The sequence below is a fragment of the Ixodes scapularis genome, unplaced genomic scaffold (genome assembly GCF_016920785.2).
Source record: "Ixodes scapularis isolate PalLabHiFi unplaced genomic scaffold, ASM1692078v2 PGA_scaffold5__190_contigs__length_132052651, whole genome shotgun sequence".
Taxonomy (NCBI): Eukaryota; Metazoa; Arthropoda; class Arachnida; order Ixodida; family Ixodidae; genus Ixodes; species Ixodes scapularis.
In genome coordinates, this window is record NW_024609880.1 from 39,966,895 (window position 1) to 40,038,983 (window position 72,089).

Here is a 72,089-nt window from a genome sequence, read left to right on the forward strand (position 1 = left end):
TATGCGCACAGGTCTCAATGCTGACTGGGCAGCACGCTACGGCCGCTTTATGCATTACGCCGTAGCGTTCACGTACGCCAAGACGGAAGGGTGTGTTTAGGCCTAAGGACCCGCGACCGCAGCCGGCGTTCCGAAGTTGTTTACGGCCTGAAAATAAACCCAGCTCGTTTGTCATTCGCTAAAACGCCCCAGTGTAGGTACTGATTTTACCATTCGCACGACGCGCTGCTGCGGTGTTGTTTAGTCTTCGTCTGCCCTACCGCGGTACCCAACTCGCCGCTTGGCAGTATCCACGGGCGTAACATCGTTTGCCCGTTGCTGCCCTCAACAGGAATCGCACCAGTGAGGTATGTACAGTACGTGAGACGCCAATGGAACACAAGCGGTGCACGTGGGGATTGCGCTTTGCATATATACGCTGTCACGCCTCGGCAAGAGTCAATCGCGCTCTCCGCTTCCGTTCGAAACGGACAAGTGCATTTTCACGCTTTCGGCGAAAGATACCTATACCCGATGTCAGCTTTGTTGTGCTCCACTGGAGAAGGTACTATCGGAAACAATATGAGCGTGAACGGAGGCGCGTTCACGCTCATGCTGTTTCCGATAGTGCTAAACCATAAGCGCAGCTGCCTCGACCAGTGCTTTTATTGCGCGAGCACTCGAGGAGCTGAAGCATGCTCGCGGGCAGCGTGCACGCACTCGTACACCCACAGTGCAGCACAAAGCCGACTCCAAGTGTAGCGATTATTTTGCAAATTTAGCGAAGGAAGCGGGCAATGAGAAAATATTCCACAAGCCGACCGGCGATTTACTGTCATCGTCCTCACTTGCAGCCTCACCTGCAGCGACGACTGGGCTCGTGTGAATGAATTAGCTGATGTCAAGGATTGTCCTTGTTTTACTTACCTTAGCCTTTGCAATATGTGATATGCACATATTTGCCCTCTATCTGATGTGCATGCATGCTGCAAACAGCAGGTGTCAGATTTGTCCTAGCTATGCTCGCCTCAGAATATCTGCGATGAATTGTATGCACATGTCTGCAAGCCGCTGATAGCCGCGCCCGAGTGACTTGGAGCCTGTGCTAGACAGTGCGAGGGCTGGCTTTGCCTGCCTGACCTCGCACTGTCTGGCACAGTGCGAGGTCAAGCAGACTTTTTGAGATTACAAAAACCTGGCCCAACTGACACAGGGCAGTGGCAAATACGTAGCCCAGACATGAAGGGAAACCGATCTCGGGCAGTATAAACATTGTTTCAGCAACAGGGTTTCAAAATGCAGCTGCAAAAAGATGCGCTGCGTGTCGGGCACAGCTTTGAACGTTGCCAGTGAGGTTTCTTTCTCCAGAACCTACAAAAATAAGCGCTCCCATCTCAGTTTGTCCTCGTTTCAAACCCTGGTGGCGGTATCTTTTCCCCGAAGCTTCAAAAAGTAAGCACTTTCATCTCAGTTTGTCCTCGTTTCAAATCCTGGTGGTGTTAACCACTTGCGAGGCTGCATCAGCACCAATTTCCACTACAGAATACTGGCACTTCTGGCCGCATACCCTTCCCGAAGCATGTGCAGTCGAACTATGAAACGCCTCATTTTTCTGAAACAGATAAAAAAATTATAAGACGTAAGATATTCTCAGGTGATCAGCTTGGTCAACTATGTGCGCAAGACCCCACAATCAAACTTCTCAGTCTATAACTGGTCATCCTTGCACGCAACTTTACAAACCAATTTATTTCAGGCATATTACACTGGCACACACAACAGCAAGTTTACAACAGGAGCACTGGCAACGCGCAAATACACGGAACCAAAAATATGAAGGAAGCGTAACGAGAAACTGTTGGCTAGCACTCTACGTAGTTAAAGGCAAATAGCCTTTAACAGTTCTCTGCAAAGTCCCGTTTGAGTGTTAGGCACTTTTCCTAGTGGTGCTCACCCGTAGAAAAAAAAAAGTTATTTCTCTTGGTCGTTGCGCCAGTCACGTACAGCGTTTATGACGGCTTTCTTACCAGAGTGGCTGTCTTTTCAGATCTCGTTTGGGTGCAGGGAATGGATCAAAGTGACAGTGCCAAATCCAGCGAGTTGGGTGCGTGGGATAAGAGTTCAAGTCACATTCATGGAACTGCGGTGGGGATACTGCGCAATAGTCTTGGAGGAAAATCACGACGGTGTGTTCAAGATTCCTGCAATGTTTCTCGGCAATGGTGGCTCACAATTTTGCAACATGCCGGGCTGCAAAAATCAATGCATCAAATGGAAATAAGAAACTGTAAATCTTTTTCGAGTTACTGCTTTCTGTCAACGTTTACTTTTATCAACATGGTCCTACACAAACTTTTAAAGATTATGCTCTTTTCGACCTTTGTGAGTTGCATACTTTTTGCCTTGTGTGACTGGCTTCACTGAAAAAGAAAAAAATTCCACAGCAACCCTTTCGAATTGAAGCAGCGATTTGAAAATAATTACAATAATTTGTATTCAATCTTTTGACTCACAAATTTCTTTGACAATACTGTGCCACCAAGGGGAGAGGCACAACGGCGCATGCGCGTCGGAGCTCCTGCAAGAACGATGGACGCTTCCTGCAATGCTTGGGTAGAAAATAATAATATTTATTTGCATACAAAAATCTGATCCTGAGTCGCGTGCACGGCTGCGCAGAAAGGTTAAAACCCATACGCGAGTGCGCCTGCCAGCCCACCATCCAGGATTTGAAAAAAAAAAAAAAAAGACACGCACACATATATCAAATTTGTACACAGGGCCGTATCCAAAATGTTTTAGAAGAAAAATGAGGGTGAAATGTAGAGTGTAAGTTGACTCACACACACACTACACTACAACACTGTATGACGCCTGCTGCTGTAGGTGCTTTGAAAACAAGCGATTCATCAACACAGATTCAGTACGGTCCTGGGGAAGAGGCAAACGTGTCCTGAGCGGGGCCGAGATGAAGTCCTCGATGCCGGCTAAGATCGGCGAGGAACTGCGGTGTTTGGTACGCGCTCGAATAAGTTCAGGCTGTCCCGATCTCTTGTTAATCCTTGGGATGGTCGCAAGGTACGTCCCTTTGGGCGAGCCGTCGAGGAGTCGGCAGGTAAGGCCCAACCTGGCAACTCTTCCCCGATGAGCCAGGGAATGCCATTTGAAATTCTTAAGCTGACTGGCGTAGGGCAACGCAGGGTTGTGTTTGCGAGTAAAGTATGTTCGAGTAGCACGCCGTTGCACACTTTCCAGGCTGTCAACCAAATTAGTTTGATGTGGGCACCACACCGCACTACAGTACTCGAGATGCGGAAGAACGAGCGCGGTGTATAGAACACGGAAGGTGGTAGGACCGCACGCTTTGGAAACTTGTGTCACGAATCCCAAAAGACGTCGGGCTTTTGCAACAGCATTGGCAACGTGCAGAGATAATGTTATAAGTTAGGGGTAAACGTCACACCCAGAATTGGTAATGATGTGACCGATGTAAGAGGTATCGCAGACACGGTGTACAAAGGGGCTCCTGAGCTGCGGCTGACCTGCATGACTGCAGACTTGGATGGGTTAAGAAGAAGGCAGTTTCAGACGGACCACTGCTACACTATAGACAGGTTCCGCTGAAGGTTGGGACAGCTTGTGTGAGGCATAGTTCGTGCAAGCAGAGTGATGTCGTCAGCATATTGGACTATCTGCGTGTCGATAGATTGGGAAAGATCGTTGGTGTACGTGGAAAACAGAGTAGGGCCAAGGACGGATCCCTGAGGTACCCCTGCTGAGACGGCGAAACTCGGAACGGGATCCTTGGAAGAGGACCTTGTGTGTGCGGCCAGTAAGGAACCGAGCTAACCACCGAACCAAAGGTCCGCGGACGCCTGCCCTTCCTAGTTTCCGAAGGAGTATAGCATGGTTCAGCGTGTTAAACGCATTGCTAAAATCTAGTTGCACCATAATCTAGTTGCACCATATCAGTCAAAATACCACGGTCAAGGCTGTCACTGACGAAGTGCATGATCGTAGCCAGTGCTGTTTCACAGCCCGTGTTCTTCCTGAAGCCGTGCTGTGTGGGAGAAAGGATGTTGTTTTCCTCGTAGAATTCAAGCAGCTTACTGTTGATCATGCGCTCAAACGTCCGACACAGTATGGACGTGATGGACACACGGCGGTAGTTGCATGCAAAGTATGTTGATTTTCCTCTGCCGTGTGAACCGCAATGGAGTACCATTGCGGTTCGCACGATTACCAGCAACCTTCGCGCTTCCCGTGCCCCGTTGTTCGGCAGCTACACGAGTTGCAGAGTGAATTTTACGAAAGCGTGAAATGCGTGACATTTTGAAGAATCGGAAATATCTAGCGGGACGCGGGACACGAGCCCTCGATGCGGGACAGTCCCGCGAGTCGCGGGACGGGTGGTCACCCTACTGAAGACTCGTTGTCAGCGATCTTTGGGGGTCTGCCGCGCTGCAATCGCGACAACGTAAGTCAGATGGGCCTCTTTCGTGCTCGGATATTATGCCAGCAGGGCCTTGTGAGGTTTTCAAATTAATAGATAGATAGATGACAAACGAGAACTTGTTCGTCGGCGATACAGCGGTGTTTCAGGTGTCGACGCAAAATCACTATTGGCCGTTCTCGTAGTACGACACAATTAGAAACGACCAGGGACATACCGACTTTTTGTTTACAGTCATTTTATATCTATAATTTTCCAACAGAACGTAAGATCATTAAGGTGAACGAAGCGTGAACCGTGAATGTATAAATGGCCTTCTGCGATATCCAGACAATGAAATAGCGAGCAGACTCCACCAGATATACAGAAGGACAAAAAGCACAGGACTGGTACCTCTTTTTCATGTAGAGCATGTAGACCACGAAAGAGACGGACAACGCGACAACAAATTTGAAAACCGACCGAAGTTCGAGGGAGGCAGACAGAAGATAACAGGGCGCCATTTTCTTCATGTGGTGGCGATGATGATGATGATGTTTGTTTTGTCACCTTATGTTATCTAACGAGTTCTTAATTACATAAAAACTTAAATATTTAATTTTAAAATTATTTAATAAAATTTCTTATGAACTTTTATATTTTTATTACCCATTTTGAATTTTAGACGTATTTAGGTGCCACAGATCCAGACGCCACGCAAAAACTGCACGCACATCGAGATCATGAATGGCGGCCGTCGAACCCCTACGTGCTCAAGCAACGCCTCCTCTATCAAGGCGCTAGCGCTACCTTGAGCGCTACGCACGTCCTGCGCTCGTCTTTTTCTGCACTTAAAGGTTTGGATGCATATTGTACTTATACTGTTTAATCGTAAAGTCATGGCAACATTTGTAATGGCTGTGCACGCAAGTTGGGCTGTTAGCTTCTGCTCCGAGGAAGGTAAGAGTGCGCCCATTGTCCAGGCAGGTGTTTCTGCCTCTCGAGCGCTGGCGCAACAAAAGCACTGGGCCGACTGGGCGCCTAGGTTGGACATTTAGATGTACGTCAGCGCTCGTGTACGTTTGAAAAGGTCACGGAAGTGGCGTATGGGCGATTAGACGCCATGCGTCACTTCTATGACGTGTTAAAATGTACATGTAAATGACCAACCCAGCCCTCCAACTTGGTGTTCGCATAGCACTTTCCCGATAAAACGAAAAAAAAAAAGGAAGAGATGACGCCGAGTATATTTTACTGATATTTTATTTTACTTTTTAAAGATATCTTGATATTAAAAAATTCGCTTCAAGGGGTGGGGATTACAATAACGAAAGTAAGCAACGTAGAAAAAAAAAAAAGAAACGCTTTTTAGCGAAATTAAATATCCCTTTCTGAGGCTTCTATGAAATTTATATCAAATTATAATGCTGTATCTACTAAAAAAAAAGACAAAAAATTAACAGTTGAACAAACAGAAGACTGAGCAACAGTGCAACCAAACTGGGAGGCAAAAATTGATAGTACACTGAGCTCCTCTGCAGTTTTAAGCTTTAAAGGTGCGGTATAATGAACAACTTGACAGCACTTGAACCACACATAGCTATACATCATTCGCAGCCATGCCAGTATTTTATGCACCACAGAAGTTGTAGTTCGAAGAAGCCAGTAAGTAGAAATAACCATCGGTACCCAGCAATGGCGACACTTGTAAGTTATGTATATTGCTTCCAAGTGTTGCCATTGCTGATACTGACAGCTATTTCTACTTACTGGTTTCTTTGAACTACAACTTATGCACTATAAAACTAACACGGCAAACCGAACGCTCGTGGCACATAAAATACTGGCATTGCAATGAAAGACATCTCATACAGACTATGTAGAGTAACCACAGAAACACAGCCTAAGTCCCATGGCTGGAGGTAGTATCAATAAATAATATTAAATAATAATAATTTGTTGAAAGCCCATTCAACAAGCTGACCCAGTACAAAAAGTGGGTTGTTGCACTGTTAGCAACAAATATAAAAATCACGCAACAGAAGATGCTCACACTTCGGCCTCCCATCAGCCCAGGTGGAGGATGGTTCGGCTCCTTGCTACAAAAGCACAAATCACACTTCATTACTGTTATGCTCTCACGAGCCCACAGAAAAGCTTGTTGAGAAAAGTTGAGGTGGCCTTGGCTGGAGTCGCCAACAGTGTTTTTGCCCATCTCTTGCTTAATGTCCTGTTCCATGGGATTTGACGTGGGGCACCCCACTCTTGACGCTGAGGTGCAGGGCATGTGCTCGCTTGGTTTTCTTGGTGCCGGGACCCTTGGAAGGGCGGCCAGCGGGCACTCGACCTGCGCCTCTGCTGATGCCTGGTCGACGCCTGGCGATCCCTGTTGGTTGCACCTTGATGCGTCACCCGCGCCTCCTGGCACTGCTGTAGGCCGCCTTGGTTGCCAGGTAGGATGCAATTACCTGTGGCTCCTTGTTTACTTTTTTCATTTCTGACAGCACCTGTTCCAGAATAGTTGAGTAGAACGGGTTGTCAGCTGCCAGGGAATGGTGCCGCCACTGTTCCTCCTGGATCTGGCGCAGTATGTCAGCAGCATCCTATAAAAGAAAGTATCATGCTGGATCTCTTACTAAGGGGCCGTTCAGGACCAGCTTACATTTATCCCTTTGATTTGCGTCCTTTTTGTTCCTCATCTCTTTCTACATTCCTGCCCTTGCAAAGTTCCTTCCTTTTTTTTTTCAATTGCTGCCTGTGAGACTGTTGGAAATATGTGGGGTTATAGTAAAAAGTGACTTTTTGTGGCTGCACAATAAACACTACTGCATGGAGACAAATCATAATGTGAACGTTAGTGTACCATGCCAACTGAGTGTAGAGCAGGTTCCAGAACTGAAAAATGGTGTAATAGTGTTCCCTCCTTTTTATTGGCTTCTGTGTTTTTTCCTCTCCACACCCAGTGTTTACTTTCTGGTTCGCTTGAAAATAAACATTCAGTTGTTAGTCAGCGCTGTGTTTGTGCACTTCTTCTACTCGTCCTTCGTCGGTTTTTCCTGCGCTGTTCCCACCTATTAAAATGTTTTATATCTTTGTTATTGGTACATTTTCGGCTTTCGGTTAGTCATTTGATATTTATAATTAAATTCAGCTATAGTATTTTATTTTTAATCAAACTAATCCATAATCCAAATTGGTAAACAATACATGATTATGGCCTATGCTTTGGAGACAATGCAAGTTCATAATTGTTAAGGTATTGTTAAGGATGAAGATCACTTCATGACCACTGATCTCGTGTGCCCTGAAATGAATTAGTGCCAGATAACCTATATCTTTGATGGAAAGCAGCAGGAGGAGGGGGATTAATGGCCGGTTCGTCTATTGCAGAGCCGTATGTTGGGAGAGTTTGGCCAGTGGGTGTGGCGACGAAGGCGCCGGAGAGGAGGAAAGTGAAGGAAAGGGTAGAGAGCGCCGAAGGAGCGAAAGAGAAAGAAGGGGGCAAAGAGTAGACGACCGCCATTTTCACGCTACGCTGTCGGCGTCGAGCACTGTTGAGCTTACGCGTCGTCTGCTACGGGCTTATTTCCTTTTCACCTTAATAAAAGTTTGCGTTCAAACGTGGAGAAACTTCATTCGTTAGCTTTTTAAGTCACCGAAGAATAACACTAAATTGTTTCCTTGCCACAGCCTGCCAAATAAAAGGAGAGAACTGAAATTTGGATGTCGATCCCATACATTTCGCAGGGCGAATGAATGAAAATGGCATCCCTCCCCGCTCAGGTGGGAGCAGCCGGGAGTTCACGCGCATGCGCTCACGCCTCTCGCTCTGTACCGCGGGCTGATTAGCTCACTCGGAAGGGGGGTAGTACAGCGGCGAGATCATAGACTGGCTAAACTCTCCCCATATACGGCTCTGGTCTAGTGCACACCAGCTGGGAGTGTGTGGAGCCAAAGCTAGTGCTGCAGAACTCAGCGATTCTGGGTTCGATCCCAATCCCTGCCCGTTTTGATTTAGAAGAGCACCAGCGTGTGGTCAAGCATAACTGCTGTGTGAAGCACGTTAAAGACCCCAGCCTAGCAGTCAAACTTCACGGGCTATATTTTTTATGTTGTATCACGATACACTAAAATACGTAAAACTGAGTGCGTGGCTTTCGGTACATGCTGTACAGCCTGGCCACGAGTTACCAAAGTTTGTGCATATGCAGTAGGACTAGGTGTACTAGGATTGATCTCCAACTCTGACATGCCTTGACAGGTGCTCGGTATGTGAGCAATGTGCCCAAGGTCACGCACTTCGTGTTTATGTCTCATTGTATTGTGATAGTACAGCTTAGAGACACGTTGCCCATTGGATAACTGACAAGCATGATGCTGTCTAAATATCCAGATACCAGACTAGACAGAAAGTACTGCACAAACACATAGCCAATTTATGTGTGTGACACGAATGAAAGTGCTGCTAATCGTGTGTTTAAGATTTCCTGCTCGGGGTCATTCAGATATGGAAATGTTTACTTTAAGCAACTGTGTGCTCTTGTGGGTAGCTATTTCCATTTCTGATAGTGTTCTGTGTAAAAGTCCAGCCATTATAGTAGCCACCAGTTTTAGAAATTGACAACCCAGGAGTTTTGGGTATGAAAATAAGGGATTGCGTGCTCGAGTGCAACCACCACCCCCCCCCCCCCCCCTTTGAGCAAGGGGGTCCAATCCCGGTGGCCCTATTGAGATACGGTGACCTAGATTGAGTTATCCCAATGTCTATTTTGTAACACCTGTGGTTTATCCTTCTGGTGGAAGTTCATACAAAGAAGCTTCCTTCCTCTAACTTCTAGTGGCTGCCATTGTTTCATACCAAGGCATTCTGATCTATTTTCGAAGCGTGTGTCTGCAGCTCTTTTTTTTTTTTAAATGTGGATTAACTAATTTTAAAAATTGTAAAGTCACAAGCAGAAAAACCCCTAAGTATCACGTGAAAGGCAAATAATCAAACTTTTCCAGGTCGAATTGGTAGGTTTCATGCAAATTTTTCATGCAACTCGCTCACGTATGACCCTCATCTGTGTGGTCCAAATAAGGGAAGTGAGTGGTCAACGAATATTTGGGCTAAGGCAAATGAGGAGGGACTCCACTATATGCCGCTACAATATTGACCTACTGTGAAAATGACTCTTATGATTGTTAACGAATAGTCTAAAATAATATAACTAAAGTAAAATATATTCTGGAAAATAAACGAGGTCTTGACAACTGGCCTTTTGCCAATTAAACAAACACTGGGTTTAATATATAGTTGAAAGTACAAATTTAGGTTATATGATGGAAACTATGGTGGTCGCGTACCACCATCGCTCAGTGCTATCGCTCCGAGTCCCGGAGGTAGAGTGCCGCATAGTTCTCTCGCACCGCTTTGTCTCGCCTGGCTGTAACCAGATGCCGCATCCGGTCTCACACCAGCCAGTCGTGCCTTGATGGCGCGGAAATCCACGCGTGAGATTCTTGATGCCAAGGAGTCAGTGTAAACATAAGCTTCTGAGAACACAACCTTAGTGCCCTCCGAGCTTCGTAGGCAGCTTCTTAGGCGACTTGAGGAATGTGCCCGGTGAAATAAAATGAAAGGGCCAAAACACAATGGCGCTCGCTTATATGATGAAATGACCGTGCCTCTTCTTGAGTTGCAACTTTTTGTGCCTTAAGATTGCTTGTACTAAAAATTGACCAAAGCAACTGCAGATTTTCGCCTACTGTTAAGAATTTATACACAATGTCATCACTGTGGCCCCTAAAGTCCTTGCAGGGCCCCTGCAAGGACTTTTTGACTGGTTTTTAATTTGAACCGAACCTGAGTGCACTGAACGTAGTAACTTAGTGAAACTTTTCTTTTCTTAAAATTCACTTTATTTTAAAAGATATAGGCAAATTAAAATTACAAAAACAAGCACAAAATAACCTCCCTCATGACGTCCTTGGTTGCTTGAGTGGCCGTGAACTAGAGGAGGGTAGTGGGCTCATCGCGAGCGCTCACGGCTGCCGCACTCCGTGTCGACGGCGTGAGAGGGCGCCACTAAAGCAGGTTCTGGATGGGCTGTATGCAGCGGGCAGCCAGAGCAGCTCTCATTGCATTTGCTGTGCGATTAAACACTAATTCGGCATGACACTTCATTGGCCACAAACGACAGCAAACACTAGGTAAAGATCAGTTCAGAATGGAAGACACTTCGCGCTGCCATACTGCGAAACGGCCAAACCGCACGACAAAGCTTCTCGTCAAAGGTATTGAAGGCCTTCGGAACGCTCGGAGCCAGTCAGATCCTCCTGTCGATACGACCGCAGCGCCGCCGCATACATCCGGGACCTTTCCGTGTCGGCACCTGATCCCACTACTCTTTTCTAGTATGTGCCGCCTTTTCCACCGCTTGGTGGCGGGTTTGTTGTGGACGGGTCATTTCTTGTTTCCGTACTTTATAAACTGCATTTGTTTCTTTTCTGATCTATACTTCTGAACAAAAACTACTTTTATAAGTAATTGAAACGGTTCGCACCACTTATATTTTGTATATCGACTAAAAAGAAGCTTTTAGCAGCTCTGACCAGTAGTAAGCCCAGGACCAAAAACGTCACATTTTGCGCGCTTTCGGTGCCGCAGGTCGCCCTCATCGGTGGAGGAGGTTTCCGCGTCGTCCGGTTACAATATGACGCACTGATATTTAGTTACTCTCTCTGTGCCCGCTGGCTTGCCTGAACTTTAAGAGACATGAAAACCACAAAAAAGGTAGACGCTTAAATATGATTGCAGGGCCCCTTTAAAGGGGTCATGAAACGCTTTTCCAACTTTTTCCTCTTTAGCTTTCCTCCCCAGCTCATAAATCGCGCATTCCACGAAACTGTTCTAGAAGACGAAAAGAGGGGAGGGGCCCCCCTTGCTCGGAATCTGGTTTATGTACCCAGACAGAGCCATTGTCCCCCTAGAAGATTAGCCTGTTACTCAAGATTCAGAAAAAAGTTGCTTTCCCCAACCCATTCACCCCGGAGCTGACAGTGCTGTGGAAGCTACGTGCTCGTTGGGCCAGCCACACTTGCCACATGATCACGCTCCTCCGCGCATACTCACGCGCAGAGATTGAGGTCAGGTGATGAAAGGGAGGCAGCTGATTGGTTCGGCAAGCGCGTAGCTTCCACCACAATGTCAACTTAGGGGTGAAGGGACTAAGTGAGGTCCGGTTTTGTGTGACGTGCGTTTGGACCCGATGACGTGCTTTTGGGACCGCGGATGTATCGCAGTGAAAAGGCAGAGAGCTTACGAAGGAGAGGAAGTACGAAATAGTCCGCTGTGTTTTAAAATTTTTGCACTGAAAGTCAGGCTTTTGTTTTTCTACCTTTTTTTCTTTTGGCCCACTGAACGATGTGCTATTAGTAAAATCCCAATCGAAAATGATTTATCCCAACCCAAAATCCGTTTCATGGGCCCTTTAATATTAAAGGGAAACTCCGGTCCATACTTTCGATTTTGGGATTATGGCTGTTTTTAATGCAGTTAACGCCCCTGAATTGCAAGGTGTAATTTTTTTCTCGATATTGTGCGTAGTTTTAAAGATATCGACGTCTCAAAGTTTTGTTTGGGGCGCGGCCGACAAAACCGAAAATAGCCGCTCGAGGTTCCGGCAACACTGGAAATCAACCGCTATGTGGACGTGACGTCAAGATCGTTCTCGTTCAACGACTACGCAGGCCGAGCAGCAGTATACCTCTGTTGCACTAGCCGTCTAAAGATAGGAGGTAAGCTGATTTTGTTTTAATTCTGTATACGTGGTAGTTATCCAGCATATGTAGAAAGAGTTAGTGCGTATACCCAAAAGCTAGCGACTGGAAAACCCGTGAGCTCGTTCAATGCCGTACTCGGCGGCCGCCGCCGCGCGTGCGCTATGCCGTGCCGTACTCGTTGCTTGTATACCCAAAAGCTAGCGACTGGAAAACGAGTGAACTCGTTCGGTGCCGTACTCGGCAGCTGTCGGCGTGCGTGCGGTCTCCCGCACTCGTCGCTAGGCCTAAATTGTCATCGGGGCTCCGTGGTTGGAGTGGCGTTGCTCTACGCCGCGCTGCCAGTAACGTACAGTACTGGGGCCCTCTCGCTTTCGCGCTGCGGGTCAGTCCCAGACACGAAGCTTTGAGGCTCCCCGGCGCGGGCCGCGACGCCCGAACAGACGTGAGCTAAGCTGTAGACGTCTGTTTTTTCGCTATTTTTTCCTCAGGCGCGTAAAAGCCGAATTTGTAAGCTAGCTACGACACTGATTCACCACATAAGTTCGTCCAGGTAGTGAATCTTTGTACAAATAAAAAAAAACAAAAAACCTTGCCGTACTAAAAAGAAAAAGAAAAGTCCTTTGGGCAGTCATTTTCTTCTCAAGGCTAGCAAACGTTTTTGTGGGTGATGAAGAAAAACAGAGAACGTTAGCAAGGTGAGAACACTTTCTTTCCCTTCCGCATTCCCACCCCCACCCACAACAATTTTTTTTATTGGAATACATAGGATTTTAAGTTTTCCATCGTAACGCTTTGACTAAGGCAAGTGTTTTTTTTTGTTTTTTTTTTTGCATTTTTAAATATTATATTTACCTCAAGCCGAACTCGGGTAAATTAGAGTTGTAACTTACAAATCCGAACTTTCGCGATTTCTTTAAAGTCCCTTGTGGTATTCACAAGCGCAATGTTAATTAATACTGCTGCGTTACGGGTTCGAACGATTGGGAGGCGAATGTTTATATCGCATGAGCTTCACGCGGCGGCTGTTCGCTAGTATTCGTTACGGACCTGAATACTACGCACGAGATTGCGTAGTAAACAAGCAGTGACGCAAAGCAGAGCATTATTTTCCTTTTCATTACAAACTTCAGTGTTTGGAGCTAGTTAGTGGTTGTACTCTACATGCCCACCATTCCCCATTCAACAGACATTCAATGTAGCGTGAATGCTCAATCCTCAACACTGCACTTGACAATGACTGTTTCATTTATTGATCAGGATACTTTTATCATGTTTACCTTTTCTGTACATGTACGATGGGCACAGAGCGACGGCACGGCATCCTTTTTAAGCTTCGACCCCTTCGCTGACAAGCCACAAGCAACCAACACCTGTAGGTTTCGTTCGTAACTCTCCGGCGAAAAGTGATCGGAGCAGAGCTTCGATCTGGGGGTCGGCGTCCAAGGCTTTCCAAAGTCCACTCTTCGAACAGCGTTCACCCACACCTTCTCCAATTTCCGATCCGTTGAAAACTTGTGAAAAAGCACCTCCGGGTTGCGCAGCGGGTTGTTTGAGCAGCCCACAGCGCTTTAAGTTGTTCTCGGCATCTTTGAGGAACAGCTGGGCAGTCTTGGGCGCACCGAGTTGCTCGCTGAAACGAGTCTAGAAGTCCTCGCAAGGAAATAAACAAAAGGCTATACCGAAGCTACATGGGCTACAGGTAAAAGCAACGGCTAAACACGCAATCACAAGCCGAAATAGCAGTGGTAGCAACACAAAGAAGCGCGCGCGACGGCTGCGCCGGGCGCCCGTCCGGAACGGAGAAAAAAAAAAAAAGAGAACGATGTTGACATCACGGCCCAATGTTGCTTTAGCGATCGGCAACCCGCTGGCCGCCTGCTAAGGTGCAGCGGCTCGCGGCGGGTCGCATTTTTATTATCGGCATTAGTTGAGAATGCGGCGTCCCACGGACGTGAAATTTTGGCTGGGGTCGTATTTTGTGTCACTAAAGCGATACCAGTAATTTAATTCATTTTGAGTTTTGGCCGGAGTTGCCCTTTAATATTTGCCTGTACTACCCTTGTTTGGCCACATTTTAATGTAACACGTTACGTCACTTAAATAATGCGAGTGTGATGCATACCTGGTGACGTTGGTCGTTGGAAGTTGAAGCCACTACGGGAGGCCGCTAAACAGTCTCCATCTGCTGGTCGAGCTGTGGCAGAAGCTGCGGTGGTGCTTGCTTGTCTCCGCCAGTGCTGGAGGAAGGTTGCTCCTTCAGGGTGTCGGTGAAGTCCCTGAAGAAGTTAGCTTCAGGGCACTTGTCGCCTAAGGCTAGGAGTCCCAGCTGGTGCCGGTCTTGCGGTGTGAGCGGGGGCGCATTTGGAAAAGCTCCTCCGTAGATGTTGTGGATGAGGGCCTGATGCTTACAGAATGCGCCCTGCTGTCCGGCTCGACAGGTGCAGGCTCCGATGTCCGGGAACACCTGATACACCTTGTCGTCTTCCCGACCGCTGGGCACCTGGTACACGTTGTTGCCAAGGGCTTGAACCGTCTGGGCTGCACCTTCGGGCATCCTCTGGAGGAGCTTGTTGTAAAGGAGTTTGTGAGAAGACACACGGTTGTTTGCATGTGTCAGCAGCCTCCTTTCGAAGTAGCCTTCCCATACGCTGGCTACAAGGTCTACCAGGGCGACCGCATTGTAGGCCTTGCGGCGGCACAGCACAACGTCTTTGAGAATTCTAATTGTGGCCTCCGCAAAGTTCTTTGTGTTGTGGCTTCTTGTCGTGATGGCCAAACGAAAGAGGAGAACCCACTCAGTCTTCCTTTCTAAGAAGGCTTCGACACGGGCCACGTAGCCTCGGTGGGGCATCTGCCGAAGCTCTTCGATGGCACAGTTGAGCTCTTCAGGTGATGTTGCATACATGATCTGTGGGGGACATTATAAAATGCATTTGTTTGCAAAATGATACGGTATCTGCCTTTCTATAACGTCATTTAGCACTATTAGCTTAGAAGAATGCATGGTTTTTTAAGCCCGAACGAAGGAAAACTGTAGTTTATGCTTATTTTGCAGTTGTTGTCTGTCTGCAATGTTCCTGCTTGTTATCTAAATTAGAAACCGACACACTCAATCAGCTACACTTTTAAATAGCGCTGGTATATCGGCTCTGCCGTTACTTTTGTTTAATGCACCATGTACAGTAAAACCTCGTTATAACAAAGTTGAAGGAGCGGTCGTAATTATTTCGTTAAAACCATTAGTTTGTTATAGCCAATGTCCATTTCTTCCCCCTATAAGCAAGCAAGGGGAATTATGATTGCTTTGTTATATCCATTAGTTTGTTATATCCCATTTTGTTATAACGAGGTTTTACTGTTGTAGGCATTCTCAACTCTTGAGCTTAGAACTGTTCCAGCTGGAAATGTTTAATTTGAGCTTGTTTTTGTGTTGAACTGGTAAGTTTTTCGAAATATTTGCAGGAAAGTATTTAAGACAATGAAAACATGTTTAGTGATTTTTTACGACAGGGCAAATCACAAGCTATTTCTTGAATCACCAAATTTTAATAGAATCAAAAAGAATTACTGCAGAAAAGGTAAAAGTACTGTAAAATCATGAGGAAGCGCCCACTCAAAACTTGGAAGACATTCGCAGAACGCTAGGCAGTGGGTGCTTCTTTGGTCAACATTATGCAAAGTTATATCTTTTGCATATTTTCCAAATGTTACAAAAAGAGGGCGGGCTCTTATTGTGGAATGGCCGGATGCTCTGTATCTTGTGCTAAGCATTGACTTCTCAATGTGGCCACCCTGGCTTTTTTAAGGACTTCATGCAGAATCTGAAATGTATGACAAAGATTCGGCATTGCTGTATCTTTGCCAAATATGGGCCGAAATTTGGCGCAAATTTAACTTCGATGAATCCCGAGATTTGACACAGAGTCTTTGATTCAGCAAAAGTTTCGTCCATACCACATTAACATAAGCATTTTAAACATTTTGCTTGCAGTATCTGTGTATATGAAAAACTTGCTTTTGAGATTAAAACAATGAAAATGAGCATATCTTAACCTGTCGAACTAAGATGAACACTGAAAAGTGCCAAAATAGACAGAGACAAAAAACAAAAGACAGAACAGGGGCTTCTTCCGTCTTCTTTCTTGCCCGTGTTTATTTTTAGCGCTTCTTAGGCGATCATGAACCAACTAGCCCAAATTGCAATTTGAATGAAATGGAGAGACTCATCTTGAATAAACCATATTGTGTTGGGGACCGACGTCTGATTAAGCTTTTCCGTAATACTGAACGTTACCCTGTTTGTTGTGAGTTTCATGTCCTTTGTAGAAGCCATGCAACTCCTTTAGGGGAAGAGGTAATGCAGAAGATTGGAGTTTGGGAGAGAAACGTGCTGACAGGGCGGGCGCTGTGCCACGTTTAGAATTGAGGACGCAAAACTCATTTTGCGTGTGTGCATTTCTTTTTATTTAAAGGAAATTACTAAGTTTTAATTTTCTCAACCTTCTCATCTCATTCACTGTCCTGAATGACATGCATTCTGAATGGTGACAGAGAACATTCGGTTGGCTCGGGCCCTTCGATGGCTATGAAAGATGACGGTCTTCGCGCATCTTTGAGAGGCGATTGTGGCAAGTCCAGAATAGTTAAAAATATGTGTCAAATATCATCCTGTAGGCTAGGACATTGTCTTAATTTTTATCTAAGGTGCTTTTATTTTATAGCAAAAAAGCAATTCATTCAGCATCGTCCTTTGCAAGGGAAGGCTTTTTTTCGATTTGTGTTTTGTTTTGTTAGATATTTGCCTTAGAAAAAGTGACTTTGTGCAAACACATTCACTTGTCATTTTGTAGACACAAATTACGCCAGTTTATTTTAGGCTTCTTACAATTGTTAATCGCTATAGTTGGAAGAAGCGATTAATTTAACTTGAATGTGTGTTAAACCTTGTTCTGAATGCTCACATAAGAATGGGCAAAAACAATTTTTGGAAAGCATTGTTCCGTAGTTCTTTTTGAACTTTGAGCATTGTTCCATTCTTTTTGAACTTTTGAGACATGGTTTTGTTTACTGCTGCTTGTAATTTTTGTTTTTCCGTCCTTTACACACAGCTTTGGTCGCCGAAAAGAATGACTGGGGTGATTTTTTTTAACGTGTTGCCTAGACCCACAGATTGGTCCGACTAATAATAGCAGCAAGAGAAGAAAAAAAATATGCTTACAGCACTGACTATCAGTTACCGTAATCGACATATGTGTAGCAGTGACAAGCGAGCTGCCATGTCGCAAAATTTGTGAACTGTTCATACTAGACTAAAATAAAGCGGGCCTGAGCGGACCCGTGAAAATTAGCGTCGGGTTGAGCCGGTCTTCTAAATATCGGCCCTTGCACGCCTCTAGCATACATTATGCGCAGCCACCTTTAGTTAGTCTCACCGTGATTGGTTCCGTCAAGCCGTGATTGGTTTCGAGTTCACGCCGAGCACTGATGCACCACTTGTGTGGAATGCATTTCGATCCGAGTGCATTCCGAAAGCTGACAAAGCGCTTGTGTCCAATGCGTGCCTACAGTGCATGACCAACTAATGGCAGTTACACATAATCTATGTATCATTTTGGAATTTCTAAAAGGGTCTATTGGCACAGCTGGACCACTGCTCAGTGAGGATTTCATTAACAGACTAAGCATATATAAAAAATCAATATGCACCTACCTTCTGAAAGGCGATCATCAGCTCCCGCCTCTCATCCCGGCTCACATTGTTTCGGGCTGCCTGGAGCCAGCGCCACTCGGCTTGCGCCACATGGAAGTGGCACAGAAGCTGGTTGGCCTCGGGCCACGTGGCTTGTAATGCTGCTTTTTCCGCGGCCGAGTTGTCGCTCATGAAGGTGTGTGGGGCCTGTAACATATGATCAACATGCTAGTGCTACAGCTTTGTCAAAAATCAATTATTTCTTTAGTTATCGCTTGTGCTTATTCCTTCTAAATTTATTGTTCTATCATATCTCGAGCAAGGCAGTGGCTGTAAAACAGCCTTCTAATATCTTACCATATGTATTTGTGTCATGGCCATTTGGAGCTACAGTTTTCATCTCCTATTTTCATGGAGATCCCATGGCTCCTAAATTTAGTGTGTGGGGATCCCCCTTATTTCTTTATGAAGAGACACTCGTGCGCCATTATGTGGGCACCTTTCGTAAAGGAACTGTATATTACATTTGTCACTCAGATATTCAAAGCTTGCACCAGAAACATTTTCTTTTATTACAAAAACATGTGATTTTATCCCATAAATTTCTGCGTGCTCTCAGCATTCACAGTTCAACAACCTAAAGGATCTGCCTAAAAGAGCATAGGACGTCCTTAGTGTACAAGTAAAAAGGGCCTCTCGGACATTGTGCTGCTACCAAGGAAAAGCTAAATGAAGCTAACAAATGCGTATTCATTTTGAAGGGTTACTGAACAAAAGGCCTTTTTAGGCGGCCTGGATAAGATATGGATATCACAAAATTAATATTCACCGAATAAAAAAGAAGTTTTTAGCACAATACTTTCGCTGTCAGATACAATTTAGTATACGCCTGTTTTGTGTGCTTTCGTGCACTTGGCACATGTGACGTCAGATGTGGCAAACTTCCAATTGGCTGGAAGGACAATGGACCTTTTCCAGTAAGCTTCTGCGCGTGCATACTCTCTCTCCCCAGGCGTATTTTCCCACTGTCACCATTCTCGGAGGGCACCGTCCCACACAACAAACACTCTCAGCATCTACCTTCCCGCATATTTAGTCTATTTGGATGCTTCATTTTTTAGCAACGGTAGTATGAGATAAAAAGCACAGAAAACCAATGCAACGCACAATGCCAATCTGTTCTCACGGGAGGAAGCATGTTGGGCTGCCCTTCATTTGTAGTTCGCAGATAACTCCCTAGATGGTGCTCGTTACTCTATAGAGGTCCATTGACTATTACAATATATTACGAATATTTTATAACCAACATTAAAAACGTCAATCATGCTCTCGACTATATCAAACTAGCAAAAAGCATGCCACATCTGACATGCACGCAAGCAGATGCAATGGGTGTGTCAGGTTACCCGTTGGGGTTTTGGGAGTTCGTAGGTGATCGTAAGATTAATGCGTAGACTGGGGTTGATTTAAAATTAACAAGACGTTTATTAACTGGGATTACAATCTGTTACACAAGGTTACATTATGTCGGAGGGAAGAGCGGTCGTCCCGTCCGTATCGTACGGCGTCCCGGAGTCGTCTCTGTTGCGAAGGGGCTTCTCCTCGGTGAGACGTAACCCGACGCCTTGCTCCTCTCGCCTCGGAATCCCGCCCGGGTCACGTAAACCGGAAGGCCCGATTCTGGGGGCTCCACGGAGGTGCAATGGGAAGGCCCGGGCTGGACGAAATTTTTGGTCGACTGTCTGGGTCTCTGTCTGGCAGGCAAGGTGGCTCTCCGCGCGGAAGGCGCTTGACGCTGACACGCCCTTCTTTAAATATGATCTGTCCTCAGATCACCAGGTCCCTCGGCCGTGGTGAAGAGTTCTGCCGGATTCAGATCCCGTTCGTTGTAGAGACAAATTTGTTCCACGTTGACTGTCTTCACATTTAATTTTCCATGCGCTGGCGAAATTCGGCGAATCGTTACCAGCTTGTCTCCGAGGAGGTCGGTTACTTCATAGGGTCCGTCGAATCGCGCGTCCAGGGTGCCGCTTCTGGCGCCTATCTGGAGAAGAACGGTGTCTCCTGTTCTAATGTCTGGAGTTCCTCTTTCTCTGCCGTACCGGAGCCTGGAGTACTCTTGGCTTGCCCGCAGGCTGGCCCTTGTTTCGTCTCGGCTTTTGGCGAGCTCGTGAAGCCTTTCGCTCTCGGATATATCTTCGTCGACTGAACCGATGTTCAGTTCTCCCGGAAGCTTCGGGTTGTATCCGTGCATAAGCCAGAAGGGGCTCCAGTCGCTGTGCTTGTGCTTGCTGACGTTTATGGCCAGCGTCGCGTCGTTCAGCACTCTGCTCCAATCATGTCGTTGTCCGACAATCTTCCGAAGCACCTGCTTCAGAGATCCAACCATTCTCTCGACGAGACCGTTCGACTGCGGCCAGTAGGGTGGAGTGTTGACATGTTCGATGCCAAGCCGTCGATGGAGCGCTGTCGTGCGTTTGTTGGCAAAACCTCGTGCTTGATCGGTAATGATGACTTCCGGCACCCCAAATCGAGGAATCCATCGGTTCATCAGGAAGTCCACGTAGTGCGTTGATGCAGTGCTCGGTACTGCCACTGCGTCCATGTATCTTGTGGCGTGGTCAACACATACGAGAATGTAGCCCTTGTTTTCGCTCGTGTCGATTGGACCGAGGTGGTCCAGCGAGATCACCACATTGGGCTTGTTCGGGATGGCTCGAGGACTCAAGCAGCCTTTGCTCCGTGTTATGCGCGCGTTAATCGTCTGACACGTGTGGCAGGACTGTACGTAACGACGCACATCTTTGAGCAAAGTCGGCCACCAGTACTTTCGTAGGATGAGTTCCCTCGTCTTTTCCGTTCCCATGTGTCCTGAGTTGTCGTGAGAAATCGTCATCACAGAGTCTCGGAGCGTGGCGGGAACGACGATTCTCTTTACAATGCGTCCTTTCTCCGTGGTTTCTTTCGTGAGGACGTCGTTCTCGTTGTTGAACGGGCTGTTTTCGTCGCTCGCCAGTGACGCTAACTTCCGGCATTCTGCGTCCTATGCCTGCAGGTTGCTCAGGTGACTGTGATCTCCTGCCACAACGGCGTAGCACGTCAACCCTTTACCCGCCGGTACCGTTTTGAGAATGTCTCCTGGCATACTCTCACTTTCTCCCTGTCGCGAGAGGGCGTCGGCTGCCGTGTTCAATCTTTCTGGCCTGTGAACAACGTCGAACGTGTATTCAGCAAGGTCGAGCGTCCATCGAGCGAATCGGCGATTCGTTGCTCCCTTCTGGGCCAAATACGCCACGCTGAAGTTGTCCGTAAACACAATGAAACGCGGTCCACCCCGCAGGTAAATAGAGAACTTCTCTGTCACTGCCCAATGCAGCGCCATGCATTCGAGCATGTTGAAGTGAAGGTTGGTGTCGTGTTTGTTCAGCGATGGGCTTGCGTATTCGATCACCCGTTCCCTGCCGTCTTGCATCTGACTGAGTATGGCTCCGAGGCCGGTCTGGCATGCGTCAACGTGCACATGCGTCGGGCAGTCTGGTTGAAAGCTCGCAAGATGTGGAGGGTGTTTGAGAGCGTGCTTCAGAGAGTCGACCACGTCTTGGTGTTCATGCGTCCACATAAAAGGTGTCTCTCTGGCGATCAGATCTCTCAATATACGAGTACGTGCTGAAAAATCAGGGATGAACTTACGGTAGTGGTTGGCGAACTGTAGGAACGAGTACAGCTTCTTGGCGTTCATGTGTGGTTGAAACTTGTCGACTGCGACGACTCGAACTTGGTCAAGCTTACGTCCGTCCGATGATATTTCGTATCCGAGGAAAGCGACGTTGTCGCGCACGAGTTGGCATTTCTTAATGTCCATTTTCAGTCCGTTGGTGACGATTCTGACGAGAGCTGAGTCGAGGAGTTCTAGTGCTTCCTTGACTGTTGTTGCTCCTTGCCCTACGTCGTCCATGTAAGTGGAGGTTCGTGGCAATCCGTCGAATGTGCGTCGCATCACTTTCTGCATAGTCTGTGGAGCTTTGCAAAATCCAAATGCCATTCGGAGGTACTCGTACTTTCCGTCCGGTGTTACGAATGCCGTTTTGTGGATATCATCCGGTTTCACGCGTACGGTAAGGAAAGCTGTCTTTACATCCATTATGTTGAAGTACTTCGACTGGTTACGCATGATATCGTCGATCACATCTTCCATGATGGGCATGGGATAGGACGGATTCACAGTCTTCGCGTTCAGCTTCCTGTAGTCGTGAACCATCCTTCGCGGAGTCGTTGGGTGGTGCGGTTGATCCACAACAATCGTCGGTGCGGCATACTCGCTTTCGCTTGGCTGTATGATTCCCTTCTGGATGTAGTCGTCGACCTGATTGCGGATAAATTTTCTGTCCGCTGGGGAGCACCTGTATGCCCGGGATACGACTGGTATGTCGTCCCGTAAATCGATGGAGTGTTCGGCGTGTGGGCAAAGTCCGAGTGATTCTCCCTCTGACACGAAGGCTTCGCTGTGCCGGATGAGAATACACCTTAGTTTGTCCGCTTCATCGGGTGTCGCGTCTTTTGCCATTTCTGACACCGTTTCCTCGATGTCCTGAAGCAACTCTTTGTTTGGGGTTTGTTTTTTCGTGTTGAATCTTACGTATTCCGTCTCTTCGATGGCGGTCGGTGTACTGGATTCTCGTTTGCAGAACGAAACGATTAGTGTCTCTGCGGTTCGACATTTCTGATGCGTGGATGTCGTTGAATCGCGCATGTCGCGTGCGGATTGCTCGTTGTCGTCGTTCGGTATTTGCACGATCGTGACATCGTTCGATGTATGGAAAGTCACATCAACGTTGGCTTGTTGGCGCCAGTCAGATCCCAGTATCACATCCAAAGGCGCTGGCAATGGAGCGATAACTACGTTGGGAAGCTGCGTTCGTGTGGTACCAACAGTGATGTCCAGCTTTGTTGTGCTTTTCGGTTCAAGCTTGCGATCGAGGACTTGAATGTGCTCTTGTCCTTTCCATGGGCTCGTTTTCGTCCCTACGTGAAGCGCGCATGGTGCGATGATGGAGACGTTAGCACCGCTGTCAATGCAGACTTTAACGGGCCTATCGTTGTGCACGAATCCGTCGACAATTGGAAGGCTGCCTCCAGTGGATCGTAGAAAGCAGTTCGCTTGTCGGTTCGTAACTGAGCTCTGAGCGTTCGACGTTGAGTCAGTGTTGCGTCGTTCTTCTGCACGGAGTGTTGCGGTCGTTTTGGGTTTGGTGCAATCGCGTGATAGGTGACCAGATTCACTACAATTGAAGCACTGTCGGGAGGGAGACCTCTTGAATAGGCTGCTCGGTGCGGATTCTGACGTTTGGCGTTGAATGTTGGTCTTTCCTGACGATCTAGATTGCTGTGCCTGCGTGCTTGGTTTTTCGGTCCGTCTTCGACAATCGAGCATGGCTGCGCGTTCGATCAGTTCGATAACCGTTTTGCAGCACTGCGCGGCTAATGGGTTAGCCCAATTATCGTCCTTTATCCCGTTCAAAATGAGGGATATGCGTTCTTCCATAGCAAGCGTATATGGTGCCATGTCGAGCTTTGCGTTTTTAGAGTAAATGTATTGGACGATCGACTCACTTTCGACGAGTTGTCGTTTCTCTTGGAACTCGAGGAATTCCTGCATGGTCATTTTTCGTTTGAACCTCTCGGTGATTTCGTTTTTCCAAGAGTCCCAATCGTTGATTTTTGATCCGTATGATGATTGCCAATCTTTCGCTGATCCGCGGAGTCGTGAAATGGCGTTCACGAGGGAAAGTTGAGGTGTCCAATGAGCTAGGGCTGCGATACGTTCCACCTCGGCGATCCAGTGCTTGATATTGGTCTCGATGGCACCGTCGTAGATGGGGATTGCTGTTGAGGTGTCGCTCGTTGAGTGCACCTGCAGTGATTGCCCTTGTCGTGCCATGGACTCTGAGATTCGGGCTTGCGTCTCGACGATCATCCCGAGAAGATGGGTGATTTCGTGTCGTTCGTTTTCGTGTGGAGTCGACGTTTGCGGGGGAACTTCGGGAATGATGACGTTGCTCTGCGTGGGCGTTGGTCGCGCTGGGATGTCGCTTGGCTCCAGCCGTTGCACTGTCGGGCCGTTGCTGGGAGCCATTGCTACGTCTTTGGGAACGTCTGATGCCTTCGTCAAAGATACAGCTTGGATGAGGCGTTGCATCTCGGCTTGTAGGCGTTCGACATCGGCTTGTAGCTTGTCGTTGCCTGTGGAGAGTTCCTCGATGCGAGCTTGCTGCTCGTTGCGAGTCTCGATGACGGACGTGAGGGTTTCCACCGTGCCTTTAGCTCCTCGTTGATTGGCGTTGTCGTCTAGAAGTCTGCGGATGAGTTGCTTTTTCGGTCCGCTGCATGGGAGATGACGAGACCTCAATTCTTCCACCAGCTCGTATTTGGAGAAGAGGTGAAGATCATCAGCGTTCACTGCGTTCAAAGCGTCGTTGACCGCAAAGCGTCGTCCCTTGGTTCCGCTTTCGTTGACGCTCGTTGACGGGGTGTGGCCGCTCGTACCCTCCGTTGATGTCGGCTGCGCCATGTCAGGTTATCCGTTGGGTTTTTGGGAGTTCGTAGATGATCGTAAGTTTAAGGCGTAGACTGGGGTTGATTTAAAATTAACAAGACGTTTATTAACTGGGATTACAATCGGTTACACAAGGTTGCAAATTATGTCGGAGGGAAGAGCGGTCGTCCCGTCCGTATCGTACGGCGTCCCGGAGTCGTCTCTGTTGCGAAGGGGCTTCTCCTCGGTGAGACGTAACCCGACGCCTTGCTCCTCTCGCCTCGGAATCCCGCCCGGGTCACGTAAACCGGGGGGCCCGATTCTGGGGGCTCCACGGAGGTGCAATGGGAAAGCCCGGGCTGGACGAAATTTTTGGTCGACTGTCTGGGTCTCTGTCTGGCAGGCAAGGTGGCTCTCCGCTCGGAAGGCGCTTGACGCTGACAGGTGCATACTAAATTGTGTCTTGTGGCACAAATATTATGCTAACAAATTATTTCTATTTGATGAACATTCATTTTGTGATATGCGGCTCCTATCTAAGCTGTTAAAAAAAAAGAATCCACCTTTCTGTAATGTGGTTTCTCTAAAACAGCTACTTTTCGAAAAATGTATTGCATCGAAAGCGGGAAAAGTGCAGGATTATTGTACTTTTAACAAGCCAGGATCACACCATGAAAGAATAAGGTGGCAGTAATTGATTTGTTTAGCTTCTAACAGTCATATTCCCTGGCTTTCCAATAGGATGTAAAGGCTTGGCTGTTAGTGCCTTGAAGTTTTAAATTCAAACATGCAAACCAGCAATAAAGGTTTATCAAACAGAGTTTCCTAAGGTATGATCATGTGCATGTGTGATAGCTGCAGTGTTACTTGTTTTAATTTCGATGAGTAAAGTTGGGATGCCACTTTTGCATTGAGGAATAAAGATTTGTGTACTGGCTCGCCTGCTGGGAGGAGACCCTCTCCCTTCAAACCCATGTGGTTCAGAAAAACAGCTGAGTGAGAGCAGCTCGCACATTTAGACTTGCTCTATGGCTTAACGTCTGATGGAGCCTAAAGCTAGTGAGGCAACTATCGGGCTAATGTTGCCTTACCGTAAAATACCGATCAAGCACTCACTCAAAATATGTAGATGAACGCGAAGATTGGGGGAATGGGCGCTTGTTAGTTCATCAATTTAAGCTATATATGTACTGTGCATATTTTTTCAGGTGTTGAAAAATTTGGGGGTGTGCACTTAGTATGATATGGATGGATGCTCAGTATATTACGGTATATATCTCAAACATTGAATGAAGTAGTAACCAGCAAATATATGTTTAGTCTGTTCAAAAATAGACAAAGATATACGGTGGTACTCCGATAATACACCTTCTACAAGACTGCATGGAAATGTCATATAATCCATGAATCGTAAATATGAAAAACAATAATTACATCTACAGCGGTCAGTGACCGCAAGTAAAATATGAGGAACCTCTAGAATTGGCTCTAAATCAACAATCTGCTGCATCCTAAATAAATTGAGACCTTAAAAAAAAGAGAGATCAAGGAATTGTGCACTAAAGGCGTTCCAGACCGCTTGCTACTGCGTATGGCAGACGGGAATCAAGCCCACAAGGGCACAGAGCATGGCATTTGAGTTAGTTTGTTGTAACGAGAGCCCCACCAGCTGCTGTATTCTCTAGTTGTCCTAGCACTTTTTCGGTCCTGGTGACTCCGGCAATTGTTGTCGGAAGCAGGACTTCTCAATTGAGGTTCGCGTAATCCCAACTTTCAATGTATTGTTTCTATGGGGATTTCGATAGGGCTGTGCAAATGCAGCATAAAGTGCAAAACGTTGTAGCGCAGAAACCGGCAGCATAATCTGGGTACCAGGTTCCTAAATCTTCAATTTAGGAACCTGCAAGCAAGTGCAATTTCAATCTTCTAATAATATTGTTGAATAATTAAGCATACGTTTGTATTTAAATAGTCAAAGTTTCATGATATATCCTCCTTAGCACCTCCTCCCACCCCCAGCAGAAATAGACTTGCCAGCCAGTAGCTGTGGCGTCACTGGGGTCAACGGCACCCGAGGCGGCAGCCTGCGGCGACCCCCCCCCCCCCCCCCCCCTCCGCTCATCGCCTGCCGCGACCCCTCACCCCTCCTCTTGTGGCCCGTCGCGACACCCCCCAGAGCTCTGCACTCAGGGGTGGTCCGCCCCCCCCCCCCCCCCCCCCACCGCACCCCCCTTGCGACGCCACTGGCCAGTAGCCTTGCACTGGGAGCAGGGCAAGTGAAGAAAACACCCCGCCGCAATCTTCCTGTCGGTTACTGTAATAACAATTCGCTTAATCATAAGCCTCATGAATATTGATGTTTTATAATCAGCTTACTTACATGAGCGCCACCGAAGCACAAAGGATAATTCTGTTTGAGGAGGCGGAATGCGGCAGTATAGCTCTCCGTGCTTTGAGAACTGTGGAGGAGCACTGCCAGGGGTATGGCACCAGCTGGGGTTGCTGTCAGGTTCACCGTGACAGTGCTCTGGGACTCGTCGCACGAGGCAGTTGAGTCGAGGAACACAATCTGCCTGGCAGTATCCAAGCCCTGGGTACGCCGCATGATGGGCGTGACCACAAGGACGGCCCAATAGGTGCCATCCTCTGACTTGGTGGTCTTGACGTCCACTCCTGGAAAAGGAATACATAGGCTGGGGTTAGAAGCATTGTACCTCCCGGGCTTGGTCGATCAATCTTGTCTGGTCAGTTCTGAAAAAACTATGCTGTACTCAGTCCACCGCTGGCAAAAACTACAACTCCTGGAAACAACAACAAACAAAAACAATAATTTTTTTTTTGCTTGAAGTGCTATTTATGGTGTTGAGTCACTACCCTTTATTTGGTTTTTCTATCGCAGAGTCACATGTTATCTGGCAAAAGGGCAAGTCAAACTGACACTACATGAACAGCAAGGTTTATTATGACCGCATTGCAGAGGTGTTGCAGGGACAGAGAGTAACTCTGTCCTTGCTACAATGCATTCAATGGTTTTATTACAGCAAAGCATTTTTTTGCTATTTGAGGGGTCATTAAAGTTAATACTTTGTAGGTTCTATTCTTATTAGTAAAGCATATGTGCCCAAATGGCCTACAATTTTGAAAATATTTGGTTCACTATACTGTGACTGCACGCTATCATGGAAACGAGTGAGAGAGCAGCCCTGAGGACCTGATTTCGACCGGTGGTTTTTCTGCAGAAAAAAAAAAGCAGGATTTCGGAACATAATTTCGAGATTATTGGGCCCTTGTAGACAATGTTAAAAAAATCCTGGCAAGCTGTAATACCTTGTCATTGCCCATTTAGAGGTTGCTTGCCTTAGAGCCACTGTTTAGGCTACCATAGGGAGCAGAGTATTGCCAACTGTAGTGCCCCCACTCGGCGCCTAGCGGCGAATGCCAAAAGGGTTCCAACTCTTGCACGGTGGACATACTGGGTACAGAAGAAAGCAGCAATTTAATTATATCTAGGCTATTTATTGTATTAAAACTGTTTTTAATATCATAGGCAAGCACTTTAAAACCATTTGTATCACTTGTTCTGGTCTGAGCGAGCGAAGAAGCCCTGTTTGGAACTTAAATCACCTTACGGTAGCAGACGACACAGCGGGCTCTGTGGTGAGTAGGCGGCAGTTCTGCGGTTCTGGCGCCAACTTTTTGTGGAATTTCTCCAGTTAGCCTGTGCAGTACGACTGCTTGCTTTCGGTCTGTAACATGCATCACGCAGTAGTGATACATGAAAGCGTGCCGGTACAATGCTCATCCAGATAGAAACGGGAAGGGGTGGGGATTGCGGCCAGGACCTGTACCTTCTGCAGTGCGACTGTTCATTCCATATGCTCCAAGCTCACACGCACTAATCTAGTTACAGGCGCAGAATCAAACCAGCGTATAGACAATCACGTGGCCCTGAAGTCGCGCGGCTGCGGTGTCGCTGTCGACGGCACGGTGCATGTGCAGACGTTTAATTTCATGCGGGTTTGCTTTCTGCGCTCACGCAGTGCCCACACCTGGTGTGGGCAAATGCGGGCTTGTTTGTAAACAGCGTGTCGGTGTAAACAGCTTGCAGAAACCGAAATTCGCGTGAGCCGAAGCTTCTGCGCATGTGCCATGGCAACAGTAGCGCCACCGCAGAGGCATGACGTCAGAGCAGCGTGTTGGTCTATAGCAGGGGTGACCGAACCGCGGCTCCCGAGCCGCATACGGCTTTTTGCTGGTCACGGTGTGGCTCGCAAATCCCTCGTAAGAGGACCCCCCCCCCCCCCACCCCTTTCCGCATTTCCCCAGGAAAGAAGGAAAGGATTTCAGAATAAGGAACAGCTTACGGTTTGGCAGTTTTGTGCCCCCATACGTGCAGTCAAACCGCTTTTCACTCGTATGTTTCCACAGATCCTGTTTCTTCCATTGTTTGAGAGGACAGGGACTGTCAAAACATGCATGCACTTTGGCTTGGGGTTGAGGAAATGTTCTGTCTCGCGGCCTTTGTCACTCGCCGGTGATACTTGTCCTTTTTAGGTAAAAGATGTTCTCTCCATTTTATTTTTTGTTGAAGGTCGCGGAAGCCTGGGGTGGCCTCATTTATAGCTTCCATGAGCCACAGACGTTATGTTGAAGTTCACGAAGGTTATTTTTACCAGCTTGCAGTTGTGACCCGCAAGCTGCTTTTTTATGCTTTCGGGGGAGGTGAAGGATAGCCAGGCAGCGGTGTTTGTGGGCCTAGGCAGCATGTTAAGAAAAATCAACCCGATCCACCTTTTCGGTGAGCAAACCCGCGTGTAAAGGACGGAAAAACAAAAATTACAAGCAGCAGTAAACAAAACCATGTCTCAAAGTTGAAAAAGAACGGAAACATTGTGACGGGTTTGGACAACATGCAAAGTACAGCTTTGTGGCTTCCTTTCCGGCTCTTAGGCCGGGTCAGCCTGGCCACCCATGGTCTGAGCAGTAGCTGTCAATTAATGTATAGTTTTTATATACCATGCAAACAATATACCTTTTTCTCAGTTCCTCGGAAAAGAGGAGCTCTCCGTGGCCTGAGGGCAAAGATCAAAGGCACTGCATTTCACTCTAGCTTCTGTTTGCCGTCGCTCGGTGTCAAGAGAACTGACCTTCGTCAAAATAAACATCGCGGTTTGTGTTCATTCAGTTATTCGAACTGTTACATCAATTATTGCAATAATATAACTAGGGTTTGCAGTTTTCGGTTTAAACTGATAAAAGTATGCCGAATCGATTTTCGGAAATTCGGTTTTAACCGAAAAAGGTCAGTTCGTAGGTTCGGTGTGTTCGGTTTTACCGATAATAGCCAACAAAAATATGTCGAATCCATTTTCAAAAATTTGGTGTTAATTGAAAAATGCCACTTTGACCTTCCAGCTGTACCGCAGAGCTCTGGCAAAAAAGTGGAACGACAGTGTCTATCGAAACGTGTCCAAATGTATAAAATACACGGATGCCATCACAACGTTTTGGTTTAAAGGGATACTACAACGAAATTTCGGCGCTCATCTTTCTGTCTATATGTGTTCAAAGGAGCAGTATCACATCGGACATACTAATATTTTGTTAAAAATGTCTCGAAAAGGAATTTTAAAACTAATTAAACGATTAGCAAGGAGCACCTGGTGGATGTCGATGTCGTTAACGCCTCGATTGTAATGCTCGTCTAGGAACCTTGACAGCTAGTGACGGAGGTTGTCTCACTTCCGGCCACGACAAAAGAAGAGGGGAAGGAGGAACTCCCCTCTTCCCGAGAATGCCTTTTGTGTGTCGCAGAAGTCGCTATTGTCCCCCTACAAAATTATAGAAGATTAACCCGTCACTCGAAATTCGTACAAAACCTGCCACTTCGGTGGCTGGAACGACTAGGCCATTTTCTCGACGTCAGCCTTGCCATAGCTTTGCTCGTCTTGAGACGACCTACGTCACGATTGCGTTGGATGTCACGTGGTCTCCGCTGGGCCTTCTCCGAGCGCTTGCCAGAGTGGGCCGTTTATAACGAAAAATACAGCCACCAGGCCCAAAACACAAACGTGCGATTGTCTTTTACGGATATTGTGGATCATATTCAACCTATTTTTGTACACGACGGGAATATTTCAAATTTCGTTGAAGTATCCTTTTAATGTGCGCATCATCGATCGGAATGTTGTCCGAAATCCCCCATGACTTCGCCATGTACGAGCGTGTTTTCAAACTCGTTGTAGGAGAGATTGACATGGTGCAAGCTCCGCACCCTGAGTTTAGTGAGTACGCAAAGTATGTTGTGCTTCAAAACGTCGTAGAGTGTCTCTTTTGGTGGTCAGATTTGGTTGATTGACCGATTTTGGCTCAGGCAGCGCTTTGCCTCCTCAGCCTGCCAGTGTCCAGTGTTATTCTCGAAGCCCAGGGTCATATTAACAGGAAAAAAAGAGTGTGGGTCAACGAAAACCTGGGAAAGTTCATGTGGGTTTCCTATAATAAGATCACGTAATCCTGATGTGCAGAAGGTGAAGTTCCATGTTTTCTGGGTATAGGCTTCATATCTGACTTGTCTGTACTTCTGTGTTTTTTTCTTGTTTCTTTTACAGCTACACACACTTGCCCAAAGTACCCATTTCTTTTTCAATGTATCTGTACCGTTATTCTTTGAGTGATCACAAATATTAGAGCTGCAAGAATCATCTTATTCGGTGTCCGTTGGTCTTTATTTCATATTCTCAAAAAAAAAAAAAACTAAACTTTTGTGGGCATAAATATATACCAGAAAGAAAACGGAAAATTCACTTTTTAAATAAACAGAGAAAAGTATGCCGAATTTCGCAAAAATAAAAACCGAAAACGGGGATATCTAAATATAACATACCTTGCACAGCCCAGTACAAAAGGTGGGGGTGAAGCCCTTTCTACTTATCCGTGAAAGCCACAAAGGTCCTTGTTTGCAGCCCTTTCTCCCTTTGTGATATAAAAAAGCTGTTTTCCAGCCTCATGTCATTGGTTATACCCGAAAGCGCAGCACCCTTGCATCTAAATCCATTTCAAACGCTGGAGATGTTGCAAAAACAATGACTGCTGAGACCATGCCAATTGCTTCGACCTGTAAGACGAAAACCTTTTGCCGAAGCGCGGGAAAATTTTGTCCACGTTATCAGCGTGAGTTAGTAAGGAGCGCGGATTGTAGCCGAAGTCAAACGTCAACCAGTCACGCTACTCTGCTCCCTACGGGAGCATGTACAGTGGCGCTAGCTTGCCTTTTATATGTGTCAGCTTTCCTATTTGCAACTCCGGCGACCTATAGGGGGCGCCACCACCAAACAAACAAGGCGGCTGAGAACAGGTCACGTCGACTCGGCCGGACCGCCTGAACGAGTGGCGCATTCAATTTAACAGACTTTCTCTTGTTTAATGCCCTATTTTATAGGTATTTGAACTGCGACGGTTAAGTGTAGTGCACATAAACTTGCAGAGCATAGTTTTGTTTTCCCGGTGCTTTTTGTTCTTTTCATGTCAAACTTTTGTTGCGGAGATTTCGTTCAAAACCGAAACTATGGGCTCCGGAGGGACATTAATATACTAATCAGTTTTGATCACCTAAGGAAAGCTGCGATGAGTACAGCATTGTTCCACCGAGAGTAATTTTCAGCTAACTTGCATGCCTCAACCATTCGACTTATCTGTCCGCAAAATCGCCGCGTTTAAGGAACAGCTCCAGGCGTCTGCTCGGTCAACAACGCAGGCTGCAGGAAAATTACGAAAATTAAGCAAGCGCTTCTTGAGCCAAGGACCATGTTAACCCGCAGGCGCCCGACTAAGCAGCTGATACTCGTATTTCAATTAAGGTTTTAGTAGCAATCGAGAAGTCATTCTGACGAATATGCGGGTTGTGTATGATATCACATGCTATGTCCGACTAAAGCGATGTTCTATATTTTTCGAGTCGAAATATGAGCTTAGTTGACTAGCTGTTAGGTGAACTGCTGAATAAAGTATATTTGACAGACAGAGAGATACTACTTAAGCCTAGCCAAATGGTTCTAGCCGGCAGCACGGAGACGAATACAAACAAACTGTAGAAATTCTTCATCGGAGATTCACGTAGAACCCCTCTGGCATTGAACTTAACTTTGAATCCTGAACGGAAAGATTGAGTGTCTTTTGTGGCCGAACAACCTGAGCAATCATAGACGTATATTTCTGCTGGCTGTGACGGGGGTATAATATAAATATCGGGAGGCACGATAGATCATAATGTCGTGACAGCTCCTAACTTTGCAAGACGCGTTCCCCACCTTTTGAAAATAGACAATTTCCCTCGTTAATCGTATGGAGCGAGCAGGTTTTCTGGAATCAAGTAATTGCGAAATCAGCCCAACTCCTTCAGTGTGGTCCAGAGGCTTTTTCGGGGAGAAGCAGCCAAAATGAATAGCCATTGCACCGACCGTCGTGGGTGGCTCAATCTTGAAGCTAATCGAACACAACCAAACTCAAAAAAGCAGCTATTGGACCTTCCCATTCTCTTCACTACAACATTGGTGCTCCCTCTAGTGAAACACCTCGTCTGTCGTCCTCAGTTCACTCTTCTACATCCCTATAAAGAAACCACCTATCAGTTACCAAGTGGTCGTCACTTTGAATGTGATTTGAGACAGACAAGAAATCAAAACGTTTTTCCATGATTCCTTCCCATCTAAGAAATCGACAGCACGCGACCGTGTGTTGTGGAGTAAACGGGCTTTTAAACACGTGATGGAAAGAAACAATCTACGGAGGCTTCTCTACACTAATGAACACCCAGGCAAACTTAAGAAATATTGGGACTTTTGTCAAATTACATTGTTCGCCACCGCGCCAACAACACATGTCCACAAAAGCCGCCAAAGATGCGGAGAGGCGCAAAGCGACCTGTTCCGGCTGGTTCCCAGTTTTTCCGCTTGATGCCGTCCGTTTTGCTGGAGTCGCAAATTGCATGACAGAGACTCGTCTCTGTTACAGAATTGGAAAGCTGATTCACACAGGGACAAGTACAGCAAAACCGTCAATGTTTGCGAGCCCCTAATCTTCATAAATTTTGCAAATTCATTTAATTCTGAATATTTAAGGGCATGCAAAAATTTTGAGCAAGACTTGAAAAATGTTTAAGAAGTGGCTGGATATTTTTATAAAAGAAATGCAGTAAACAAAGGAAAAAAAAGAACACAAATTAGTAGATTCTTCTACCGGGTTATATTTAAGAGTGCAACCCGTTACAAACAGAAAGACCCTTTCGACAAGGAGAATAACACTTAAGGAAGAATTACGAAAGAGAAAATAAAAAGGACAGAGAGACAAAACATTTTCCAACTAGCAAGGTCATTTATTGACTTGAAGTTTGCATGAGGGGAAGGCAGAGGACGTGAAGGGAAGAAAGGAGTTGAAAAAGCTCGGAACAAGGGGATTGAGCCCAGAGCTGGTAGGCCACACCGCCAGAAGCTACTTTATGTTCAGGGCAAAGTTTAAACATACTTTCCTAAAAAAAGAAGTCAGCTGTCTGCCCCTTGAAGGTACTACAAACACAATGTAACCACAGCATGCATAAGTTCCCAGGAATGCCTCTGTCAAGGGTTACAAGTCACTGGATTTCCCACTTTCTCGCCTCAAACATTAGTGAAATTAAATTGACACAAAGATGCTGCTTGTGCCTACCGTAAAATACCAGGGGAGCACCCACTCCACTTTCACTGAAAACTGTGTTAATCTAGACATGGGCGCTTGTCCGGCTAAATTGGACGCTAAACATATTATTTGCAGAATTTCCAAGCTTGGGAAATGTGAATGGTGGACACTTCAATGAAATGGGCGATTCTGCAGTATTTCATGTTAATTCGCGAAAAATTGGGACAGTTAAATTAGAGTTTAACAGTAGCTTGAATAATGGTTTGTAGCTAGCATGATAAAATGCATAAACTTTTTATTCATACCTATCCTCTCTTTTTCATATGTTTTTTCCAAAACCTTTCCCATCGCTTTTCTGCTTTGTTGGTACACATAAAAATTTATGTTTCTTAAAACTTGACGGTATAAAAAGCACAATTTTTGTACAGGGCATAAGTACTTTCATGCAAACAATTTTAAATTATGCTACTGAAGATTGGCCTCTGCTTTTTAGGTGAATATACAGAAACAACATTATGGAAAACCCATGACTCAAGCTTTCCACAATGTCAAGAATTTACCAGTCCACTTTTATTTTTTCTGTTCTTCCTATACAGACAAATCTGTAGCGTTTCATTGCTTGATGCTGAAGCTAAGAAGAATCAGCAATCCTTACCAAGATCTTCATTACACTTTTGGGTTGGTGCTACTTGTGGGACACAAATCTTGATTATGACGAGTTTAGATATTCCAAAGTAGTAATTGCCAAAAACCTGAGGTCGTCATATATAGAAAGTGTTTGCTGTATGGCTTTTCAAAACCTTGCTTTGCTGTAAACTTAAAGGTCCCTCTCCATTGCAGTATGTGACCCATGCTCTGTTACGGGCAGAGGTACAAAATACAATACTATTTAGAACAGTTTTGGTTTCAAGGCTTCTTGCCACCTTCGGGTACCCTTATAGCTTGTTATGAAACTGTGTACTGCATTTTATTGTTTAGTGATCATGTGAAATGTATTCTTTATATTTTAAATCAAAGTAACTGCAGTGCTTGTATTTTTGTGTAATTGTATCATACTTCTAAGTTCACAATTCTTTCGAAGCAGCAATGTTTGTCGATCTGCGTTGTTGCTTTGGAAATTAAATTATGCTTTGTGTGTGTGTTTTATAATTGAATGTTTTCTTTTCTTAAAGCTCCTGTTTGGACTAGGTTACTGACTGATATTATGTATAGTAAAACAAACTATTAAAAATAAATCAAGAACCGGATTCCCAATTATCACAGATTACATGGTTATGTTTTCGTGCAAACGCTGGTGCAGGACCATGCTTAAAGGGGCAATAAAGGCGCACTAGAGTGAGTTTTGAGGTCCTCGTTTTATGGTCATAGCTAATCTACAAGCTCTAAGCATTCTAAGAAACCTGAAATTGCATTCATGCACGGCCGCTTTGCATATTAGAAAATTGAATAAAGTACCTGGCACTTACCATTGGTGTAGAACGACAGATGGCACTACTAAACCTTGCTGAATATGGTCGAACGACGGACGGCACTTGTCAGCCACTCATGAGTGATGGGTTCCCGTGTGGACGAGCAGCAGACCAGCCCCACTTGTCCAAGTGGGAACCCATCGCTCGTAAGTGGCCGACAAGCCAGAGATTGAGTTATGACAATAAAACGAGGATCTCAAAAGGCACTTTAGTGACCCTTGAAAAGGTTAGTGTTAATAATTAGACGTTGCAGTTATCTCTTGAGTTCACCAATGAAAAGTGTAAAGAGGCTTTTTGAATATTCTTTTGCAAAATAAAGTGTTTTTGTATCTTCCTCAGGAATAAAAACACTGGTGTGGAAAATTATAAATTTTGAAGAACCAATAAAAATGTCAAAAGGAATGACCCAGCAGTGTTTTTTCGACAGTCGTCCATCATGAGTTGCTGGGAATTGTGGCTATATGAAAACCTTTTTGGCCAGAAACATTGTGTGCACTGTTAGAAGCATTGGGTTCTTTTTAATCTGTCCTTCAGGTTTATGGTATAACTGATTATTCAGAACTCGTCTCCATTTTTGCTTTTCTCTTACAGAAAGAAAAAAATTATATGGCCAATAGGTCACTATTTTTAGTACACAGTGGCAACCAGAAGCTGTAGATGTGTGACTGCTGTGACAACCTTACAGGAACCCAGAGAAAGCAACTCATAGTAAAACATAATTCACACTGATGGCAGCTGACTTTACCTTGTTTTAGATAGGTGGGTTCCTTCTCGGCCAGCTTCATCAGTGGATCCACTGCATCACCACCAAAGGCGTTCTTGCGCCACACCCTGAACCAATGGTAGACGGTGTTTCCACACGGTTTCACAGCACCGCTGGCCAGCAGCTCAGCGGTGTGCTCCTGAGCTGCCAGCTTCTGAGCATGGAGCGCGATGGCTTCTGCTGGTGTGAGGCCGTCTTTGAAGTAGTTGTAAAAGCAGGCTCGAGTGTCGGGGGTGCTCCGCAGGAAGCGCAGACCATCGGCACAGTTGAGCACATGATTATGTTCTTCCCTGAGCCTGATGACCGCAGGCAGAGGCAACACCCTCTTCAGGAATGGGTCACGCTTTTTGGTGTCTTTTGTGACCTTCTTTATTTTGATGTCAACAAACGCAGGACAGTCGGTCGAGCGTGAACCAACAGTCTTGTTAAGGTTGCTGTGTTGGCACCGCCACTTTTTGTGGAACACCACCCTGTTGGAAACGAAAACAAATCACACGAGCTCAGATTATTTTATTGTCTGAGGTATGTTTGGTTCAAATGAACTTTTTGAACCACTTTGTTTCTGACAGACAAAAAAAAAAGAAGAAGGAAACAACTTGGGATTTTTTTTCTATCTGGTTAAAGATGCAAGTCCCAAAATAAATGTTCGTAAAAAAAACCAAGAAAACAACAAGAGCTATGTTACAATACGAATTCGATTTGCGGGCGAAACCGAAATTGTGCCCTTGTGGGATGACGATACCGTTTGTACCTCTTATCATCATAGTCCCATAGGGGTGGTTTCGGTTTCGGTTTCGCCCGCAAATCAACTTCGTATTGTAGCATAAATATTAGACAGGCAAACATTAATTTTAAAAGATGCATGTCTTAAACCAGTAAAAAGAATGTATTTTTTGTCATGTGCACACGTAGAGTCCTGCAAATGAACCTTCTTGTTCCTGCAGATTAAAATAATTAGCGGACGGGCTTCACATTAGGAGAGCAGTTCCTGTTAATCAGTTGCAACCGATTGGTGGTGGCCGTGCAACCCATTAACATTCTTACGAGATTAGCAAACGGTATGGTGTGTGACAGATGAGCAGGGAGAGCGGGTAAAGTTTCTGATTACCTCGTTGGGTTTGGAAGTTCCCAGTCCACAATCCAGGATGTATCCGTAGCTTGGCGGTAGCTTTCCAGCCACTGGTATGCAACACCGTCAGTACTGACAGCGACGCGAAGCACGTCGATGTTTTCGACGCAGTTCTCGGTGTCTAGCTCGCACGTGAAAATCTCGGAGCCCGCCATTATCACAGGTAGAACAAAAGCATAACTGAATTCAATGCCTGTAATTCGAAACTTCGCAATTTTCGAGCCTTCGTGCTGGTTGGTGCGCTCGGCGCGAGCGCGTCCGCTCGCGCCGACCGCAAAAGTTTGCAAAAGTAAAAATGCATATCAGCTTTTAAGTTTTCAGGGCGGCACTGCAAATTGTGCTACAAGTCGTTTTTGTATTATCTATTATCTTGGATCGAGAATTTATGCCGAGGGACGTCTGCTTTTCGTAAATGGTAGGGCGTGCTGGCCGTAGCAGGGAAAAACTCGCTGCGCAATCACGTGACCGCTTCGCTCTTGCTTTTAGTGCGGTTAAATTAGTAGTCACAAAAGTAGAAATATAAGTTGAACGACGCATTTAGGTTTGTTTTGATATTGTACAATATGTTTTCTTGCTGCTCATAAATTATAAAACAATGTTTCCCCACACTTGCGGGAACAGAATCTGCTGTAAGATCGGTAGCAGAATGCATAGACATCGGCATCAGTAATGGCGGCAACCCTATCGCTGGTTGGTATTGTCGGAATTTTTCGATAGAAATTGCAGAGAAAATGCAAGCGAGCTGGTGAACTTTCAACATTGTAAAACCCTAAACTTAGGGCAAAAAAAAGGAAACAAAAAGAAGGGGACCTGTGACTGTATTTTTTCCTTTTCGTGTTCTTTTTTTGTCTCAAGTCTTGGGTTTTACAATGTTGAGATTTTTCGTTTTACTTCTTTGCTCTCCGTCCCCCCAATGGTGTCAGTCCACAGTCTCGGTTTTGCGCCTAGGTGTCTGCATACGTCTAAAGACCACTAAAGAATATGGCGACACTTCTAGCTAATATATAGATAGTTTATAAGGTATGTACCTCAGCTGTAGTACAGAAAGGTCGGTCTTTCAAATCTTTATTGGAACGAGCATGGATGCATCAGCTGGCTGGTGAATTCCTATAATTTGGCTAAACGCTGCCGTAAAGAAGCAGAAACACGATGCATAACTAAAGCACTACCAAACGCACCCACAGCCGCCGAGATGTGCCCCAGACCAGGAGCTCGCACTTGTTGCCTGTTCTGTGGTACATCATAGGGTGAAATAGAGCATAGAGACTGTGTGCGTTTAATGTCTTCGCTTTGCAACGAAGTAACCTGGCACTCGTTAACTATCCTGTCAGTGCCCACAATCTTGCAGCTTCTAGAATGACAAGTATATTAATTTTTTTTTTATTTATTTCAGTACAAGTATTGCAGTATTCGTATCCCAGAATACATTTTCGAGTATACCTGCCCAGCCTGGCTATCCTCCTGATGTGCAGCTTCTATGTGGCATATAGATGGTCCTTGTCCCTAATTCCGATACTAGGAAAACTGAGTGGCAGGCTACCCTAAAATAACGAGCAAGCGCCCTCTCAAAATTTTGAGATAACAAAATATTGGGGATAAAGGCTTTTTAAATCATGAATTAAAAACAATACACCCACACACACACACACACACACACACACACAATTGTGTGTATGTTTATACAGCCTAAAGTTAGTCTGCTTTGATGGGCAACTTATCTCGGCTTTAGATGAGCAATTTAGCCAGTGCAGTACAACAGCTAGGCCTCGGTCTTTTAATGTGCATCACACAGTATAGATACACGACCACAGGCCGGTACGATGCTCATCCAGATCGAAACGGGCAGGAGTGGGGATTGATCTCTGGGTTCCGCAGCGCAAACTTTCGCTCCATGTGCTTCGAGCTGGTGTGTGCTAGCCCACTTATCAAAGCATGCATATATATACTGTGCATGTTGTTTTCACATGTTACAAAATGTGGGGGTGGGCGCTTGGAATGGGTGGATGCTCCGTGTTGATATATGTCGGTTTGTACAAAATACACAAACACACAAAAAAAATAATAAAAAACACCACTGACTTTCAACAAAGGTTTATTATTTCTTTCTCTTCATCCCTCCTTAGTGTTACCACTAATAGTGTTAACTTTTTAATGGCTACTTAAAAATAGTTACCCCTTATTGGATTCATATGCACAATGTTTGACAGTAATGAGCCTACATAGAAATAAACTAGTGCATTAGAGAAAAAAAACTGCCGGTTTGTAACTTTAATATTTCCACATCATTTCAGCAGCACTCCATCCAGCCCGGCATGTTGCAAAATTGTGAGCCACCATTGCCGAGAAACATTGCAGGAATCTTGAACACACCGGCGTGATTTTCCTCCAAGACTATTGCGCACTATCCCCACCGCAGTTCCATGAATCTGACTTGAACTCTTATCCCACGCACCCCACTCGCTGGATTTGGCACTGTCACTTTGATCCATTCCCTGCACCCAAACGAGATCTGAAAAGACAGCCACTCCGGTAAGAAAGCCGTCATAAACGCTGTACGTGACTGGCGCGACGACCAAGAGAAATAACTTTTTTTTTCTACGGGTGGGCACCACTAGGAAAAGTGCCTAACACTCAAACGGGACTTTGCAAAGAACTGTTAAAGGCTATTTGGCTTTAACTACGTAGAGTGCTAGCCAACAGTTTCTCGTTACGCTTCCTTCATATTTTTGGTTGCGTGTATTTGTGCGTTGCCAGTGCTCCTGTTGCAAACTTGCTGTTGTGCGTGCCAGTGTAATATGCCTGAAATAAATTGGTTTGTAAAGTTGCGTGCAAGGATGACCAGTTATAGACTGAGAAGTTTGATTGTGGGGTCTTGCGCACATAGTTGACCAAGCTGATCACCTGAGAATATCTTACGTCTTATATTTTTTTTATCGGTTTCAGAAAAATGAGACGTTTCATAGTTCGACTGCACATGCTTCGGGAAGGGTATGCGGCCAGAAGTGCCAGTATTCTGTAGTGGAAATTGGTGCTGATGCAGCCTCGCAAGTGGTTAACACCACCAGGATTTGAAACGAGGACAAACTGAGATGAAAGTGCTTACTTTTTGAAGCTTCGGGGAAAAGATACCGCCACCAGGGTTTGAAACGAGGACAAACTGAGATGGGAGCGCTTATTTTTGTAGGTTCTGGAGAAAGAAACCTCACTGGCAACGTTCAAAGCTGTGCCCGACACGCAGCGCATCTTTTTGCAGCTGCATTTTGAAACCCTGTTGCTGAAACAATGTTTATACTGCCCGAGATCGGTTTCCCTTCATGTCTGGGCTACGTATTTGCCACTGCCGTGTGTCAGTTGGGCCAGGTTTTTGTAATCTCAAAAAGTCCGCTTGACCTCGCACTGTGCCAGACAGTGCGAGGTCAGGCAGGCAAAGCCAGCCCTCGCACTGTCTAGCACAGGCCCCAAGTCACTCGGGCGCGGCTATCAGCGGCTTGCAGACATGTGCATACAATTCATCGCAGATATTCTGAGGCGAGCATAGCTAGGACAAATCTGACACCTGCTGTTTGCAGCATGCATGCACATCAGATAGAGGGCAAATATGTGCATATCACATATTGCAAAGGCTGAGGTAAGTAAAACAAGGACAATCCTTGACATCAGCCAATTCATTCACACGAGCCCAGTCGTCGCTGCAGGTGAGGCTGCAAGTGAGGACGATGACAGTAAATCGCCGGTCGGCTTGTGGAATATTTTCTCACTGCCCGCTTCCTTCGCTAAATTTGCAAAATAATCGCTACACTTGGAGTCGGCTTTGTGCTGCACTGTGGGTGTACGAGTGCGTGCACGCTGCCCGCGAGCATGCTTCAGCTCCTCGAGTGCTCGCGCAATAAAAGCACTGGTCGAGGCAGCTGCGCTTATGGTTTAGCACTATCGGAAACAGCGTGAGCGTGAACGCGCCTCCGTTCACGCTCATATTGTTTCCGATAGTACCTTCTCCAGTGGAGCACAACAAAGCTGACATCGGGTATAGGTATCTTTCGCCGAAAGCGTGAAAATGCACTTGTCCGTTTCGAACGGAAGCGGAGAGCGCGATTGACTCTTGCCGAGGCGTGACAGCGTATATATGCAAAGCGCAATCCCCACGTGCACCGCTTGTGTTCCATTGGCGTCTCACGTACTGTACATGCCTCACTGGCGCGATTCCTGTTGAGGGCAGCAACGGGCAAACGATGTTACGCCCGTGGATACTGCCAAGCGGCGAGTTGGGTACCGCGGTAGGGCAGACGAAGACTAAACAACACCGCAGCAGCGGGTCGTGCGAATGGTAAAATCAGTACCTACACTGGGGCGTTTTAGCGAATGACAAACGAGCTGGGTTTATTTTCAGGCCGTAAACAACTTCGGAACGCCGGCTGCGGTCGCGGGTCCTTAGGCCTAAACACACCCTTCCGTCTTGGCGTACGTGAACGCTACGGCGTAATGCATAAAGCGGCCGTAGCGTGCTGCCCAGTCAGCAATGAGACCTGTGCGCGTATGTTATCCACTGTCACACCAACGATGTCTTCCAATATCTAGCACTGCATCACTGCATTTTCTCGACTGGGGCGTGGAGTAGTCCAAGTCCAAAACGGCGGTCGTCTGCTCAACGGTGGTAGCGGGGGGGAGGGGGGCTGCACGCAGCTTAGAAGAGCCCATAGTGGCGTGGTACCACGTGACTCTGTCAGCCAATCGCGGTATGCTTCCCTCCTCCCTTTCCTCCTCTCCCTCCTTCTTTTCTCTCTCGCGGGGCTCTGCCAGGGGGCATCTCCGAATATGCGGCCGGGAACCCCCAAAACAAACATCAAAAATGAGAACGTTGCTCTTCCGGAGCTTGACGGATAACCTGTGCGGCTTACTCGTTTAAACGAGTAAAGGCCCGTTCACACTCTTGCGACCGAGTACGACTGAGAGAGACGAGATCTCTTAAAACTTGTTAAATGTTTTTAGAATGAGGGAACACACTGGCATTGTGGCGCCATCTATGCGGTGACCCTGGAACTGCATTTCACAAGAGCGAAGGTTTTGCGGGATTTCCGAGGTCAAATGTGCGTAATACCCATAGAAAGGCTCGTTTATAACATTGAGAAAATTCTTTCGAGCCAAGAAAAAAAGGATAATGCGCGAGAAATAAAAAAAAAAATATGCCGGACCGCCGAGTTTAAACTGCTTCCCAATAGATGGCGCCAGTTTGTTTTATGGTTTAAGAAGTTTTAAGGAACCCATGTTTAAGAGGTCGCAAGAGTGTGAACGGGCCTTAAGCCGCACAGGGTGACTGGGAAAAAGCGGCTGGGAAAATTGCCGACCACAGGTTACGGACATCTTGATGTGTGTTCAGAAAGCAAACATGTCGGTATTTCTTTCTTTTTTTTCAAGTGTTAGCTTAAGCTGGTACTTTTCGAAATGTTGTTAAGACGAGCTCGTTTTGGGCGCCCGCCACGTTATTGTGTAGGGGAAAAGAAGCTGGACGGTAATGAACGTATTGCGGGGTTCTGTACCGGCCCCCAGTGCCTGGAGCACTGCTGGCCGGCACAGCCTAAACATGCTTACGTTCTGAACACACGTCAACATGTCCGTAGCCCGTGGTCGGCACTATCCCCAGCCGGTTCGTTTTTCACGTGGGTTTTGATTCGCGTTTGAACACGGCCTGCGAGGAGGTGTCAAACGCATTCCATGGTCTGCAAACGTCTCTGCCTTTCCGCCTGCTTGACTCCTTGCCACGCGACAACGCAGCGCATGCGCACTTGCGACAAATCGGCGCGAGAGGTGTCTGCCAATAAATTGCAAACGCTCCCCATGATTTCAGGTGGATTTTTTCTCGAATCTAGGTTCTCTATCCCCGGCGCATCCACCATCTTGGAACTACCGCCCGCCGTCTATAGGGCGTGTGACCTTGCGAATGCTCTCCACAATAACATTTCTCATCTCAGTGCTGCCCAAATTCAGCTACCCTGCGCTCTACCAAAAACCAGAAAATACAGTTTGAGTCACTCTGTTTGTGCTTTTAGAAGAAGGCGGAGTTACGTTTCTGTATCAGTGAAAGCTATGAACCATAGGGAGTTCATAGAAGGGGAAGATTGGGTTGGCCGTTGAAGGATCTATATTATACACTTTAACGCTCCGCCCCGCGCAGCAGCGGGATGTTACTGGATAGGATGGAATGAAAACGAGCTTCCTGGCGACTACTCCAGGGGTTTATTGTTTTGAAAGTATCCGGGTTTATCGAAGCAACACTTGTTTTCAACCAATTTCGTAGCAATAACTAGTACTGACCATGTCAATGGCACGAACGCCATATTCAGCTCAAGGGATATGAATTGATGCGCGTTGTTTTGTATCTAACACACGTTTATACCCAGAAAAAAGTATTCTTATTATTGCAAAAAAAAAAAAAAAACACACACACACACCCGCACACATCTGAATTGTTTCGAATTTTGAAGAATCGGGAATTTGACAAAAATAGACCTCGATAAGCTCCGAATTTTCGGAAATATTAAACTCCGAGAAATACCCTGTGCATTTTGCGACAGCCAAACTCCGAAAATAGGTAATTCTAGTTATAGACCGGAAATAAACGCCATATGGATTGCTTTCACAAACAAAATGGCTACGAACGCTTATTTTAGTATATCGCTTTTATTCCGACATGACGGTACGGCAACACATGTCTAGCTAGAGCAGTTGTAGGACGCGGCTAAATGCCGGTCCAATCTTTATCTGCCGAGCGTCACGTCAGCAGCGAATCAGAGTGTTTCTAGTGGCCCAGCGGTTAAGATAATTCGCTGTAAATGATCGTTCCCGAAGCGCTTACCACGACACAATCCGACGGTCACGTGCCAGCGAGGTTACGCTTTTACGCTGAAGATGTATTTACGTGGCTCTTGCTGACACTCTTGCAGTTCAAACGTATCTTCCTGGACGTCGGCTACTTCCCGCAACCCCGAAGCCACAAAAATGCTGCGGCGATTTGTTTCCACTTTCGCTGCTTTGCAGAGCCGTTCAGGCTGTCTTCGATTAGCAATGGTGGTAGTTGTGTTGATTTTTTAGCAGTCGACCAAGGTGGTTATTCCGTCATCGGCAGAGTTGAGCATTCGGGCTCGTTTAAATCGACATTTCGTAACATCGACATGACGTCGCACGGTCGTACCCGAAACCACCCCAAACAAGCGTTGTCCGAAAGGACTTTTTAAAAATTAAACCAATAGTGGCCCCTCTCTTGTGACTTTCTTCACCAAAGCGTCTGGGTACTGCGTTCAGGCAGAAGGAATGTCTGAGTGAGCGTAGTTCCGATTCTGGCGCTGGTCTTATTATTCTGATGCCGTCACGACTTTCCATCGAAGCTTCACGGACATTCACCAAATAATGTTGGGTTATCGTTTTATTCCATTAAAATACGTTTTAATACGTTGTTTTTTTTTTTTTAAATGTTGGTATTTGAGTAGTGCTACTGCAACCCGCTTTATGTTGAAGCGAAGACATGCGCTCTGAAATTGGTTTCCGTATCCCTTTAACCCGTGTAAGTAAGGTGGAGTTATGAGGGTGACTTCGAAAGTCCTCTCTGCACGGAGTAGACGAAGGCCGCCTCTGATGCATCTGGGGGACAGCTGATCCTCTGCAAATTCGTAAGTTCTGTCGTCAAGTTCATAAGACTTATAATAGAGAAAATGCGTCCACGATTAAGATACACCTTTGTTGAATGCGTCCACGATTAGAATACACCTCTGTTGAAAATGTCAGCTTTCTATACGTGCAGGCGCCCGATTTTACAATGCATTTTACATCGAAAGTAGTGAAAGCGCACAATAAAGGGGAATACGAAGGCGGAGAGGCAAACAGGACGAGCGCTGACTATCAACCGAATTTTTTATTGGAAAAAATAGAAACAGCAAAATGAAACCAGCAAAAGCCACGAATACTACAATTGTGACGAGTCATCAATGACTCGGCCACCACACGTGTCAATAAAGTCCACTTTCTTTTTGTGAAGGATAAGTGAGGGCTGACTGATACACTTATCAGGACATTCCTTCTTTATCATATAAGCCTCCAGTACCTCCCTCGCCACCTTTTCTTTACCTCTCCCAACGATTGTAGTGTCTTGAAAGTTGGGAATGCAGCGGCAATCTCTGCAATGTATGTGCAAATGGGCTCCTGTTGTTGAACGCAGTGATAAGGCATGTTCACGCAACCGTTCATTAAAGCACCTTCCGGTCTGGCCTGTGTAAACCTTGCCGCAGCCCAATGGAATTTTATAGATCACTTCCACCGCACGTTCCACGTATTTGGTTACGTGCTTCACGGTGCATTTCCGCTTATCTTTGCCTTTTTCTTTTATCTTCGGATATAGTTGAGCCAGTTAACGTGGTGCTGAAAATACCAGAGGTACCTCGAACCTTTCCGCCACTTTTTTTATATTGTGTGACACCCTTGTAAGTATGGCATCACGTGGGGACTTGCTCTCTTTTTTTGCTTGTCCTTTTGGCTTTTGCCCCTGAACTTCTTCAGAAGTTTTTCAGCCAGTGCGAGCATGAGGGAAGTAGGATACCCTGCGCTTCCAAGTCTCTTGACTTGACTACAGAGGCTGTCGTGCATGGCATGGTGACATGACTTTCCAATTGCCGTCTCTAGACATGACGACCCAATGCTCCGTTTCACCAACTTCGAATGCGCCGAATCATAGGGGAGGATTCCCTTGTGGGTACGCGGTTTTGTAACCTCAGCACACGTGTTCCCCTGTAAATTGCTTTCGCAAATCCAGAAACTGTAGAAACTTCCCATCCTGACGTTCAAGGGTGAACTTCAGGCCTCTAGAACTTTCTTTAAACACGCTCATCACATCTTCAACAACTTCACATACAGTAAGGGTTTCACAGTTTTGCAAAATCACTAAATAATCGTCTACGCACCTAAACAACTTGGTCACAGGTTTGCCTTTCAAGGCATTCTCAATTGCTCGGTCATACTTGGCCAAAAAAATATCACAGAGCACTGGGAAGTGCTCTGTGATGTTTCTGTGAAAAGCGGCAATGCACAGTGAAGCACGTAAACAAATAAGTGGAATGTGCGGCGGGCGTGATCTATAAAATTCCATTGGGCTGCGGCAAGGTTTACATAGACCAGAGTGGAAGGTGCTTGAATGACCGGTTGCGTGAACATGCTTTATCACTGCGTTCAACAACAGGAGCCCATTTACACATACATTGCAGAGATTGCCGCTGCATTCCCAACTTTCAAGGCACTACAATCGTTGGGAGAGGTAAAGAAGAGGTGGCGAGGGAGGTACTGGAGGCTTACATGATAAAAAAGGAATGTCCTGATAAGTATATCAGACAGCCCTCACTTTTCCTTCACAAAAAGGAAGTGGACTTTATTGACACGTGTGGTGGCCGAGTCATTGATGACTTGTCACATTTGTAGTATTTGTGGCTCTTGCTGGTTTTATTTGCTGTTTCTATTTTTTGCAATGAAAAATTCAGTTGATAGTCAGCGCTCGTCCTGTTTGCCTCTCCGTCTTCGTATTCGTCTTTATTGTGCGCTTTCACTACTTTCAACGTGCATAACCAACTCGCCTGCATCGCCACATTAGTTTATTTTACATCGACACCGTAGATCGATGCCGCCGTATACCTACTGGTATTGAATCCGATTGTGTCAACATCTCATTGCTTCGTAACAGAAATTTTGGATGAATGTATGGGCACATAGTGATAATAAACTTACTATAAACAGGAAAATCTTGATAATGTTTCTTTTCAATTTTAATATTTTTTTTATCTTCCCCCCCCCCCCCCCGCACACACACACGTAAAATACTCTTCCGGGGTTACTGTGCTTTTTCCCTCGTATACAAAAAACCCAATTCATCCGGAGGATGCCGTCCATGTTGCAATAACCCATGCCAGCTCTGCCCTTTCATTTTGGCAGCTGATCCTATTTCGAGCTGCGCAACAGCTTTCTTCATTAATATTAATAAACGTATAGACTTCAAAACTCCTGACATAATATATATATTAATCGCACGCTCTGAAATATTCAATATGTGGGGGAAACTAAAAATTCCATGAGGGACCGATTTTATGTTCACAAGTCTGGCATTGCAAATAAGGAAAATACACCAGTTCCTAAGCACTTCAACTCTGATGTATAAAATAACATCAAAGTGCATTAAAAAATTACCACCATGGAAATAAAATTTAAAAATGATTTGACACGTAAAAATAAAGACTCATATTCCATATCGGAATGTAGTTCGTTGGTTGTTGGTCCTTTTTTTTATTCAGGCAAACCCCAATTGCGTGGCGTAGTCCCGCAAAAAAGAAAGAAGGGAAAAGAGGGGTAAGGAAAAGTAAAAAGAAAAAAGATATATATATATATATATATATATATATATATATATATAAATTAACGAACATATGCAGATGAATTGACCCGACTTCATCAAATGAATAAAAAAAATTTTTTCAGGAACCTGCCGGAAGCCAAAATAACGGCGGAGCCAGGATTTGAACTCTGAGCTTCCCAATGTCCGGTCGGGTGTGCCACCACTACACCAGTCCACCTTCGCTTTCTGGTGTTTCCTATCTGTCGTATTAATGCACAAGAAACGAAATGTATCCAATCGGAGGTATTCTGTAAACACACGCCGTTTGGTATCACGTGGTACGTGCTCGTTTGTGCTCCAGAAATCTTCCCACCGTTCTGTCTCGTCCCGTGTACATGTAGTATTTTTTTGTTTATGAGCTTTTAGAGACACGATATCATCATCATCTGCGAGAATCAAGAGTCACGTTATTGAATATTCAACACGGGCGCTTCCGACCATCGTACTTGGCCTCCGAGGAGGATATAAACAAACATATGCACATGAATGAACCGCACTTAATCCAATCAATCAAAGAATTAAAGTTTTCAGGAACCCGCCGAATGCCAATATAACGGCGGAGCCAGGATTTAAACTCTGGGTCTGCCAATATCCGGTCGGGTGTGCTAACCTCTATACCACTCCACCTTGACTTTCCGGCGTTTCCGATCTGTCTTATTAATGCACAAGAAACGAAATGTATCGAATCGGAGCGTTGAAAGTCTATTGGCCACGTGAATTCCATTTCCCCGCTAAACGTTTTGGAAAATAAACAAACAAGCAAACAGGCAGACTTTTTTTTTTTTTTTGGGGGGGGGGGGGGGGGGGGGGGCAGGGGCTTGCGTTAAACACCACTTCATGCTTGAAAAGTCAGCAATTAAGACTAAACATAAAGGAACGTTGCCAGCGATTTCTATTTTGTTGAATCAGACATAATATATTTTTGAATCGCCTTTAACCCGATATTAAAATGTTACATTTCTTGTCTATGAAATTATGTTAGGTGTTGCTTACAATTCAGTTTGCGGTTAGGGTACCCGTTTCCTTAATAATAGGCGAGTTAATTATTCTCAACCGGGGTTTATTTAAAAATTATACCTCACCGCAGGTTAAAAAAAAAAAAAAAATCTAACGTTTGTCGTAGGCCTTACCGTTACATTACGCGAAACGTCCCGCTCGAGGAACCCTTTCTTTTTTGTTAGATTTAAGAAAACTTTCCACATTCGCGAGGTTTCCTAACTGACCAAGGAAACGTTAATCTTGGCGCGAATGTGATCCCACTTTGTTCTGGGCTTTCCTATCAATTTCTATTGTTGAGTAAGCAGAGTTTATTGCTTTGCGTCCTCTACATGTCCTTGAGTTCTATTACTTTACTGACGTTCAAGCAAGCGTCACTTTCCTGCGTAAGTTGCTGATTCCAAGACTGTAAAATGAACAATCGTCATTGTATGCCTAGCTGAGACAGAATGCATCGCGGAGGCATTGTTTGTACTCCTACGGTGAAGCAAGCGCGGATTGTTTTGCTAAAAAAAGTAATGGTGGTACCACCGTATTTTATACAATGTGGTATCGGGGAAAAATGAAATCCGAACAGAGGAGCGCGTGGCTCGCGGTACAGGCTGTGCCGCCTGGAAGTGAGCCTAGGAGCGAGGGTGCGTGGCCTACTTCGATGTGTTCACGCCTCTTGATTGGCGCTCCCCCAGCTTTGGCAGTGCGCCTCTCAGTGCGCTGAAAGCTGTAACCGCTATCTTTGCCTGCTCGGCGAGTGCGGCGAGCTTCTTTGCACTGCACGCGCTGAGCCAGCAAAGATAGCGGTGATAGCTTTCAGCGCACTAAGAGGCGCACTGCTGAAGCTTGGGGAGCGCAGAGGGAGGGGCGTGAACACGTCGGAGTAGGCCACGCACCCTCGCTCCTAGGCTCACTTCCAGGCGGCGCAGCCTATACCGCGAGCCACGCGCTCCTCTGTTCGCATTTCATTTTTCCCCGATAGTACATTCCTACAAATTCAGGCAAACTTGTTCGAAAACTGTTGCCCACAATGTTGAGTCATTTTTATTCAATACCCGCCATGGAATTGTTTTCATCACTCTTAAAAAGGGTGTAGTTTTACGCATTTTGCCACCTATACTACACCCCAAAAGTCCTGTTCGACGTACGTTAGCCTTACTTCAAACTAACGGCCCCAACGTTTGCGAGCGGCTTGGTAACGGTGCTGTATAACTTATTAAACAGATAAAGTATATAGCAAAGACTATAACAAAAAAGAATCGTGAGGTTTTGCTGTAGGGCCAAGAAAACCCCGAGGTTTATTTTTTTTATTTAGTACATCTGCGGACCTTTCGAGGCCCAAGCATATGTTTTGCGGTCAGTAACACGTGCAGTAGCTTTTTTTAATAAATTGTCCCACTCGGTCATCAAGCCACTCGTAAACGCTGGTACCACCTGTTAGACATGAGTGCACTGTGCGACGGACTGAAGTTTTGGGATGGTATATGTGGCAAGGGGTGTAAGACTACACCCTTTTTTTAGTGTGATAAGTGGTCGACATTTCCTGACACACTCATTAGTTGAAACCAAAATTACTTGATCACTGAGCTGGATGTAGTCCAAAACCAATTGTCTGCTACATTTTACTTTTGTACCATTATACAGCTAGCGTAATCGCTGCGATAACGAGCTTAAACAAATATTCGCTCAAACCACGCCAAAGAGGAGCGCGCCTCTGCTTACGGGGAGAAATCCCCGTAAGCCCATACCGCCAACACTTGGTACATCGGGGTGTACAGCACTGACTACGAATATGAGCGATGGCTTCACATCGTAGACACTGATGAACACATCCAGGCATTGTGACAAGCGTTTTCACACCATAGATGTTAGGTAAGTGTGCATCCTTTTACAAAGAAAGACGCTCCCTCAGGACTAGTGTCACGACTAGTGTCATTGTTTCAGTCTCTTCAGGCTGGTAAAATCGCCATCATTCCTTTGAATATCTCTGACCGTGCCAAATGTCTCAAGAACATTGTTGTATTTTCTGTCTGAAAATGCAGTAGGAGCCACAGAAATCTCAGCTTGATCTCTTCATTAGAATGGGTTGATAATTACGCACCTTATTTTCACGCACACCTTGATCTTGCATTTGACTGCTTCATTGGAGAAGCTCGCAATTTAGGTGTGGCTCATCTATAATAGACCCACGTAGAGGACTTCCTTCAGCTCAATGGTCGAATAGAGCGCTTCCTCTCAGCCCCAGCATGCTACGAGAACCCTTCCCTTTCCGGCACGCCACCCCAAACACGCTCTCCAGTGCAAGGGTTATGTTTGTTTGCGAACCCGGTGAAACAGGACGTATTAACTTTGAACAAGATCAATAAATATTTCAGAGAGTTCACTGATGAGGTGGACTCGATACAGGCAGGAACTTGAAGAACACATTACAGCTAACTACTTTGTTAAGTTTTACGCTGGCCTCCCCGAATTGAACTGCTTAACTCTGCAAACTCTCGCAGTGGCCTTGTTCGAAGTATTCGCTACACAACGTACCCATATTTCTGCGAACTTACTTTCTGAAGATAAAGATGGAAGGCAAACGTGGGTCTTGCAAATTACAGATGTGCGTCTCCAAAATGTTCTACGACTTTAGTTAAGCGTTTCATTAGGAATGTTCGCAGCATGGTAACCAATATTGATCACCCAAACTCCTACTGAGACCGGGCTCAAGCAATGATCATATTTGCATATCACGCTTAGGATGAGACAGTTTCTTTAAATTCAATTACTAGAGACCCCCCCCCCCCCCCCAAATCCAATCTATATTTCTCCGTCCGGCCTGCTACGCCTCCGCTTTTCCGCGATTTCTCCTACAGGAGCAAAACTTTGCCTACCCCTGGTTGCTATCAGAAGGATAGCTGAGGTATAACAAGGCCAAAAATTGGGCGAGTTGGTTAATAAACTTACATGAATGAAGCAGCGCTAATTCGGCAAAGGACGAGAAACAAGACGTGCACAAGTACAGCACTGAAAAAGAACAGGGCGCGATGAAAAAAGAATGCAGTTCAACGAGTCATAAAGTTATGCGAGTTTGCTGATTATCTTACAAAATGGAAGCAACGCGAATTTGACGGGGAAAAAAGCCTTGGCACAAGAAATCCACACCCCTGTTTGTGCACTTCTCGGTTTTTGTTTTTTGCAAATTTGCGCATTTACCACAATTTAAAGATAGCTGTGTCTGGTTTCTGTCTCTAACTAAAGATACATTTTTGTTTTGTGAAAGCTGCTTCTGTGTGTATGCGTAGTTTAATCGCGTACCACCAATTTGAATGAACGAATTGCCGTCTTATGCAGAATATGATTTGCTAATACACGTTTCATATGTATGTTGATCAGACAATCAACATCCTTTGAACGAAACAAGATAGAGAAATTGGTCGGATTTAGCTTGCTTAGAAAGTATGCATTTTTGTTTATAAAAAATGTATATATATTTAGGATAGCGAAGACCCAAAAAGAATGAAGAAGAACGGGACAGGGCCTAAACAAACTCGCAACTAAGATTTTTACTAGAAGCCAGAGTGGTAGAGGAACAAGAAGATACCTCAATCCACACCTCGGCACGTGAATTTAACACCCTGCCCCTGAACGCTGACCACCCTACACGGGGAGGGGGGGGTCGTCTTTGTCAACTCTTTGACATCTATTTTCTTGTTCGATAACGTCAGTGATAGTTCACTGATGCAGTCTGTCCAACAGACTGCATCAGCCCCAGCTTCAAGAACAAATAGAAAGTATAAATTCAAGGATTGGATGAGAAATATCGTAACCCAATCAGAACTCTACGCTAAACGCTACTAGACCAACAGGTGTTTGAGGAACAAATGTCTGAGCAACAGACTAGAATGTTATGGAAAGAGCTCGGGCGAGCCTGACTAGGCAAGGTCATTCTGGCCTCCTTGTCTTTCACTCTCGGAGTAAGAGTGTCCGCGTATCTTTTAGATCATCGGAGAAGCGTATATATTCTCAATCATGCATGCGGGAATATAGTTACAACTCCTCCGCAGAGAAATCGTTAAGAACAACATGGTGCACGGTTTTGGGGTAGGGACATTTTGCGCGAAAGTGTATAGTAAAACAACTACTTAATAATAATAATAATAATAATAGCTTTATTTTCCATGTATAAGCCTGGTGGGGGCTGAGGAAAAAGCTGTTCAAGCAGCTTGACTGGTCCTCAGCCCCCTCAGATGCATACAGTGACAAGAAAGACATTTAGAAGACATTTAAAAGAACACAAGAAATTATATAATAATACAAGGTACTTTCATCATAACAAGGAACAACAGACAACTATCAGCAATACATGAAAAAGAATAGCACTGGCCTATAAAAGAAATCGGGAAGTTGTACACAAGAAAGGGAAAACTATCTAAATATTCTTAAGACGCTTTAACACAACATATATATATATATACATATACATACATGCATACATGCACATATATAAACACACATATATATATATGCACATACACATGCACATACATACAAGCACGCACACATATTATACACACGTACATACACATAACCAGTGACGCACATATATATACACACATACACACAGACATACATATGTGTGTTTTTATGCTTCGTACATTGCGCGAGGTTCACTATATCTGCGAGCGTACAGATCAAAATGAACGTGGTGATAGTTGTTTAAAAGGGATGGTAAAAGATAAAGGAGACATTCTTTTCCGGAGTTTAGTAGAGTTGTAGGGACTACCCAGCTCTCTTTGTGTCTTGTACAGTAACTAGAGGTTTTTATTTGCAGTTGGGAAAGATTGCGTATATTACTTATATTTCTCATTGTTTCTAATTTATAACGAGCACTCAAACGTTATCTGTATAGGTTGTGTGCCCTGATAACGCGAGAACGACGAAAGAAAATTGAACTTGGTGTTCCATAAGGAGCGTTATAGATGTGGCGAACATATTTGTTTTGTAATAAATGAATACACTGCAGGTTTGAAAATGTAGTTGTCCCCGACACTACTTGACAATAGTTTAAGTGTGAGTAAAACAGTTAATTACAAAGAAGCCATTTAACTTGCGCGGGAAGGAGGTATCAAGTGCGTCCAATTATGCCAGTAATTTGCGTTATTTTTGTTAGCAAGTAGTTTACATGAGCGTCCCATAGCATGTCGGCGGAAAATATGATACCGAGACACCTGAAATTATCTACCTCTTCTATACGACGTGAATTAAGGAAGATTTCTGGATGTGTAGGAACGGTCTTGTTTTTGGGCCTGAATATAACCGCCTTTGTTTTTCTTTCATTTACTTGCATAGCATTAGCTGCCGACCAGTTCTCGAGTGTTTTCATTGTATTATTACATCGATCTATAAGTTCATGAATATCACGGCCAAAGAAAATATGCTAGTCTCATCCCCATATACTATAAATTTTTCTGTGGGGCTAATATTTACAATATCGTTAAGATAAACGTTGAAGAGTAGTGGCCCTAATATGCTGCCCTGTGGCACACCACAAAGTACTGGTTGCGCCTTTGAGCGCATATTGTTAATCTGGACAACCCGTTTTCGGTTCGAGAAATAAGATTTTAGAAGCAATAAAACCCGTCCTCGGATACCGTAGCAGTTCAGCTTTTCAAGCGAAATGTAATGATTTACTAAGTCAGAAGCCTTTGGAAAATCTACAAATACAACACAAACGATGGCTTTATTTTCAAATTGCTTGAGTATATATTCTTTTTGTTCAAGTAATGCTAGTTCACTTGATTTGTTTTTACAAAAGCCGAATTGGAGTGGCGTCAACAAGCTATACTTATCAATAAATCCCGAAAGTATCGAGTGCAAAAGTTTTTCAAATACCTTTGAAAAAACTGACAGGATGGAAATTGGCCTATAATTTCCCAGATCATTTCTATCTCCCTTTTTGTAAAGTACTGTAATCTTTGCATTTTGCACATTTGATGGGAAGACAGCTGTCTCTAAAAAGGTGTTAAATATATCAGTGAGGATAGGCGCAATTATATCAGCTACATGCTTTACAGGCCGTATCTGGAGACCATCAATATCACAGCTACTGCTATTATTTAGACTTTTGATTACTGATTACACCTCAGGCGCGGTGACCGGTTGTAGAAACATTGATTTGTCATTTCGAACGCTCACATATTCGAGAGCAGCCGACGAGACCACGTGTAGTCAGGTTTGCGAAGAAATCATTAAAAGCGTCAGCTAATTCGGCTCCATACAATTCCCTTCCATTCACTCGTAGTTTCGAGATAGGAGCATGCGGAGAACCACGATTTAATAGTTCGTTCAGTCTGGACGATAACACGTCATGGCGATTGTCTTTATCGCTTAAAGCAGAGGAGTGGCATTCTGTTCGCTCAGATCGCAGCTTCTTTGTCAATTTATTTCGGTACCGTTTAAACATCTTCAAATCATCAGGTACACGAGTATTCAGGAAGCATCTGTATAGCTTGTTTCTAATTTTCATTTCTTTACGCAGCTCTGGCGTAATCAACGGCTTCCTTGTTTTTGACTGTGTTTACGTTCTTTAATAGGGAAGTGGTCGGTATATAGCTTTTTGAAAATGTCAATAAACTTATCGTAAGCATCATTCGCCTCACTGAAAATATCTGTTCTGTTCCAATTTTCCCGCAGCAATGCAACGCGGAAAGAATCAAGGGCTTTCTCCATAATTGATTGGTACAGAATTTTAGGGCCTTTGTTAGCTGCTAGTTGAGTCTTTTCCACACAAAGGAACAAAGGGAGATGGTCACTAACGCTGCAGGTTATACCTCCAGTCTTAGCGTACGACTGCAATGAATTTGTAATAAACAGATCAAGGACGGATTGGCATTCGGCTTTAACTCTAGTCGGAACATTAATCATGTTGACAAAACCATTAGATGTTATTGCAGTGTTAAAATTCCTGGCAGATTGGCTATTGTTACTCATGTCGATGTTGAAATCACCTCCAGCAATTAAGGCCTTTTTGTTTTCACCAATGAAGGCCAGAAATTGATCGTAGAATCTTAAAAATATCGAGATGTCTCCATTAGGTGGCCGGTAACAAACAGAATATACTGTCTTTATTGAACACAAAGAGAGTATCTCGTAGTCAGGCGTAATCAAACTGTAACAGTCAAGTAACTGACATTCAGCAATGTCGCAGAGCAGTAACGCAATTCCACCACCTCGTCCATTGGATCGGTTTAAGTAGTAAGTCGTATAGTTTGGTAACCTGAGCACATCATGTTCGCTCGTGCTCCAAGCCTCAGTCAACATAATGGCCGAAAGTTTAAGTGAAAATTCAGTAAAGCATTCTTCTAGACAAATTACCTTGTTCTTTACAGACCTTGTATTCAAATGAATACATTTCAGAAAAGCAGAAAAGCAGGAGCCCAGACACAAGCTGGTCAACGTCACTTTGCAAATAATAGCACTGATCGTCGTTCATGGCACATTATTTTCTAAAAAGTTCATCTGCAGCGTACTTGCGTTTTCTCCCCCTTACCACCCCCCCCCCCCCCCTCAAAAAAAAAAAAAAAAAAAGCGTTGCACACTTGAAAGGTTTGAGAGGTCGCATTGAGAGAAGATTCCTACCTCAAAAAACGGCGGCGCTAATCAGTCAAGTTGGCGCCGAAACGGCCCCGGGATGCTCTCCTAATCCCCGTGCAGGGGGGCGGCGTTCTCCGATGATTCACCCCTTCCCCCGGGATGTGCATCTAGCGGGGGAAACTGCTCCGCCGTTTTTGGCTTTTGCCGCGCACGTTGGCGTGTGACCTTGCTTGTCCCCTTGGAGCTTGCCCCTTGTTCTGGTGGGCGCGTTTTCCCCGGCGCGGCTGCCAGCGCTGGCGGGTTGGTCAGCCGCTGCGGTGGGGCTGCATCGTTTGGGGCGCGTGCAACGTCCATGTCCTGTTCTTCCTCTACGGTGTCCGATCCCTCTTCACTGCTTTCTTTGGGCGTTGCCGCCTCCGTTTGGTTAGAGACGGGGGCATGCGCTCGTCCCACCTCATCTATGCCGTTCGATCCGCTTCCGGTACATTGCCCGTCATCCAGGAGGTCGCTCTCTAGCAGCATGCTCGCCTGGCACTTGGTTTTGGCGGCGTACGTGGGCACACACTCCGATTCCAAGTGGCCGTGACTTCTGCAATGACGGCACCAGGACGCCCGGCATTGCCTTTTGATGTGCCCCAGTTGGCCGCAGCGGAGACACATCGGCGGTCGGCCTGGGACATATAAAAGGACAGGATATCCAGCCACTTTCCACTGATGTGGTAGGTCTTCCTTTCCTTTTCCATCCTTCATCGTGATTGTGACAAACCTTGTCGACGTTTCGACTTCGTATTCTCCACTTGGAGACTTCCATTTTTCCCTGCAAATTTTCGTCACGTTTCCATACTCCACGAGGGCCTTGCACACTTCTTCATCGGTTACGAACGTGGGGAGCTAGTTGACTCGTACCACGGCTTCTTTTAAGTTGGGGTCAATGACAATGCATCGTTTTCCTTTCACCGTAATCTCCTTCAGAGCGACGAGGCGTTCCTTATTGTCAGAGGAGTCCAGCGTGCAGACCCACACGTGATTGAACAAGAAAGCTCCCAGTCCAACCACGTGCTTCATGCCGACAGTTTCCTCAAGCGCTTCGGCGAAGTCCTGCGTGCGATAAGGCCTACCTTGAGGGTCCCCGTGTAAAAACACCGTCTCCGCCAGCCTCTTTCCACTCGGTAGCATAGGCATGATCATACGGTAGTCCGCGGAGGCCTGGTCGGCCGCCGTGGTGAGGGCAGCCGCTCCGTTGAACATCGCTCCTGTCCCGAGGAAGACGGAAGGGCACGTCCGTTCCCCACACGCGCTGCAGGGCGTGTCACTTATATCGTTGTTCCCAGATTCGTTATATCTCGTGTGACCTGAAAAACCACCGCGGAATTGTCGCATGCGCATGATTAAAAGGCTTAAACTTATGTCAATACCACCAAAATGCAAATCATTATTTTCATGCTTTCGTTCAAGTACCGAACCAGTGAGAGGATGGTCTGAATTCCGAGGCATAAAAAGAATGATGGCCAATGAACAGTACCCTTTGTAGGAGCATTGAAACTTTTACACACGCTTCGCAGTTACGCGTATACGTTTTTTTTTCTGGGATATTTTAAAAATAACAATAAACTACTTCGGAATTTTGGAAATACATTTTGACATTTACGATTCTCCGACCACCTAAATAGCGTGATCGGTTCACTTGCAGTCTTAGGGATTTACAACGTTGGGAAAAAAAGAAGGCCAAAACCAGAGAAGGGTTGCCAAACCCTCATGGGTAAATTTCCTGTATATCGTGATAGCAGCAGGGCAACGGATGCTTACCGTTTCTGAAGACGACGATTGGAAGAAGTGGTAAGATATCTGAGTTAGTAACCCGACATAATAGAGGTCAAGCTGACAAGAGCGAAATCAGAATGGAATTGATAATTTTGCTGAATGCATCAAAAGTAGCAAAAATGTAGCTGACGTTGCCTAGAATTAGTCTGGTACCTATACGCAATGTATTAGGGTATTTGCTAACCATGTATAATTATAATTTTTGTTTGGGCCATTTGTACATCTTGAATAATTCTTTATAAAATGGAAAAAAAAAATCTTGACAAAAAAAGTGAAAGCCGTTTACAAATCCCTGTAACGCCGAATTGGAGCGCAGCTCTTGAGGAGGAGTGAAGGGTACTGAGGGGAGGGTAGACCCCTCCCCCTTCTCCTCCTCCTCCCCTCATTCTTTAATATGCTCCGGGGGGGTGTCACGTGACTTCGGGGAGGGGGTCACGTGACCTCGGGGAGGCGTGACCTGGGGGTGACCTCACGGCCACGTGACCCCAAAGGTGACCCCCACGTGACCTTGGGGGTCACGTGACCTGGAGGGGTCACGTGACCTCAGAGGGGTCACGTGACCTCAGAGGGGTCACGTGACCTGGGGGTCACGTGGGGTCCCGTGACCTTGAGATGACCTTGGAAGGGGTCACGTGACCTTGGGGAGGCGACCACGTGACCTCGGGGGTCACGTGACCTCAGAGGGGTCACGTGACTTGGGGGTCACGTGACCTTCGAAGGGTCACGTGGGGTCATCTTGGGGTCACGTGACCTTGAGATGACCTTGGAAGGGGTCACGTGACCTCGAGGGGTCACGTGACCTTCAGGGGGTCACGTGGGGTCACGTGACCTTGAGATGACCTTGGGAGGGGTCACGTGACCTTGGGGGTCACGTGACCTTGGGATGACCTTGGTTACGCCGACGCCGACGGCAACGCCGACGGCGACGCCAACGGCGACGCCGACGGCGACGCCGCTCAAGCCGGGAACGGGCCCCTAAGAGCTGCGCTCTAAAAATGCTTTGGGGTAGCTTTGTGGTAACGTGCTCAGTTTACGCGCAGAGGGCCAAGGTTTGAATCCTGGGAAAACCGCAGCGGCGGGCGAATTGTTTCAAGCATTTGGCGATATCTACGGCAGTCGCCCTACGCCGACTTACCCCAACTAAAACATCAACTACGACAAAAATGGACGTCATATCTAGTGGAGAGAAGAGCCCACAACGGACATCGCTGTAAAACGAGGCATGAAAAGAAGTGAGGTTCACCTCGACGAGTCTCGGTCTATTAGTGCGTCCTGCAGGCGTACGCGGGATGCAGGAAACTCTTGTGCCCCCCACTCCCTCGCAAAGCATTTCAGTACAAAATGAATACCGAGGAGAGGTTTCACGCCACGGCGCTTCGGGCAAGAATGAACTGCCATCCTGACCACGCCACCACTTTTGTCGTCATGAAGCGGCATCACGTGGAACTTCCCAAGAACGCAGAGCGCGCAGAAATCCTCCAGCTATAGCCATTCTAGTACAGAAAAATCTACTTTAAATGTATTCTTAACTAATTTTTTATCTTCTTTCTAAACACAAATCTTCAACTCACGCGTGACGTAACGGGTTTCGATACATAAAAATACGACTTTCAGGTGCTCTCAGAGCAAGCAGAGTTTTCGGAGGCATTTGAGAGAACCATAACTCCTTCCCTAAAATTCTCTGAAATTTTTCAGAAAGAATACCTGAGCTTCTTAATGTTCAAAACAATATAAAACAATATCAAATATAGGTCTGCAACATGCGTATAAGTAGATCTATAATTTGTATGCCACATGCATGTAGCAGCTCATCATTGCGTAGGAGGATGCATCCGAGGGTGTTTTTGTAATCATAGATTACCGTACAGCTGATTGCGACGCGGAAACTTGACAAGGATGCCACGTTTCACAGATATATGAATGCTCCTTCAAAGGCGTCGTTTCAGTAAAGAGACTATTTATTAACGCCAGCAAAGATATGATCGAAATCGGATGAAGACACTAACTATGTTGGCGGTTCAATCATGTCCCTTCCATACATACTACTACACTTATAAAGAAGAGTTTTGTGACTGCTGCATTTTAACGTCGCTCCATGAAACCACTGCGAATTTGAGCCGATGTCGTTACACTGTTGAGACGCAATCTGAGGCAGACAGAAGCAGACGGCGTCCGACGTACGATGCTAAGCTTTACACCCCCATAGAACTTTTCGATTACAATACCATCGCTGGAATCTCAAGCGGTCGCGCAGAACCTGTTACGAAAAAAGTGGACGTGGTTACCGCTTAGTGAGGTACGATCGTGTAAGTGTAAAACCGGAGTAAAGTGCAGAATAATTGCTGCAAGAAGCTGTACTCGTAGGAAATCAGCCCGGCCGCCATATTGAAAATATTCCTTCGGAAGAACAAGATTGGTTCAGGCAGGTCGTAACGTCACGGAAATGATCGAATGCGATTGGCTGCGGAGGAATACAAGATTCCCTTGGAGGTACATTTTCTATTACATTTTTGACTGGTAATCGACCATAGCGACGATTACAACCGGTGAGGAATGAAAATAATGATGCCATAAAACTCGGGGCGTTTTTGGGCGGCGTCCGCAAGAGGCAAAGACACCGACACGAGTGTCCCCGGGCCCATAGTTGGCTCACGAAGCTTGAACTGGCGCGGTTTCCGAATATTTTTTTTTTCGATTTTACGGAAAGAAACACGCAAATATTGTTTGGGGGAGGGAGGAAGGGTGGGGGGGGGGGGGGGGTTACGGTCGTTTTGTTTAGTAATTGGGTCTTCCGGAAAATTAGCAAAACGAATTAATCGATTAATTATTCGATAAAGGGTGCCGAATATTCAGATGAAAGTTTTATTCGACGCCTAACCCCAAAGTACACATATTTTAGAAACGTTGCACAAACGTATTTCTTTATCCATAGCGATACGACCGAAGCGCAATGGAGCGATCTAGAGCCAACCCTTTTGAAGCCTGGACCAAGCTTCCGCCAGGCTGGCCCAAGTATGTGCCGAGGAAGTGTGCTGCTATTACTTTTGATGTCCTACACTTGATGTCAGTATCGGAATAGTGGAACCCAATGATTCTAAGAGTACACAAACATGCAGCTTTGAAAACTAAAAAATGAACATATTTTCTTATCGAGAAGGAAACAACACCTTCGATTCCCTCCTCATTCTAAATCCCCATACCCCGTATCTCCAAAGCGATGTTACTAGAACGCGGATACGTCAGTGGAAGTTTGTGGGTGCATTTTCATCACTCCAGTGCCCAGGATCTGACTTCCCACGCCTCCAACCCTTAAGGAACAGCTTCCAGTTCCGTGGCCTGCGCAGAAGCAAACAGTGGTGTACGAAACGAACTAGTCGCGGTGTATACACAACCTAGCAACTCGGGAAGCTGTTATCTGAAGGTGGTGGAGCGATGACCAACTTGAGTGTCTTATGCACCAGGCCTCTGAGCAGAACCCAGTTCTGACGGCGGTTAGCGTGCTCTATAATGATAGTAACAGTAACAAACCTCTTCCTGATGACTAGCTTAACGAAATGCTTCCCAGGCAGCACACCAATGTGGGTCCGACATTGGCCTAACATCGACAAAGACCAGCTTTAATATCAGACAACATTGGAAGCGCTACCCTATCCAACGTTGGCACAGTCATTGATGCCAATGTTGGACCATTGTTCAGTCATCGTTCCAGCCATTATCGGCTCCATCATTGGTGCCAATGTTGGGCCATTACTAAACTATGGTTCCAGCCAATGGTGCTCCCACATTGACAAAGACCGGCGTAATATTGGACAATACTTGAAGCGCTTCCCAATTCCATGTTGGCCGTCATTGGTGCCGATGTTGGGCCACCGTTGCACGTGCCCAGCTGTTTGCAAATGCACTCGCCAATCTGTTAGCAAAAAGGAAGGCAAACAGACAAAAGGGCTTGTTTTGAAATCTCCTAGAAGTTAATTACACACAACCTATTATGTAGACAAGTGCAAACTAAGCAATTTGCAATATGGAAAGAGGCAGTTCTACTCAGTTGTTATACAACTGAGAAGATTGCAAAGCAAACAACAACCGGGGTAATTCTTGGGTAGTGTCCAGTCTCCCGGCAGCCGGCAGAATTTTTTCCCCGAAATTTTACCGGTAGTCGCCGCTCATTGGCGGTGCAATCAGTTCATCGAATGACGTTTCATTGACAGATCGTGCCATCAACACTCGGTGTTTCATAAAAAAAATCTCAAAATAGCATTTGTTTTTTCGTAATGAGCCGCTGCAGATTTACTATGAAGCGGCTCATTACGAAGTTCGAATATAATGGAATATTTTTTTTTCTAGTGGAGTTGGAGATGTTTTAGAAATTAAAATTGTTCTGGAAGCAACAATATGATTGTGGGGGATATACAAACAATTAACGTCCAAGAAATGGTTTATTACAGTGACAACTGTAACAACTGTGCGTAAAGGGGTATCCACACGAAGGAGAACTCCGCGGATGGATGTCGTGACGTCAACAACCCGGGAAATTCCGTCTCCTGCTCTGCCGCGTGCACCTGCGGAGCTTCCGCGCTGACAGCACGAAGCCTCCGCGCCACCCGCCATGGAGGAGAACGGCGCCGCGAGGCGTCAAAAAGGGATGACGTATGTCCAACGTGATGCGCGCTCCGCGGAGGAAAGGGTCGGATTTCTCCTTCGTGTGGATACCCGTTAATAGCCGATTCACACGACGGACTGATCCGCGGACGGATTGATCACGTGATGACATGTCCGCGGTTCATCCGCCTGCCAAGCGCAGCCACACGAGGGAGACGACGAGCAGACGCCAGCGGTGACGGACCGATCCTGTTCGCCACCCCACAGTGCCGGGAAATTCCAACATCTCATTGTGGCACCGTTGTCCAAGAGAGAAATCGACGTTTGCTACCGCGATTAAGAATCGTACGTCGCTGTTACGCACATATCGAGACAAAACACCGGGGCAGGCTTCGCAGCAAGCGCCACTAACTTTACTAACCCAAAGCATGACAGTGTCACAGGCATGGTCCTGCTCCAGACAGCTTCGGTGTAGGAGCGACGAAGCTCTGGGCCCGCGGAGGGGCGTTTCAAGATGCCTTCACGCACTCTGCGCTCATGCACAACACTCAAGCACATCACATTCACAAGAGAGGTCCTGCTCGGTGAAATCCTGACTGGACATGCAAGAATAGACCGATCTCACAAGGAGTTGCGCGACGCCACCGCTGCCGCGGTGCATTCTGGTACCTGTAGTTCTCCTCAGTTTTCCGGTCGCGTCAATGCGCATTCTGCGCCCGGCGTTTGGAAATTTTCGGGTTAGCACGAAACTTTTAGCCTGGTGTTTACTCATGGCTTTCAATTGGTGGCTTCACCTGTTGTATTTCACGGAGCTATATTAACAGCACCAGGCAAATAGGCCTTGGATATTATGTCTTCCCGAAAGAAAGAAGCATGGCAAAGAAAGGTAAACACAACTGGACAGGGCGGCAGGAAAATTAGCGCTTTACAATTTGTTTCGCGGTTGGCTTCAAAAGTTATATCCACCCTATTGCGCGTCAGCTAAAATGTGTAAGATTACAGGGCACGAGACATAGAGCGGACCAAAGTGTTCCGTGCGCTGGAATCTCTCTGAGCATTCGTTCCGTAGCGGTCTATCCGTCGGTCTGTCTCAAATAAGAACTCCGCACTGCTTTGCGGAGGCCATTATTAATACACTTTTCGCTCGATGAATTTTGGTGGTTATAACTCTTATTGCGACGACATGTTTCAAGCACAGCTGTGCTTCAAAAGATCACGACAATCACTAAAAAGTAGCAGCGATTCCCGGTATGCATCGCTTGAAATAAAACAACTTTTTTCGGAAGCAGTCGTCACTTTTTTATATATATATAAACGTGAAAACACCACAGAATTCAATTTAGAAGTGCAACACTTAACTTCAGAAATGTAACAGACGAACCTCATTCATTTTGCTGTCGCCTATTAGGCTGGTGTTACTGATCCATTTTTTCATTAACAACAATCGAGATCGCAGAAAAAAGCTTTGCCTCATCGGGCGACTGTTAGCGTTTGGAGCTTGCGCCAACAAAATAAAACTGATCAGAAACTGTGCACGAAAAGTCATCCCCACCTTAAGCTTTCAGGTATCTCGCATGGTGGCTTCTTTTTGACAGATGCCATTTGTTACGGCGCGTCAGGCATGGCCCTTTCTCTAGATCACTCCTTCTTTCTGTGCAGGCTTCTCCCGCAGTTAATCTGTACCCTGTTGCACAGAGTGTCAACAACATTCAAACAACAACCGAGCCGAAGGTCCCTCAAATTTTCTTGTTCTTTGCCATTGCACCATTGTTTCCAAGTTAATTGAGACGTCCAAACAGCCGGAATGCTTGAGTAGAGCTGTCGTTTTTTTTTTCCCGTGGCCGCAGTGCAACCACCGCGTGAATGGCAGTGGGCTCACGCGTTCACGAACACCACGAAGCAGACGTCAACGAAGCAGACGACAAAGTGATTCTAAAGCGATAAGACGACTGAAACTGCTTTTCTGCGGATGCTCACAAACCAAGGCATCACAAACAACACAATGTCATGAAGTGCAGACATGCAGGAGAATCAAGCTGATACCGGGGCGTCTCAAACGATAATCTACGATGATGTACGCGCAGCCCTATGTAGCCGGGAAGCCGGAAAGGGATGACTACAAGTAGCATGGCGGCAGCACCACTTCCGGAATGCGCGCGCCTGCGCAGTTCGCTTGGTGACATCGGTCTATTACCGCGGCGTGCCAGACGAGTTTTGACGGGAGCCTCTTGACACAGACCCGGAGGAGTACCGAAACCTGCGTCGCGTCAGCAAGACAAGTGTCTGGAGTTTCTTTCACTCGTGGAACCAAGAATCGCGCTTCAAAATGAACCAACGAACGCACAATACACAACGATGCGCCATTTTTGTTTTGAACGCCCAGAAGCAAAACACCAAGAAAACAATGTACCGTTGCCAGGCTAAACGGTTTCCAAGTCAAGCTCCCGCCAAACGTCCGCGAGTGAAAAAGGCACTCGACTATATCAGTCCGGGCGTCAGCAGACGAGGCGCGGATCGCAGGAATCGGTGACGTGCCGGTCACGTGATACACGGTGCACAGACGAAAATCGCGATTCGGTCCGTCGTGTGAATCGGCTATAAGCAGAGGCGCGCTCCTCTTTGGCGTGCTTTGAGCGAATATTTGTCTAAGCTCGTGATTACGCTAGCGGTATAATGGTACACGAATAAAATGTAGCGGACAATTGGTTTTAGACTACATCCAGCTAAGTAATCAAGTAATTTTGGTTTGAATTAAAGAGTGTGTCAGGAAATGTCGACCGCTTATCACTCTAAAAAAAAGGGTGTAGTCTTACACCCCTTGCCACATATACCATTTCAAAACTCCAGTCCGTCGTACAGTGCACTCATGTCTAACAGGTGGTACCAGCTTTTACGAGTGGCTTGATGACCGAGTGGGACAATTTATTAAAAAAAGCTACTGCACGTGTTACTGACTGCAAAACTTTATGCTTGGGCCTCGAAAGGTCCACAGTATGTACTAAATAAAAAAAGTAAAACTCGGGGTTTTCTTGGCCCTACTGCGAAACCTCACTATTCTTTTTTTTTTTATAGTCTTTGCTATACACTTTATCTGTTTAATAAGTTACATAGCACCGTTATTAAGCCGCTCGCAAACGTTGGGGCCGTCAGTCTGAAGCAAGGACGTCGAACTGAACTTTTGGGGTGTAGTGTGGGTGGCAAAATGCGTAAAACTACACCCTTTTTTAGAGTGATGAAAACTGTCCTATGCTGGGCATTGCTTGAAAATGACTCAACAATGTGGACAACTGTTTTCGAACAAGCTTGCTAGAATTTCTAGGAATGTACATTGTATAAAACACGGTGATACCACCATTACTTTTTCTAGCAAAACAATCCGCGCTTGCTTCACCGTAGGAGTACAAACAATGCCTCCGCGATGCATTCTGTCTCAGCTAGGCATACAATGACGATTGTTCATTTTACAGTTTTGGAATCAGCAACTTACGTATGGCAGTGACGCTTGCTTGAACGTCAGTAAAGTAATAGAACTCAAGGACAAGTAGAGGACGTAAGGCAATAAACTCTCCTTACTCAACAATAGAAATTGATAGGAAAGCCCAGAACAAAGTGGGATCACATTCGCGCCGAAATTAACCTTTCCTTGCTCAGTTAGGAAACCTCGCGAATGTGGAAAGTTTCCTTAAATCCAACAAAAAAGAGTTCCTCGTGCGGGACGTTTTGTGTATTGTAACGGTAAGGCCTACGACGAACGTTAGATTTTTTTTTTTTTTTACCTGCGGCGAGGTATAATTTTTAAATAAACCCCGGTTGAGAATAATTAATTCGCCTATTATTAAGCAAACGCATACCCTAACCGCAAACTGAATTGTAAGCAACATCTAAACATAATTTAATACACAAGAAATGTAACTTTTTAATATCGTGATAAAGGTGGTTACGAAAAAAAAATTATTCCTGACTCAACAAAATAAAAATTGCTGGCAACGTTCGTTTATGTTTAGTCTTAATTGCTGACTTTTAATGCATGAAATGGTCTTAAACGCAAGCCCCTGCCCACGAAAAAAAAAGTATGCCTGTTTGCTTGTATGTTTATTTCCCGAAACATTTAGCGAGGAAATTGAATTCACGGGGCCAATAGACTTTAAACGTTCCGATTGAATACATTTCGTTTCTTGTGCATTAATAAGACGGATAGGAAACGCCAGAAAGTCAAGGTGGAATGGTATAGAGGTTAGCACACCCGACCGGACATTGGGAGGCCTAGAGTTTAAATCCGGGCTCCGCCGTTATTTTGGCTTTCGGCGGGTTCCTGAAAACATTAATTCTTGGATTTATTGGATTAAGTACGGTTCATTCATCTGCATACGTTCGTTTATATCCTCCTCGGTGACCAAGTACGATGGTTCGAAGTGCCCGTGTTGTATATTCAATAACGTGGCTCTTGATTCTCGCAGATGATGATGATATCGTGTCTCTAAAAGCTCGTAAACAAAAAATACTACATGTACACGGGACGAGGCAAACAGTGGGAGGATTTCTGGAGCACAAACGAGCACATACCACGTGATACCAAGCGTCGTACCGCGTTCTACGCGGCGGCGTGTGTTTCCAGAACACCTCCGATTGGATACATTTCGTTTCTTGTGCATTAATACGACAGATAGGGAACACAAGAAAGCCAAGGTGGAGTGGTGTAGAGGTTAGCACACCCGACCGGACATTGGGAAGCTCAGTTCAAATCCCGGCTCCGCCGGTGTTTTGGATTCCGGCGGGTTCCTGAAAAAATTTGTTTTTCTATTTATTTGATTAAGTGCGGTCAATTCATCTGCATACGTTCGTTTATTTATCTATTTATGTCTTTTTTTTACTTTTCCTTACCCCTCTTTGCCCTTCTTTCTTTTTGCGGGATTACGCGACGCAATTGGGGTTTGCCTGAATAAAAAAAAAAGACAACAACAACCAACGAACTACATTCTGATATGGAATATGAGTTTTTATTTTTAGGTGTTAAATCATTTTTAAAATTTATTTCCATGGTGGTAATTTTTGGATGCACTTTGATCTCATAATATACGTCAGAATTGAAGTGCTTAGCAAATGGTGTATTTTCCTTATTTGCAATGTCAGACTTGTGGACATAAAATCGCTCCTTCGTGCAATTTTTAGTTTTCCACATAATGCATATTTCAGAGCGTGCCAATAATATATATATTATGTCAGGTGTTTTTCAGTCAATACGTTTATTAATATTATTGAAGAAAGCTGTTGCGCAGCTCGAAATAGGATCCGCTGCCAAAATGAAAGGGCAGAGCTGGCATGGGGCAGTCACCGGATGAATCGGCTTTTTGTATACGAGGGAAAAAACACAGGAACCGCGGAAGAGTATTTTACGTGGGGAAGGAGGGTTGCTAGCGGTCGATATAAAAGGGGCGCGAATAAAAAAATACTAAAATTGAAAAAAAAAATATTAAGATTTTACTGTTTATAGAAGGTTTATTTTCACTATGTGCCCATGCGTTCATCCAAAATTCCTGTCACAAAGCAATGAGATGTTGACACAATGTGATTTAATACTAGTTGCTATGCGGCGGCATCGATCTACGGTGTCGATGTAGAATGCACTGGAAAATCGGGCGCCTGCACGTAGAAAGCTGAAGTTTTCAACAAAGGTGTATTTTAATCGTGGGCGCATCCATGTAAAATTTCTCGGCGCAGCTTCGTTCCTGTAGAAAGTTATAACAAGTCATTCTGGAAATTTTCAAAAAAACGTTTACCACCCCTGGACGCGGTCGTCCTTCGATGCTAAACCTTCACTGACTATGGCCTTTTTTTTATTGCAGCATGTTTCCTGTTTTTGTGGTCGTCATTGAAAAGAGGGTAAAACCAGTCATAGGCATGCTACTGAAAAAATGTAAAAGTGTTAAAGTTACAGTTACTCAGAGAAAAAGTAACCCTGCTTCAGTTACAGTTACAGAATTTAAAGAGTAAATTCTTAGTTACATTTACATCGCTAAAGTAACGTCGTTACTTTGCCGTTATATAACAAAAAATATTTTTAAAAAAATTAAAAGGCATTTTTTTAATATGCATCTAATTTAACATAGATTTTTCGTAAGAAGTGTCGTTCTGAGTTCTTGACAAACTAAGATTTTCCTAATAACCAATATTGAGATGTTTGATACTTCCTAGTTCAACTTTTACCGTGAATTGCTCCCTGAAAGGGTAAATTTACTGTATGACAAAGGATTTATGGTTATTTGACGAAAATAACAGGCGACTTTAGTTATTTAACGACATTTAAAAAAAGTTCAAAATTAAGCTCGACCACCTTAAGGTATACACGAATAAAACATCACGCGTCTAGATCTCGGGTATATCCAATCATGGTGGCGTGTTTATACAATCGGTGAATTCCAACGTTGAATTTCTTTTGTGAGGCAAAATGGTACGGAAGCTACGAACATCGTGCATATGTCAAGACAATAATAATGTAAGTAATACCTAGCAATCAGCTTTGTAGATGTGTCACTCCAATCCACTCGTCAATCAAACCGTTTTATACTGCGTGCGCACAATCTTTCATGAAACACGAAGCTTTTCTAAAAAACTTGAGAGCAATGAAGCGGCAACGTCCCTTTGTCAAACCCGCGGAACACAGCAGCAGTGCAAAAGGAGCCCTGATCGAGGTGAAGGCGGCCACTGTGCGTAGAATTTCAAACGGCTTTTGCGATATTTTCTCCGCCACTTCCTAACCATATCGGACACGTTTGCAATCTTCCATTTCACCACCCCAACTAGAAGAGACCACCCGGAAAGCCTGTGACGTTAATTACCCACAAATCAATAGATGACAAATGTCTCTGGTCTCGGTCAATTTCAAGAGAACACACAAAATAGCAGAGCGGCACAGATGGTTCGAGCGAATAAGCACACTTTCTCAAGTGACAGGACCGGAGAAGCATTGCAATGGGGTACAACAACTTCAAGTGAGCGACAGGAGGCAAGGCCGGTAATTGGGTTCCGAAAAAAGGGGAGGGGAGAGCAAAGGGGCTTGAAGTCGAAATCCCCCAAGAGTGCATCTGGGAGTTGGACGATTCATATTAGAAGGGAAGAAACCGTGTGCTTGGCGGCAAAAGACGAGGTTAAGAAAATCCGTTGTCCCGTAAGCCTGTGGGCATTTCGGACGACATTCACAAAGAACAGTCCCCGCAAAAAGCATTTGCTTCCTCCGCCGGATGAAGGAATGAGAAACGTTTTGGAGATGCTGCGCTTTGTTACATCTGCGTGCGCTGTGGAAATGTATTCTACACGGCGGGTGCGGACACAAACGTCCCCATCATCCCAGTTGGCGGGACCAGCTTGGCAAAGCAGGGTCACCCCGAATTTACTTTTTTTTTAAATTTTTTTTCTTTTATCGAGCTCCAGACGGTTTCTGCAGCAGTTTTTGCTGTGCCCTTCCCGCATCAGGACTTCTGACTCTCTCATAAGTTGCGAAACGATTTGGCGGTCGTGTTTGCAATATTTTTACACATAAATTTGAGAAGTACCTGTAACGACGTTACTCTTTACAGTTGCTCTAAAAAAATAGTACCCGGTTAAAGTTACAAGTTTTCTTCAATAACCAGTAAAGAGTTACAGTTATAAGTTACTGAAGAAAGTAGCTCGATTGTTACCGGTAACGGGTTAGTAGAAACTAGTTACTGCCCAAGACTCCAAAACTGACCGGGTGTATGAACAAAATGGAAGGGCGCAAACGAGCTTTTGTGCATTGCACATGGTGGTAAAAAAACCCGAGACCGCGGGTAAACGACACAACAGGAGACCTTTTAGTGTTGTGTTGTTTGCCCGCAGTCTCGGGTGTTTTTTTGTTTTTGTTTTTTTTACCATCGGGTGTATATTAGGGTGCCCGCATGAATATAGCTGCCAGGCTCGCCAAGAACCAAATGGTGTTTCGGATATCGAACACAGAAATACAGGCGAGAATGCCGCGATTCTTGGATGTTTCTGACGACCACCGGTGCTAGCGGCGCTTGAACGCAGACCGCAGTGCGATCTCTTCCTTAACAAAGAATGTCGCCTGCTAAGGCCTCCTCTTGCCTTTGTTAGGGTGCCTTCATGTGCGCTTTGCTTAGGGTGGAGACATCTGGCCATTTTGTCCCACACTATTTTCTTTTTCGTTCAGAAGCGCGTCAAAGAGCGTGTTCCTGCACGCGTTTGGGGCGCTGAGTGTGCTATGGCGACATTTTGTTTTCGTCGATTTCTTTGTATTTTCCCCGTGAGCGCGTTCTGTCGGCATCGGGTACTACAAAGGTTGGCATCACCCTAAACAGAAGGACATTGAGGCACCCTAGCCTTGGTAGTTGGGATGTAGTTGGGATGCTTTATTCCCTAAGCTTGTTACATGTGTGGGCAGTACCCCGTTCAAGAAGGGCTTTCGTCTCGCGCAGACCACCCCTTTGCCTCGCGCTTCGGCTCTCCCCACGGGAGCAATTACGCGACTAAAACAACAACTACAGAAAAGCACAGCCGCAAGAAGAAAAAAAAAAAAGCTAGAAGAAAGCCTCGAGTCCTTTGGAAAACGTCACGGATCAAAATACAAGCGAAACGAAGAAGCGGGCTGACTGGGTGGACAAAAACAGTGCGCCGCGCTTTGCGCCGCATCGCCAACCCGCGAGTGCCGTATGAAATGGCCCCAGGACAATGACGAAGCAGGGGAAGAGTGGACATCCCCCTGACCGTGCTATAGAAACCGCAGGCGCTTGATTTTTTTTCTTCCCATTTTTTTTTTAGTTGCTGCGTCATCCGCGGATTATTGACACTTTGTTTTACTTCATTTTTTTTTCAGGAATTGCATGTGTGAAGGTTGTGTCCCGGGGTAAACAGCGGTAACAAAAACAGAGCCAGATTGTTGGCTAAGAACAAGCCACGTACCAAAGGGAACACAGAGGGGAGGGTGCAGGCATTGCTCAGTAGGCCTTGAGCAAAGCATACGGGGGCTCAGCATACTGGCCTAGAGCCCCATGGAAGAGGACAGCGGGTTCTCAAGCCCCCGTGCCCCCCGGTTCCGGGGTCCCTGGCGCTATACTCACATACCGTGGTAAACAGGACCGGTGCCGGGGAAACGGCAGTCGGCACACCATCGAAGCAGCCCGCGGCGGGAAGCAGCGCCGCAGGGCGACCCAGCCCCTCCTCGTTGTGAGCTTCTGGGTTCGAGATTATTGGTAATCTCGAACCCAGACGCTAAAAAGAGCACTT

General features: G+C 45.7%; 1 protein-coding gene and 1 pseudogene across 1 annotated transcript; both read right to left on the reverse strand.

The window, feature by feature from the left end:
- Window positions 1–14,342: 14,342 nt before the first annotated feature.
- LOC8030413 lies at window positions 14,343–37,581 on the reverse strand. The gene is made up of 5 exons (XM_040500734.1): window positions 37,406–37,581; window positions 36,280–36,767; window positions 26,777–27,069; window positions 17,886–18,071; window positions 14,343–15,083 (listed from the first exon to the last, which is right to left on the reverse strand). The coding sequence occupies exons 1-5, from the start codon at window positions 37,579–37,581 to the stop codon at window positions 14,343–14,345; spliced, it is 1,884 nt and encodes a 627-aa protein (XP_040356668.1).
- Window positions 37,582–56,516: 18,935 nt separating this feature from the next.
- On the reverse strand, window positions 56,517–57,599 carry LOC8052974 (annotated as a pseudogene).
- Window positions 57,600–72,089: the final 14,490 nt, after the last annotated feature.

Excerpts from the sequence above, each read along its gene's own strand:
- LOC8030413 (XM_040500734.1), bottom strand. The coding sequence starts at position 37,581 with ATGGCGGGCTCCGAGATTTTCACGTGCGAGCTAGACACCGAGAACTGC. Across the intron at positions 36,768-37,405 it reads GAACTTCCAAACCCAACGAG|GGTGGTGTTCCACAAAAAGT; the intron begins GTAATCAGAAAC and ends CGTTTCCAACAG. Across the intron at positions 18,072-26,776 it reads TGTGCTTCGGTGGCGCTCAT|GCCCCACACACCTTCATGAG; the intron begins GTAAGTAAGCTG and ends CATATGTTACAG.